This window comes from Coffea arabica, chromosome 9c, assembly GCF_036785885.1.
Source record: "Coffea arabica cultivar ET-39 chromosome 9c, Coffea Arabica ET-39 HiFi, whole genome shotgun sequence".
NCBI lineage: Eukaryota > Viridiplantae > Streptophyta > Magnoliopsida > Gentianales > Rubiaceae > Coffea > Coffea arabica.
The window spans coordinates 5,210,343-5,282,431 of record NC_092326.1 but is presented as its reverse complement, the minus strand read 5'-3'; the positions used below and the strand labels follow the sequence as shown (position 1 = coordinate 5,282,431).

At 35.5% G+C, this 72,089-nt stretch overlaps 4 protein-coding genes and 1 long non-coding RNA gene across 7 annotated transcripts in view; 1 reads left to right on the top strand and 4 right to left on the bottom strand.

Moving 5' to 3' along the window:
• The window catches only part of LOC140013969 (WRKY transcription factor 28-like), a 2,111-nt gene extending 260 nt beyond the window's left edge, over nucleotides 1-1,851 (bottom strand). The window contains exons 1-3 of the mRNA XM_072064187.1: nucleotides 1,215-1,851; nucleotides 721-864; nucleotides 1-357 (exon numbers count right to left, since the gene is read on the bottom strand). The exon at nucleotides 1-357 is cut by the window's left edge and continues 260 nt beyond it. Coding sequence (XP_071920288.1) covers nucleotides 1-357; nucleotides 721-864; nucleotides 1,215-1,684 — 971 coding nt within the window. The 5' untranslated portion in view covers nucleotides 1,685-1,851. The remainder of the gene's footprint in view (nucleotides 358-720; nucleotides 865-1,214) is intronic.
• A 14,666-nt stretch (nucleotides 1,852-16,517) lies between these two features.
• LOC140014088 (uncharacterized) lies at nucleotides 16,518-16,859 on the top strand. The gene has a single exon (XM_072064483.1). The coding sequence runs from the start codon at nucleotides 16,518-16,520 to the stop codon at nucleotides 16,857-16,859; it is 342 nt and encodes a 113-aa protein (XP_071920584.1).
• Nucleotides 16,860-21,797: 4,938 nt separating this feature from the next.
• LOC113709284 (two-pore potassium channel 3) lies at nucleotides 21,798-28,363 on the bottom strand. Of its 2 annotated transcripts, XM_027232007.2 has the most exons (3): nucleotides 26,841-28,363; nucleotides 24,250-24,333; nucleotides 22,220-22,357 (listed from the first exon to the last, which is right to left on the bottom strand). In XM_027232007.2, the coding sequence occupies exons 1-2, from the start codon at nucleotides 28,022-28,024 to the stop codon at nucleotides 24,291-24,293; spliced, it is 1,227 nt and encodes a 408-aa protein (XP_027087808.1). In that variant the 5' UTR covers nucleotides 28,025-28,363; the 3' UTR covers nucleotides 22,220-22,357; nucleotides 24,250-24,290. The 2 variants fall into 2 exon arrangements, with proteins under 2 accessions (XP_027087807.1, XP_027087808.1); XM_027232006.2 differs by lacking the exon at nucleotides 24,250-24,333 and having other exon boundaries at nucleotides 21,798-22,357; nucleotides 26,841-28,362.
• Nucleotides 28,364-40,477: 12,114 nt separating this feature from the next.
• Nucleotides 40,478-55,739, bottom strand: LOC140004573 (DNA-directed RNA polymerase III subunit 1-like). 2 transcript variants are annotated; one of them, XM_072064397.1, is made up of 21 exons: nucleotides 55,614-55,739; nucleotides 54,086-54,301; nucleotides 53,792-53,940; nucleotides 53,560-53,701; nucleotides 53,339-53,479; nucleotides 52,990-53,178; nucleotides 52,253-52,448; nucleotides 50,839-50,932; nucleotides 48,957-49,191; nucleotides 47,781-47,972; nucleotides 46,502-46,600; nucleotides 45,126-45,329; nucleotides 44,759-45,037; nucleotides 43,813-43,960; nucleotides 43,577-43,728; nucleotides 43,067-43,222; nucleotides 42,876-42,989; nucleotides 42,659-42,747; nucleotides 42,055-42,259; nucleotides 41,725-41,927; nucleotides 40,478-40,874 (listed from the first exon to the last, which is right to left on the bottom strand). In XM_072064397.1, exons 1-21 carry the CDS (start codon nucleotides 55,719-55,721, stop codon nucleotides 40,826-40,828), a joined length of 3,360 nt encoding a protein of 1,119 aa, XP_071920498.1. In that variant the 5' UTR covers nucleotides 55,722-55,739; the 3' UTR covers nucleotides 40,478-40,825. The 2 variants fall into 2 exon arrangements, with proteins under 2 accessions (XP_071920498.1, XP_071920499.1); XM_072064398.1 differs by having other exon boundaries at nucleotides 54,086-54,325; nucleotides 55,614-55,722.
• A 6,354-nt stretch (nucleotides 55,740-62,093) lies between these two features.
• Nucleotides 62,094-63,343, bottom strand: LOC113708403 (uncharacterized). Its single transcript, XR_011820950.1, has 2 exons — nucleotides 63,163-63,343; nucleotides 62,094-62,780 (listed from the first exon to the last, which is right to left on the bottom strand). It is a non-coding gene; the product is annotated as an uncharacterized lncRNA (long non-coding RNA).
• Between the last annotated feature and the right edge of the window lie 8,746 nt (nucleotides 63,344-72,089).

The window sequence follows — 72,089 nt, the reverse complement described above, 5'->3', positions numbered from 1 at the left end:
GGCTCTTGTTTAAAAAACATAGAGGGAACTATGTCCTGAAGAAGCCCATAGTCATGAAACTGAAGCTGCTGAAGTGGGGTTAGATTTTGCTGATACATAGAGCTAGTATTGGCACTAGCCTGGCTGTAAAATTGAGGCATCTGAACAATCAGTTCTTGTGGAAAATTTGGTACCCCTAACGGCATCGGTGTTAGCATGGAAGGAGGCAACATTCCGGCCACATTTCCTCTTAGAGTTGCTGGAACATGGTGATTGTGTGTTCCTTCATATGTTGTGATCACAATTGCTGGATCTTGAAACGATCTTTCGACGCGCTTCTTGACCGGACATTTTTGTGTTGTGCAACGATAGTAACTCCTACAATGACAATGTGAACAAGAATGGACAAGCACCTGTTGTTAAAGCAGATTTTACACTTGCAATATAGTGCATTTAGACAATTGAGGAAGTCAACAAATACAATAGATTAGTAAAGGAGATGAATGTGAACATCGTCTTGGAATTTCACAAGCAAAGACTAAGTGTTTCCGTCTTGTTAGGCAACAAATACTGCGCCAAGTCTTTGCTAAGAAGAGCAGGAAACCAAAGACCAATCCTAAGAGAGCATGATTTTGAGGAGAATATTGTTGAAGAAAACAGAAAGTGAAGTATATGATTTTCAAATAATTGCCGTGTTAATGAATTTGTCAAATTACTGGAGATTTTAACAAATGAAAGTACCTTGGATAAGGGCTATTCTTGACAGCCTTCTGTCCATATTTTCTCCATCTATATCCATCTTCTAGATGATCTACCTCACTTTTTGTCATGAAAGCAAAACGCGGCTGTCTTTCCTTCTTCTCCCCTTTCTTCTTAGGCTTGTTCCTGTTGTTATATGAAATCAATTTTGCACCCATACGAAACTAACAATTCCATATACATATGAAAAAGGAAAAGAAGAAAACAAATGATTCCATATATAAAAGGATTTTTCGTCTTGGGGCAAAGGAAATGACCATGGGAACATGCAAATGTTGACTATAATGGCTGATAATGAACATCTAACATGAAGATTATTCAACAACAAAATCAAATGCTGATTATGACCTAAGTATGTTGCTAAAAACACTTTTTGAATAGTTGAACAAATAGCAACAGGAAATAGAAAAAAAATACCCGTGTTCTAAATAGTATAGAGTAGAACCAAAAGTAAAATAAGGAATTCATGAACTTACTCTTTCTTGGGGCTATGAGCATCTTCCTCCTGTGTTTCCTTCAACTGCTTATCTTTCTTTCCCTTGTTTGAATCTTCATCACCGACTGCCTCAGTTGAAGAAGAGGAAATTGAAGAGTTGGGTGTAACTGGAGTTTCATGACTAGCACAAGCTTGATGGTCTCCTGCAGCCTCAATAACAACTGGTTTTTGCTCATCTTTGACTAGAGAAAATGCCTCAGAAGATGATGGCGACAAGCCAAAAGCTCTGGCAAATGTGCCCTGATCAGATGATCCTTCCAACAAGCAGTCAGTGAAGCTCATGTATGAGGGATCAAGCATGTGTGAACTGTTTAATACTGAAGAATTATCAGTCAAGGAGGATGAAGCCATGTGATGAGGGAAAGGAAAATTAGCACTCATGTTTATGCTGCCATGTCTGCCATCTTGATAGGGTTGATGGTAGTAAAGATCTCTGAAATCTTCAGACATGGCCAAGAAATCAAGAATTGAAGTGAAAGATGATGAAGAAGAAGTAAGTGAAGAGAGGAAGAGAAGAAGAAGAAGGACAGGTTTGACAAGAGCTTTGGTAATGTGTCTTTATTTAAGCTTTGACAAGAAGATTTGATGAGTTTTTTTTTTTCACAATTTCTTTCATTGGAGAGAGATTGAAACACAACTGCCGACCCCACTTTGTAAAGAAGGTTTGAAAAAAAAGCTGAGATCAGTATTTTAGGTGGTGGCGTCTTTGTCACTACAAGAAGTACTTGCCATCACATTTTCCTTCTAATTTCCCTCTTCATATTTACAGCATAAAAATTCAATTTTTGGAGCTACTTTTGAGCCAAAAGTAGCTTATTATACGTAATCATCGAGACACAATTCTCTGGAAAGGTATTCTTGCATTCAGACAAGTTTAGAGTCAATTTGAGATCATCTCCGGCCGGAAACAAAATTTTGAAAAAGATTAAGTGCTGTTTGACGTACAACAAAAATTTAATTAGAGCGATTGATTTTTGTCTAAACGTGTTATTTACCATTTTTTTTGGCATTCGAAATGTTCTAACAATATAGATTACCAAAAGATTAAGATATAATTTCACTTGATGACCTTAAACTGACAGAACTAAGCTTAATATCTTGAAAAGAGAGACTTTTTAAGCGTTTGGCTAATTTCTCCAAGTAGGGAGACAAGCGGCATCTTTTAGTTTAATCCAAGTTCAGTCCTAACAAAGGTCATTTGACTAACTAGGCAGGTTAGTTGAGTTCTCACTACTGATATTCAAGCAACCTAAATTATGGCTTTTGTTCTAAATGGTTTCTGCAAATCAAGATATTTTACTATAATATCAAGTTACTATTTGTCCCATTAAGGGCTTTTCTTTCTTTTTCTTTTTTTTTTTTTTCAGTTACTCATCCTTTTAAGGATTAATAATAATAGTATAACCGAGAAAGTTTTATTTAGGGTGAAATTTTACCAAAACAAATTAAGAGGCTAAAGTCAGCTAAAGGCTTGCAGTAATACCACGGCTCAAAAATAAATGCCAAAGCAGCTTCTCTATAAATGTCAACTCCGTTCTCTTAAAAATCCTAAGCCTACCCTTCAACCTTTGAGAGGATACATAAATGTCTATATTTGAACAAAAAATAGTTCTGGCATTACAACTTGAACGGTGACAAACCTCAAAAAAAAAAAAAAAAAATGAACGGTGACAACATCATTTGCGAATTTAGTAAATTGATTCAAGCCCCAAATACCACCGAAAAAATAATAATGTGTTTGGATAGGAGGTTATTTGATAAAAAGATCGTGTAAAAATTTTCAAACAATACTATAGTACTTCAGATGACTAGATATGCGTAAAATAGAAGATTGATTTAAATACATATTTGCAATTTAACTGAATTTTATTTTTCAAAAATATTGACAACCCAAAAAAAAAAAAACTACTCCTATTTGTATTTAAGCATGAGTTATCAAGCGCCTAAAACCCTAATCAAAATAGAAATTTTTGGAAGAAAATATGTCAATGTGTCATAGTTGAGCTCTCAAGGTGCATGTTGTGGAATGGCAAAAGTCAACGATGACTGTGGGGCACATAAAGGGTTCAGTCACAGGTCCTCTTTATCTCTCCCTCTCACATTGCCCAGTCAATGTTTCAAACTTTGCTAAATCCAATCCATCTTATTCTCTACGACTATAATGAGCGGGTATTTTGAATAGGATGGGCTTAACACGTGTCCCCACTCGGCACCGTCTTTTGACCGTAGCCGACACGAGACTTGGCACGTTGGAGATCCTCCGTGGTTAGCTGCTGCCTATCACCGCTCGGTCCCCTTGTCCTGCTGATAGAGAGCCGACGTCATGGGACTCACGTGCATCGCACGTGTTAATAAAAATTTCTTTTCTTTTTTCCCCTTATTTGTTAACGTTGGTAATATATATATATATATATATATATATATATATTTTTTTAAAAAAAAAAATTTATTTCATCTATTGAGGAATATTAGTGGGACTATGAAAAATTGGTCAAGCTCTTGACATTTCCGACAAATTCAATTCTATTATGGTAAGTGGGTACTATGATTACTAGTCAAGCTATTGACATTTTCGACAAATTCTGTTTTATTACTCGTTAATTATTAACGAATTGATGGCAATATTGGTACTTTAATCTGGTTTCTCAAAATGATTTAAATATGCAATCAAAAATGATATAAAATGACATTCAACGTTAAGTAATTGTTTGGTTACATAAAGAATTCTTTTATTGTCTTCAAGAAATTATGTTTTTGTATATGATCTTGCCCTTCTTATTAATATTCCATGACTATGGTTAATTACTTTATCCCGAATCATTTGCAAATTTGTGCATTCAAAATTTTAATATTACTTTGAGAGGTTGAATGAGAAAGTAAATAACATGAATTTGAATATCAAACAACACTCACCAAATGCATACTAAGGCTTAGGAACATGTGTAATGAGATTTTTTTTTGTTTTTTGGTCTAAGGCTTAGGGAACGATCACTTTGGTGTTTCAAGAAACCTATATGTCTCTATTAACTTGCTCAATATGAGGCAATAAAATTAGTAGAATGATCAGCAATTATTGAAACAAACATATTGAAATTTAAGGTCTAATTGCAAGCTAACTCAGAAAACAACCAAATGTGCTGTTGGCTAGTTAATCTCATTCTTCTTTTCCTTCTTTTTTTTTTAAAAAAAAATAAATAAAGAGAACCGAATCCAGAACCTATTAATCACTTGTGAAATATCTTGCTAATTAAACTACATTCTTTTCAAAAATTTCCCTTTCTCCAGTATCATGTTCTAGTTTTTGGGAGAAAGGTTGGGTTGGATGGTAAAATTGGACAGATTGTAAATAGGAGATTTTGAATTCAAAACCTTCCACTTAACCCAAAAAAAAAAAGGTTCTAGTTTTAAATTTTCAAATTCTGCTCCTTCCCCAAGTCAAATTTGATTTGTATTGTTTCTTTATTTTTTTTTATTATGAAGAAACCAAACAAATATATAGATATACTTACAAATAAACGAAACATTATATATATTTGTTTACGTGTTCACCTTTGTATATTTGTATCTTTGTATTATCTTGCTCTTGAGGCTAGCATTCATTCTATTGCATATCTTAAATGGAAATGCTAATGCTGAACTAAAAAATGGTCTGCCTTCATTAGTTTTACATCAATTCAATTCAACTTTTGCTATTCATTAGTCAAACAACACCTCTAGTCTGCAGTACATAGTACAATTTTGTACACTCTTTGAATTTAACATAGAAGACTCTTGGGCTACTATTCAACTCCTTTTCAATTATTTCTCCATCAAATATCCTAAGACCTGGTTTTGATGAGAACTTGTTATTAGTGCTTTTTGCCTCATTCTTAGTTGGGGTGGTCTCAAATATGTACTTAATGTGTATTGCTTGTGTGTGCACGCAATGTACTATGATGTGCTAGACCTTTAAAGAGATCTATACTAGTGCGATTTTGACCATTTATACCTATGCAGTCGTATTAATATATGAAACCTAAGTTAGGCAGGGCCTGTAACTAAAATATTTCGTAGACTAAGGTAGACCAAAAAGAATCTTTTCATATGTAACATACTCTAGATCAGATCTTGACTTTGGTGCAGTAGTCTCATTTTGAGACATTCTAGTCGGTAACTCTAGATAACTATCAGCCTTAGGCTGGTGGCTACCACCAAGCCTTTAAGGCTTTGGCGGGGACTTTGCCTTCCACCAATTTATCATATTTGTGATTTTTCAAAAAATTCAGACGGGTGTGTGATGCACTCGTTTGGTCCGGTGGTGGTTCTATCCCCATCGATCCCCCATAGGTCCAGTTGGATCTCCCCATAGTTAGATTAGCATAGAGTAAAGATGACGATTGACAACTCTAGATCGCATTATCGTCGACAGATTTGTGACATGATCTGTTGTAATTCATGGCTCCTATATGCATGTCAAATTTTTTTTTTTTTTTAATTTTATAGCTACAATCAAACGGAGGAAAGATACCAAAAAATTTTTTTTTTGTCAAACGTTAATATTAATTCTACATCTACTTCTATACTATAGGAGAAGGGCACAAGTCCAACAAAGTCATTGGAAATTCAGAAAGAGTATTTCTAGACTAGACAGGTACACTAAGATACCCATTGGATTTGAGAAGCCAGGCAAGAAACCAATTAGAAAGGTAAAACGTTCCTCCAGTTTAGTTCTCAATTTGGCTGATTAGTATCCTATGTAAGCAAAAAAATTATCTATGTCGAGGGAAAATTGGTGAAGGGATACTAGGATCTTTTTGACTGCACTGTAAGAAACAAGAAAAGAAGGACTAATTTGATATGTATTTCTAATTGGGGACTAGTTAATAAAGTATTTTAATGAAATGGAGTTTTTTTGATACGTAAGCATATTGAAACAAAAGGACTCTTTTGGTGGGATGTCACATTATGGTTTCTTTCCTAAGACATCCTTTTTAGATGTCTAACTACTATTTGAGAACATTTTTTTTTTTTTTTTATCTTTTCTTCATATGAGCCATTTCAAGAAAATAATATACTGTAAACTCCTGATATTTTAGATGACCTGGCCAAGGTGCAACAATCTTTAGAGTAATATGTAGTTCCAAAGTAAAGAACATTACTGCTAAGATCCAATAAAACAAGCAATTCTTATCTTCATCCTACATTTCATAGAAATGAAAGCTTCTATCATGTTATTCCATTTTTTTTTTCAAATAATCTTCTATCCAAACACATTAGAGGTTATACTTTTCAAATAATCTTCTATCCAAACACGTTAGATGTTATAAAGTATAACCGTGTGACATATTGAGGATCAACTTCTCTGCCATTTTTCCTGCATTTTCATCTAAGTTAGATTTCTTAATTCAATTTCTTGTTAGCCATCGATTTATTGAAAAAATGAGAGTAATTTTTGCATTTTTTTTTTATCAATCTCTTTGCCACTTTTGCTTACGGGTTGATTTTGTTACACTAGAGACTAAAATAAGGATGCACGTATAATATTGAAAACCTTAAGAATGTTACGTGTGACTTTTAGAAACCTAAACGAGTGCTTCTAAAGTTTCAAAAGTATCCTATTTGAAATGTATCAAGCATACACAAGTAAATTGACCTACTGTTTTCTACTTTTTTTTTTTTTTCCTCTGCTTCCTTCTTTTTCTGTTTTTTTTTTTCCGTCAAAGCTATAGATGACAGTTCAAGAAAAACAGGCAAGGCAGGGAACACGCTTCAAAAGCAAAGAAATATAAATTGATCGAAGACTAGAAAAGGAGGACATAAGGCCTTACTTGCCTAACTAATTCTTAATAGTTGCATATCGTCTGTAAAACTCCAAAAAGGTTTCGAAGAGCAACGAAAACCAAGTTGTTTTTGTACTGATCTTGAGAGAGATTCAAGTAGTACAACTCATATTCAAAACTCTTCTAATCATTGTCATGTTCACTAGAACCTCGGGCAAGAAAAATGGAACTTTACACAGAAATGGAAAAGAATTTTAGAGGAATGGAAAGAAGAACCAAAGAATTTTGCATACTAGACAAAATTATTACAACATTCTCGTAGCTGTCCATGACCATTGCTTCATTTAAATTTCTACCGACCAAAGGAAAAGACAAATACAATGAGAGGAATGGTTTGAATATGTAGCACGCTTTTCGAGACTGGTTTTTTTTTTAATAAACATCAAAAATCCTTTTGAAATACGTGAAAAAAAAGATTAAAAAAAAAAGAAAAAGAGGAAGCAGAAGTAGGGTAAAATGCTGTAGGAGTTCTTGGGAGTTCTTTAATGTTAGGTTAATTTTGCTATTGAGTCCTTGAACTTCTCATTATTGATTTGTAACTATATGTTACAAATCAGTTGGGCTTTATTCTGAAAATAATGAAATTTGATTATAAAGTTTCATATGAATACCAACTATAGTACACAAACTTTTATGAAGAAATTTTTTTTACTATAGCTATGCATCATAGTAATAATTTAACATAACAAAGTGCATCACTATTTTAAATCATTAAAATGTTGGAAAGACTAATATTTGAGGGATGATAACATCGTACTCTACCCATTAATTTTTTTCACTGTGTGGTGGGCTAGGATGGTGACTTTCTATAAATTTCTTCCAATAGTGATATAATTCTATTCTAAAGGTTTTGTGGTTGGTAGGATCTTCTACCATTGACGGTCTAAAGGGAACTAGTAAATTAAAATAAAGTAAAATTAAATAATATTTATGATTTAGGAAAGCAATTTTAATTAGTTCAAAAGTTATATAAGTTTTGTAATTATGTCAAAAAGGACCAAATTGATATATTTGTAAATATTATGGGATCTAATAGGACGTTCCGAAAGTTTGAAAACCACATACAATCTTTTGACAGAAGTTTGTGGACTTCAAAATAAATTTCTCCAACTTGAAAGATATATGGTACTAGGGTGTAGGGTGTTTGCTTCTGCCTTCTTTGGCAAGATAACTAAGATTAGACAGAATCAATATAACACTTTTCACAACCTCTTACGTTCTTTATTCTCAATAATTTTCTCATTTACTTTATTGTGTTACATGACATTTTTCCTACTATCTTCATTATTAATTACTAAGCAACAAAAATTAGGCACCAGTTTTACCAATGCGCTGTCTTGTTTGCTAACCAAAAGAGATCAATCAGGATGATAGACAGCCACCAAACTTAGTTATCTTACCAAACATATGCCACAATAATTTTGACTGTACAATATTTAATTGTTTAAACGTTTCATATATGTAAAAGTTTGTTATCTTGAAAGAAGCAAAGTTTCACAGCTTAGACTTTCACATGGAGTCTTAGAGAGCGACTGAGAGTTGTTCAGACTTCAAAGGCAACCACAGTCCAATTCCTTAGTTTTGTTCATAGAGAAGCCCACTCATTTTCAACGAGGCCTCAAATTAGTGAAATTACTTCAAGTGGCAAGCAAGGTAGTATAAAAATATGAATTAGGGAAGACTAACAAAATATTTTGTTCTGTTAATCGTATAAAATTTTGAAAAAGATTGAAAGGTCAACAGAGATAGCAACACAATGACATTATGGACAAGGGTTATGGAGCCGAGTCGAGCCTGCAAACTGTAGCAACTAAAATTAAAAGGTAAAGTAAATGGGTACCTAAGTCATCGAAGAGTTTTAGTCAAAATTCCATGAACAATTTTTCTCATTGGAATTAGAAAATGCAGGAAGAGTGATTGGGGGGGTGTCAAAATGGGGATTAATTTATCACTTCTCAAAACATACTTCCATTTTAAGGTAAGGGTTTAAGTCTTTTACATCGCTTATGCAGTCCAATTTATTTCTAAAACATCTATTTTATTGTGGAATTTGTTCTTGCCGCTCTAAACATCTAGAGACTTATTCGTGCCTCTTCATAGATGGTGTCTGGTTTTTGCCCCAAGATATATAACATTTCTGTCGACATACAAATTCTACACCAATGAGATCTAAAAGAATCTTAATTAGAAAGTTTTAGCATGTTACATGCGATATTACTATTGCCATATGAGTCGGCTATACAAAGTGAAAACAAGTCATTTTCGCGTGTAAAATGGACCAAAGTTAAACAAAAGACGCCAATTCTTGTTGCATAATGAGCTTGTTCTTGGATGATGCGTAGACTGACCAATGGTGGAGTTATATATGATGAGTTAATACTCGATCTCAAGTATATAGAAAAAATATACATAATAAGGATAATTGAATGAATAGGATACAATAATATATATTTTTTAATAGAACTAGATTTGAGGAAATTGATTTAGCACCTTTGATATAAAAGTTAATAAATGTCTTTACCAACTTAACTAAATTGTCAAATACAAGGGTAGACCTTTGTACCTGCAAAACCTCTAGGGTGACTACGGTCGGTGTAGGTTTCTCTAGCAATTCTTCTCTCATCATGCAGCCAAAAAAAAAAAAAAAAAAAAAGCTTTATTGCATCATGCACACATCATTTTCCTCTCTTCCTCTACAAGACTACAAGAACAACAAAGTCCAATGGCCACTATATTTCACATTTATTGGCATCTATGGGGTTAATTAGTCGGACAAAGACTTGCTATCTAGAAGAATGGCATTTTTCTTATTTATGTGGCGACATATGCGAGGAAGGTATTAGGTATAGGAGTATATGGTTTGAGGTAAAGCTTATGGATGCAAACTTGAGTAGGTTGTAGCTCAAGAGAACTGTTAAACCATAAATGAAGATGTAGAGAGAAATAGATCATTTTTATTTCGGGCGGGGGGGGGGGGGGGGGGGGGGGGGGGGTGCTTAAACAGAAAGACTTTTGATGAAGTAGATAGAAATTAAAAGCAGGCTTGAGATTGTTGACCTTGCTTGTGTTTCCATCTTTCCATAATTATGTGTTTGTGAGTCTGAGCAAGACAATACAAGTGTATTATGTGTGAGTCTCAGGCTCTAAGTTGGAAATGTTATTGGAGGTCTCCATCAATTTGGAAGAGGGCAGGTTAATTGTTAGGTACATTTACTGAAAAAAAGAATCTTTCAGATGTTGACACAGTAATTTATGTATATATTATTGGCAAACCCTTGAATTGATGATAAAATTATGCAGTATGAAAAAGAAGCTTTCCATTTCCATAATTGTTGAGCGTGTATGTGATGCTGCTCAGAAAAAGGTATACCACCGATCATTCTAAGTCAGATGCCAAGACTATTTCAAATGTCACAATAGTTTCATCAATTTGCTGCTGCAAATATAAATGGCTTTGTAGGGCAGTACCCACAAGTCAAAGCTATTTGGATAATCCACCTACTTCCGTAAAGCTACACTAACCTACATAATTTTATTAATGCTAACCTCAGTTTCTAACTTTCTTATAAAACTTGCAAATTCAAAGTTTTTATATGATTCTTTAAATTTAATTGGCTTGTTTACTCCGCAAACAGAACTACCATTAAACACGATGAGTCTCTCTCTCTCTCTCTCTCATGAACTTCAATATAATTAAGTTACGAGGAGTCTCTTTCTCTCTTTCTTTCTTTTTTTTTTTTTTTCCAGTTTTTGCTTTGATAAAAAGTGAATTGCATTAATGAAATTGATGGAAATTGTCCAGTATGATGTGATTTATAGCATAGCAATTTGCATTGTTGGCAAGGTAAACATGTACTAGAAATAACATATATGTGTCAATACAAGTTGGTTCAATTGGTAAGTACAGACCATTTTCTCACAAAAAGTCATGTATTTGAATACCGTTATTGATGTGAGAACTGTGTTGATGGGCAATATGTAAAAATCTCTGTAGGTGACTGAAACTGAATCCACCCATACTTTTATTCATCAAAAATAAAAAATATATGCAATTTAATAGATAGAAAAATCTAAAAAATTATGCTAATCAACTAATTTAAACTCCAATAATAATCATGAGATCTATTTAGATAGATCCAAAATTCAAAAAATTTTCATATCTAATAATCAAATTTGAAATAAATTCAGATATGATAACAAAATAATTAAGAGAAAACTAGACAAAAATCTCACTAGTAACTCCTAAGAGAATAAAAAATTCTCACAAGGAACCTCTAGGAAAAACAAAGAATTCTCACTAAGAAATCTTAAAGAGATTTTATTAGAAAAAAATAAAGTAAAAACAAAATCTAACATGGTGGTCTCCCTTCCGAAAAAGAAGGCCTTTTGAAAAGAGAAGAAGAAGAGTAGAGAAGTTAGAGAAAATGAGAGGAAAAGAGAATTTTTTTTTTCTTTTCAGCGTTTTATAGCCTTGCCAATTGATTGGTTAGTGTTGAGATGTCTTGAATTAGATCTTCAACCCCCGCTGAGCTGTACGGGGGTATGTTGATTTTTCAAGCTGTATTAAAGATTCAACCAAATAATCTTAACTAGCTCGCTTGATTTTATTAGAGATGCATAAGACAATGCTTGAAACCGTTGAAGTTGATATTTTTCAAGGCAAAATGCATTAATAATCAATAAACTTTTATAGATGTTTAGACTTTTTCTCTTTTGGTCTCAATATCGTCATCAAACTTCATAAGTTCACATTCTACTACCAAAAAGTTTAGTACAATCAACAGAAAGCCCTAATCCAACTACCAATTTTAGGGCATCTTTGTCTACTTGCATATCCCAGATGCTGATTTTTTAACAGTAATGTGGTATAGGGATGAAGACTGGGTATCTAAGCGAAGTAAAAGGACAAAAATGCCCTGAAGAAGATACATAATTTACATATATAACCTTAAGTAAACGAAGCTAATGGATGAAATTGGGTAAAATATGGCATTTATTCATTGCTTGTGATGAATTTGAAGGGGAAATATACATATATGAAAGTTCAATTATCTTTGATGCATTTTATCCTATTTTTCAAGCAACATTGGGGTAGCAGTTTCCTTTCTAGCCTATTAACAATGAGGGTGGAAAATTGTTCCCTTGTTTAGAGAAAGTATATTAAAATGAAGCGGCAAATTTGTTCACTTGCAGCTAAGAATAAAAAATATCCAAACCATGATCAATGTCCTTTTTCCTTGTTTTAGAAGGGGTTACATTTCTACAATCGCAATTTGCTTCCAACTTTTTTACTATCTTCAAATGTTGAAAAATTTACATTAACAAACAAAAAGAATAATAAAAACAATGTTTGCCTTGAGTCAACATATTACAATCATGTCAGATCAATGACTTAAGAAAACAACCTCCGATTTGCTATATTTGGTGGTTTCCTGTATTTTGATTGTCAATATTCATGACAATTATAGGAATCCAAGGTAATTAGACAGTAGTTATTCTAAGACATTAAAGAAAACTAAAATTCCCATTATCCTGAATCAAGATAGCAATGTTTCCCACTAACCAAGAAAATATTTCTATATAATGGATCAGCCTTTGCTTTTTTGTGTATTTTACTTAATTACAAAAAAAAAATTTGCGCAAATGAAGTTTCTGGTATTGATATTGCACAATTGTGAACATAAGTAAAAAGTGAAATGAAAAAAAAAAAAAAAAAGTAGTCTTACACAGACTCAGGAATAACTTAAAAACCCATATTATTAAACTTTACTCCAAATTCTTCAATACAGAATTGAGTGTTAGAGACTTTGCATACTGAAAATTTAGCTTGAGAATACAAAAATATTTATCCTGTCTATCGAAAGGAATTTAACAGCTCTCTGTAACATCTTTAAGGCACATCTTTGTTTCCAATGATCACTTTTGGTCGATACTTGTGACAACTTGAAGATGATGCAGATCTATATTGGAAAAAATAATTGTAAACCCTCATACGTGGAATGACTCCACCAGTTATTTAGCCCGTCCTATCTCCCAAAAAAAAAAGCACTGAGTCCTCCAGGAGGCTATGACTAGCTGCTTGTGTGCATATATGTATATAAAAACACTATGTATAATATTTGATGGTAAATTATGCAAAGGTTCTTCGAATTTAGGGACGGCATAAAAGGAAACAAAGATGGACTAAAAAAAATTTAATTGCAATTACAATCTATTTATACTATAGACTTGTTCTCAAATACTTCTAATTTTGTAAAAACTGATTTCGTAAAGTTGATTACTAAAAATTAGATTTCTCAGAATGACTCACGTATTCTTTTTGGTCGTTAAAAGTGCCGTTCAAATAAATGCATCAGTGTTCTTAAAAAACCTAGAAAAGTTGCTTTTGATTAGTTGATGATCAAATTGCCCTTATAAGCTGCATATAGGCAAATAGGTCAAGTATTACCTAGACTCAACCTAGATCCGTCTTATTTTTCTTGAGTTTCACCTAGGGCTATGGTCTAAATTTTATTTTAATTCTAGGTCTGGCTGTTAATAAATTTCATAAGTTTGGGGTGAATTTGGGGTTTGGATCAAGTGGATCCAATTCAGACCTTACTCATTGTTAGACATGTCAATGGATCAAGTATACCTAAATTGAATCCAAATCTATCATAATTATTCTTAGGTTTGCTTTAATTTTTCAAATCTATTTTTTATCCATATCTAGACCATATGAAAGAATCATGGGTATGGATAGGATCCAATTTTGTATGATCTATTCTTGAATCCAATTTTGCAAGAGGTTTTTTTGTTTTTGAGAAGGTTCAAACTATAAGTTCTAAATTCTAAGTACTTCCATGCGGTGGTGGCAGAGAGGAGGAGCAGGGCGGTCATTCATAGGATCCGTGATTCTAATGGCGAATGGGTAGAGCCTAAGGAAGTCATTAGTTGGGAGGCAATTTCCTTCTTCCGGAGGCTTTTCACAGCGGAGTCGTGTTCTTCCTCGTATGAGTTCTTAGACACTATCCCGAAGTTGGTGACGGACCAGGATAACACCCGGCTTATGGAGCCCCCCACCATGGCTGAAGTCAAGAAGGTTGTTTTTTCGATGGATGGGGAAAGTACTGCTGGCCCAGATGGGTTTACAGGGAAGTTCTTCACATTTGCTTGGGAAGTGGTTGCGGAGGACGTGTATAAGGCTGTCTTAAGTTTCTTCTGTAGGGCGGCGCTGCCACGAAGCATTACTGCCACTACCGTTGTCTTGACTCCTAAGGTTCAATGTTCCTAGGATTTCACACAATACCGTCTGATGAGCCTATGTAATTTTATCAATAAAGTGATTTCACGCATTCTTTCAAATCGGCTAGCTCAGATTTTACCCATGCTCGTCTCTGCCCAACAGAGTGGTTTTGTCAAAGGACGACAGATCGCGGGTACTTTTTGCTAGTGCAGGATTTGGTATCGGATATCGGGAAGCCGTCCCGCGGAGGAAATGTTGTGATTAAGCTGGACATGATGAAAGCCTATGATAGGGTTTCATGGTGCTTTCTTTTGCAGGTGTTGCGGCGGTTCAGATTTTTTGAGACATGGATCGATGTTGTTTGATGGTTGGTTTCCAACGTTTGGTTCTCGGTACTGATCAATGGGGTGCCGCAGGGGTTCTTCCAATCCACACGTGGGTTGAGGCAGGGCGACCATTATCTCCAACCTTGCTTGTCATTGGGGCTGAAGCCCTCTCTAGGGCTTTGCAGGCTTTGGTAGAGTAGCGCTAATTTCTCTCGTATAAGGTTCCGATTGGCTGCCCGATTGTCACACATTTGTCTTTTGCCAACGACGTGGTCATTTTCACCAGCGGGTTGGAGTCTTCTTTGCGTCTCTTAGTGAGGGTCCTAGAAGAATATTGTGCAGTCTCGGGTCAGAAGATTAATAAGCAAAAAAGCTGTTTTCTATTGCATCCCGGGCTCTCCCCACACCGCTGCAGAATTATTAGGCATTTAACGAGATTTCAGAGGAGGGAGTTTCCGATCAGATACCTGGGATGCCCGTTATTCACTGGTCGATGAAAGAAGGAGTACTTTGAGGAGATTTGTAAGTGCATTGTCAACATAATCTTATCTTGGAAGCAACGAATTCTATCGCCGGGGGGAAGAGTGGTGCTACTCAAGTACATTCTATCCTCTCTGCCGATTCACTTATTGGCTGCAGCATCGCCTCCCAAGGGAGTCTTGTGGGAGATGGGGAGAGTTATGGCTGCATTTCTGTGTGGTGTGTCAGAGTTTGGCCCGAGGTTTCATTGGATGAAATGGGTAGACCTGTGTCGGCCATATAGCGAAGGGGGGTTGGGCCTTTGGCGGCCAAATGAGGTTTTTCAAGCATTCTCCATGACGCTATGGTGGAGTTTCAGACAGGGTCACTCTCTTTAGGCTTCCTTTCTTACGGCCAAGTATTGCAGAGGTCGGCACCCTTGCTTGGCGGAGAAGAGGATAGGGAGTTCGTACACTTGGAGACGGATGTGTGCGGTTCAGGGTTTAGTGGAGGACAATATCAGTTGGATTGTTCGGTCAGGGACAATGGACTTACGTCCGGTTACTCTCACAAGTTCTGCAGGTGGAGTTGGTTCGGCTAGTGACAGCAATCATGCCTCTAACACTTCAGGGGGAGGATAGGATGGTGTGGATGTTAACCCCCAATGGGGAGTTCTCGGTTGCCTCAGCTCTGTCGCTTGTTCGCTCCCATTCTAATGGGTCTCTCGGCGCTGCTTGCATTTGGCACAAGTCCTTGCCAATAACAATATCTTTTTTCATGCTTTGCCTACTTTCAGATAGGCTACCCCTACTTGAGAAGTTACAACACTTTAGAGTCCAGGGTCCTTCTCGATGATGCTGCTGCTACGCCAACCCCTAGGAGGAACGATTGAACCATGTGTTTTGCATAGGGGAAGCTGCTCGACAAGTGTGGAAGGTGATCGAAATTCAGGAAGGGATGACTTCTCGTGTCAGCTCGGCTTGCCATATGGCAATCGCGTGGTGGATACGCCCTGCTCCGAATCGGTATTTGGCTATCGCCTCTTGCCTTCTCTGATATGCTGGGAATTGTGGAGAGCAAGAACTAGTGCTTTAATGCAAGGGGGGAGGTCAGATGGGGGGAGTGGCGGCAGCTCGGACCTTGTCTTGGATTAGGGATCTATTGCACTTACAATTTCCTTCGTTATCATGGGCCCATGGCTCTTGGGGGAGCTTGCACGCGAACTTGGAAGTTTGGCCAAAACGGATGCTCATTTGGCTTGTAAAGTGGGTGGTCCCGACGGCAGGTTATAAGCTTAATACGGACGGGTGTTCGCTTGGCAATCCAGGGTTGAGTGGAGGGGGGGCTTTTGCGGGACTCCTAGGGGGGATTTCTCTTCGGCTTTTCCTGTTTCTTTACACGCCAAGTTACAGGCCTTGGTGTGTGGGGTAAAATAGTGTGTAGTTCGGGGCTACATGGATCTGCACCTAGAGGTGGACTCCTTAACACTGGTTCAGATCATATCAGGGGATCATGCATGCCCCTGGCATTTGCGGGTGGAATTGGACGATCTATTGCCGTTTCAGAGTTTGTTTCGGTCAATAACACATTGCTTTAGAGAGGCAAATAAACCATCAGACAGGCTGGCCAAGATGGGTGCGAATTGGGGAAGTGATGCTTTGTTTGACTCCTTTGTAGAGCTACCCCCTATGGCTCGCGGTGATATATGGATGGATAGGTTAGGCTTTCCTAGCTTTCGGAAAAGGATCTTGCAGCTTGCACTTTTTGATGTAATCGCTTCTGGTGTGATTGAATGAATAAAATAGATCTTGATTAAAAAAAAAAACTTACTGAGATGAACAAACATGTTTAAACACATGATATTTTGACTTGTTTAGCTTCATTTATATCGCTACTTATATTAGCTATTTTTGAGGTTTTTTTTTAAAATTTTACTATACCTATATATATGAAAGGCTTTGCTATAAATGTTTGTGGAGGGTACCTTCAGGAAATTTTTCTGAATGTATTTTTGGGAATTTTTAAAATTTAAAAATTTTTGAGGTATTTTTAAAAAAAATTTATGCCACCTACCACTACCACCTACTGCAACCACACCCTACCTCCTCCTTCCTCCTCTCTCCTCTCTCTCTCTTTCTCCCCCTCCTCCCTCTCCTTGTCCTTCCTCCTCTCCCTTCTCTCTACTCTCTCCCGTCCTCCCCTCCATTCCCCCATCCCTTAGATTCCTCTCGCTCCATCACGGCCAAATCTAGTCATGATCAAAAAGGTCACATCCACCAGGGGGATTTGAGAGGCGAGGGGAGGTGGTGGTAGGGGAAGGGAAGGAAGGCGGAAGGAGAAGAAGAGGGAGGGAGGACAGAGAAGGAGAGGGGAGGGGAAGGTGGTGGTGGTGCAATGGAGAGTGATTGTTTGTGGTAGTGCAATGGAGGGTGATGGATGTGGTGCCAATAGAGGGTGATGAAACAAGAAAGGTGGGAAATTTTTTTTTGGATTTTTTTAGGTGTATTTGAGATATTGTATTTTTTGAGTTGTTTTTGAAGTTATTGACTTAAAAGGCAAAATATAACTTTTCAAAAACACCTTAACCCAAATAGAGTACATCGATGTTCTTTTAGTCATTAGACACTCCCCCAAACTTTATCATTGTGCTTTGAATGATTGACTTCCTCCAAACTTTACCATTTGTTATAATTTTTATTTTTTTTAACTAGTGTATGTTCGATCATTCGACACTTCTCACCCAAAAGGAAAAAAAAAAAACTAAATTCCTGGTTTTGTCTATGTTCGAATTCTAGCAACAGGTTTGCTTTACTTGGCGATATATGAAACCCTACAATTAACTCCCAAAACTACCACATTACTTCCCATTAGTCCTTTGGTAAATGTGCTTTAAAGGTTCAGATTCATTTGGTCGATTTCAATAAGGACGAAAACTTTACGATAAAAAAGAAAAAAAATTTCACGTTCTCATCTATGTCAATTTTCCTTCACTTTGATTTTATTTGTAATTGACTGCGCATGCGAAAGTCAGCAACTCCAATCATCATTTGCCATCTACTCCACTTGGAATGTTTCAAGTTTAGTCAAAATTAGTATTAGTTTTATACCCCGTATATGTATATTATATTTACAAGACCAATAATTAGATACGCAAAAAGATAGCATCTGTAATTCGTCGCTTTCATTTATTAATTTGAACCCTCAAATGTGAATGATCTTGGCTTAATTTATTAGACTCCATCCATATAATTGACCAATTCTAACAACTGGATCATTCATTGTCCTCCATGGTATAACCTAAAATATAGATTAATATAAGCTCTATTTATAGGGTCTTTCTAGATTGTAAACATCTTTATTTTTTGTTATCAGTCCCACTATCTAGCAAGCAAAAGAAATTCACAAAGAAGAAGAAGAAGAAAGGCGTGGAAAGTTTTCACCTGACAATTAATTTATTGTATCCTAGTTGATTTACAGAATAAAAAAATAGAACTTGATCGGGATAAAAGTCTATTGGATTAATAGTGACATTATCAACTAGCACAATGTATGATAAAAATTTCCAGAGGTTGACGCGGTCATGCCGCAATGTATGCTTGCTTTTTCGTATTCTTAATTTGGGAATCTTTTCATCATGATGGACTACTTTTTTTACTCTTAACGTTTTGCACACAAGTCAAGTTTTGTGACGACCATCTATACCTCATCAAAAATTCCATTCTACAGAGTGCTTAATGATCAAATTGATCTATTATTAACGTAGGAGATTTAATCTAGTGACTAAGGCCGAGACCTTAGAAAATAGAGGTTTTGAATTCAAATTTTTCTCCTTCATTGATGTATTATTAACGTAGGAGATTTTGATCTACTGACTAAAGTTGAAACTTTAGAAAATAGAGATTTTGAAGTTAAAATTTTCTTCTTTTTTCCCGTTTTTTAAATCTTACCCCTTCCTTCTTCTCGGAAAAAAAGGAGAAAAAAATTCATGTATTGTCAATTTCATTGAGAAAGAGAGAGACATCATAGTGGGTTTTGTTGAGCTTGATCCTTCCTGTTTTTTTAAATCTTACCCCTTCCTTTCCGGAAAAAAAGGAGAAAAAAAATTCATGTATTGTCAATTTCACTGAGAAAGAGAGAGACATCATAGTGGGTTTTGTTGAGTTTGATCAACCAATGCCATAATGATGGGATGAAAAGTTGGAACTTGACTAGGGTTTTGCTTGGTTGGACATAAGTAGTTTTCCTTCTAGACCATATAACAAATGAGAATTGCTTTGCTTTCGTCTTTTATAAATACCCTTCTTTGCACAATTTTACGAAAAAATAGTATTTTTAAAACTGTAGTTCTCAATCATTTCTTGTCGAAAGAAAGGAAAAAAGACTAATTTTGTGCACCATTAGACCCAAAAAACTTAGACAACTTCTCTAGAATACACTTGTGCCCCAACAAATGGAGCCATAAAAAGGAGAAAATTGATTGCAATATTGGAGAGGAGCCTTGAGGATCACCAAGGGGGGAAAAGAAAGGTATCTTAGATGCGTATACCTCTTGGAAGTCTTTCTAGGTTTGTTGGTAGACTGAAGAGAAAGCTGATGAGACTTGACTTGGTCTAAAAACAAACTTTATGGATTCATTGTCATCGGATCATGGCACAATTGGACTTCTTGCTTATCTAGAACCGGCTTTAATTGAATTGATGAAGACTGCCGTGGCATTGTAACGCCAAGAAAAAAAAAGTAAAGTAGAAAAATTCATACCAAAACAAAGAGAAATGTAGCGAAAGAACCTTTTTGGGGCATTATTATACCTCAGGGATAATTTCACAAAAACCTTCCTTGAGATTTGACTTAATATCACTTAGCACTATCGTTTTAAAATTTACATTTACCTCCCCATGTCAGATTGATAAGATAAGACGTCTCCATTATGGATGGTGAATTGATAATATTACTCTACTGAAAATCCTTAATATATTATCTGAAATTGCCAAAAAAAAATGAATTTGGAAAGCAAAAGAACGAGGAAAACGAATATCAAAATTGCAATTCAGATTGACTTTGCGCCATTGGCTGAAAACCTCATCACCTTCATTATATCATTGTAAATAGTTGCATCTTAAATAGCTTGTTTGGATTCGTTTCTCTCTCCGATTTCCTGATTGTCGCCTTTCTATTGCAACCACAATATCGATTCTTTATAGTACATGATGTTGGCAAATTATAAGAGTGCCCTTCTATGTTGGAACTTGCCATGATTTCTTCTCCCAATTCCTATTTTAAGTCACCCCTTTTGTGCTAAACTTGTGTTCACTGTTTAATTATTGAGCTGCTTTTACAATTCTAGAGTTGGAAAACTAATCATTTCAATGTGTACTACGTTGTTGAACTATTGCAAGTTTTCAATCCCACAGTTAGAAGTAAAATGTTCTCTCTCCTCTGATATGAATTTTTTTAATGCTAATTGAACCCTCAAGCGCTGACAATGTTATAAAAAATGTCAATTAAGGGAGGTAAGCAAGATTTTTGAAACCACGGAGGTGCTAATTGATATTAACCCAAACCTCAAGGGAGGTTTGTGAGATTATCCATATACCTAATGTACTTGCAGACCATAGACAAATTGAGTGGAATCCTAAATTATCTTTTCCATTGTTTAAATGTTACTTCTAATTCAGGAAACATATTGGATGCTTTGACCCATTCATACAGGCACTCTCTTTAATCAATCAGGCAACCACCTTGTGCATTAAATATGACCACTAGACTGTTGGAAATGTACAGAGTGGGAAGGTCAAGATTGTGATGGAGTTTGTCATTTTCTTGCTAAAATGTATAATTTGATTATTAATACCACTAAACTGTGAGCGCATACATGTGCACGCAGACAAACATACCTTTCATGCTATTTTTCTTTCACAAAAATACATTGCAGCTAAAACAAGAAAAAGGTAAAAAAAAAAAAGAAAAGAAGTCATCCAATTCTCTTTTGTGTCGTCAAGGGCTGAGACCTTTAAATTCTGATATTTTCATTAGTTTTGTTATTTAATTACCTTCCAAACTCTACTAGGAGTCTTTACTGATCAGTCTTAACTCTTAAGTACTATGCTTAATTTGTCTTCAATAAAAAAAAAAGGTTAATATCTCAGTAATAAAATCATGTTAAAACCCAGAAATTATGCCCTTGAACTTTATATATAGAGATCAGAATTCTACTCTTCCCGGGTTTCAACTCCTAGACTAATCAGTTTTCCAGGTTTAGCCACTTTAAAGTCGCCAGCACATGAGTTAGGCCTAATTCAGCCCCCCGAACACTTTCATTACAATACTTGAAGATAGCTTGTCCAAGTACTATATGATTAAGCATGGATGGAAATTAGCCCACTGAGGATAAAAATTCTTCCCAAAGAAACAAAACCAAACTTAGCGAGATCATCGCCAAGCTATCACTTTCTAACGCAGATACCAAGTTTCAACAGATTGTAGCTTTTGGAACGAAAGACAAGAAGGCAAGGCTTAATCTTCAAGAAGGAACAGTATCAGCTAAAGGTTCGAGATTGTGGAGAATAAGATGTACAGAGCACTTTGATTTCCAAAAAATATCCATCAAAAAATGTAATTTGAACATTGCTGCTTATTCAAAGAGCAGGCTTGTGCTAAAGCAGCAAAGTTACCATATCTACAGCCAACAGAATAAAAGTGCCAAATATGAGAAAGCAGTGAAAAACAAGACCAGGTCACCTATTATCTGCATCGATGTATTTGCCAAAAAATGAAGTCACTTTCGTATGAACATGTTGGACCAGTTGGGTCACCATGCCAGTTCACAGCTACCAATCTAAGACTATATCAAGGAGATAATGTCAAATGGCTATAGCAAAATCTTTGATAGACTGTTTCTAGTATGGAGTATCTGATTCTGCTAGCAATGAATATTTACAGCCTTTGAGAACTTCTGTTGCATAGAGAATCTAAGATGATTGAATGGGCTCACACGGGAAGCCGGAACAGTTGCAGAATGGGGCTTACACGGGAGCATCCATTTATAAGTGACTTTGTCTTTCATCACCATGACAACGCACAATGTTTCCCGTGGGTGGGTCTAGCAACATGAAATTTGCATTCGAGTTGCACTGCTTTCTTGACAAATCAGTGATGATTTTCCATGAGATCTGCAAGAGTAATTTTCCCACAATTTCCCGTGTCTAGCCGTTCAAATTGTTTACATACCTGCAAGATATCCATCTCTGAAATTTTTCCCATCGCCTTGAGCTTGTATATTACAAACTCTGATTTGCTGCCAGATAATATAAAAGGAAAGAGAAATCAGGATAAAGATTACCATCGCTTCTATTGACACAACTGGAAAAATATGCAAAAAGACAGCAGCCATTTGAATGCCATTAAAGCTGAATGCTTAAGACTAAAAACCTAAGAAATTACGACAACCCTTTAATCACGAATCCAACTAGGATGCAGAATCTTACAAAAACAATGCTAAAACAACTAAAATATGCTCCAAGATATTAAAATCCTTTTTCCATTTGTTATTCTTTTCAATCAGGTTTCTCCCCCATCAATCTTCCTCGGTAAAACTGTTTGACTCCGTATTACATAGGATGCCAATCCTTCCACCCATTCATCATTCTCCAAACTTGAATTGCAATGAACTACTACAATTGCCATGATCCTAGTTCTCTCCAGCATCGCGAGTATAATATTTCGGTCTAGGAATTATTTAACTTTTGGCTCTACCAGCTCATCAACAAAGCATAGCGGTAGGTTCTCCCAAGGGTCATAAAGATGACCTTCAACAAGTGGTCTAAATAAAAAGTAGTGTGTTAAACTGAATCGCCATGCATCAAATTTAGTTGGCAGACACAGAATTTGGTTTTTACAGCTAAATCAAAGGACTACAAGAAGAACCACAAGCATACTCTTCATTGTTGTTAATCTACACAAACACTTCCGCAATTGACACATTCTAAAAGGTTCATGGCATTAGGTTGCTTTCTAGTTCTTAATTTATCTATATTTTATATTTATCCATGTCCAGTTGGTGGTATCATTCACTAGCACTTATCCACCACTATAGTATGGATAATCACTTGCAAACTTTTGCCAGGTATCTCTGTTATTCCCATCAACTGCATTAGTCTTTTGACTTCCCTTAAACACTGCAACTGCAACATTAGTTCCATGAGAATAAGAAATAATTATTAAACATGACCAAGGAATTTTCCTTCATCTATCTCAAATGAGAAGAGCAGAGCTCTCCACAATTCTTGTCTAGGAGACATCATATTTCAGGGCAAAATCACTTCTCAACTACCTTTTGAGATGCTAGAAGACTCTTGGCAATCTACTTTAGTTAGCTTTTGGATCCCTGCCAGCCAGCATGATTGGCACTTGAGAGTCAATTATTGCAAACTAAAAGACAGATTGTCCTTGATCTAAACCCAATTATTCCAAACTAAAAAACAAGGGGAGAGCATAATTAACTTCGACACTTTTACAATTATAAATTCATTTACCCTTGGAGTTCCAGGATGCTACCAAAAGATTTAACCAGAAACAGGGGCTTGTTTCAGCACGACAACAGTGTCTGTTGAAGGTAAGTTAACAGGTGGCAAGTTCTACTCCAGGTGAAACAGGGATACTACTAAAATGCAGAAACAAAGACTTCAGAATTCTAAATCTAGATTAGATTAATTTGGAAACCTTATCCTGGGAGCAAACAAAACAAATCCGTCCCATTTTATTAGTCTTGATTTCTATTTTAGTTTGTCCCAAATTATTTGTCATGGTCTTAAAAGGGAAATAAAAAAAACTAACCTCCCCATTTTATCCTTAATTCAATTTTCAAAAAGAGCATTAAAGCTATGTTCCAACATTAAATGCTCTAAAAAACTAATGTAAAATTCAAAAACAACTAACAAAATTTGAATTTAAGTTAATGGGTGATCATGGAAAGAGTTATTTGATGGTTGGTCAAAGATTAAATTTCTTAAACTGTGTGCAAAATTGACCATGACAAGTAAAATGGGATGGAGGGAGCACAAAACAAAACAGTGCTGGAACCCTGAGCTAACATGAAAGAAAATAGGAGAGTATCCTAAAAATTTCTAATTAGTGGTGTTGGCATTTACTGCTAATTGCACTTTTATGAATGACAAATCATCCACTTACTTCAGATTTCTAAATCATGTTTCAAACAGTCCCATAAGCTTTCACAAAAATCTGTTTGAATCAACAAACTCCAACATCTTGAGCCTAAACAAATGTCACAGAAATTGTTAGAGCAAAACTGATTGAAATCAAATCCCTTACCAACAAAATTACCATGGAACAAGTTTGATAAAAACAGCATTTAAACCAAGCTATTAGTCACTATACCAACACTGCATTTCAGTTCCCATGTGTCCTATGTAGACTGAATATATCTATCATAATTAACTCATTCAGCCATCCTAAAAAAAAAGACCCATATTCTGTATCCCCATTGTTTGAAATCAGTACAATAATGTCTAGAAAGTACAGAAGTTGGATTATATGCCTTCATTGCAGTCAGAAAAATAAACTAGGCAACAGTGTAACAGACTCAGATCACATGCTGTAGCATGACTTGTCCTAGAAATATTGCATTGTTCTAACACTTGTTTGGTAAGCAAAGTACCCTAAAATTGTTCTTAATTTTTCATACATTTGGAAACTTCTCTTTCTTTGCTTTAGATTAATTCTTATGGAGCTCATATTGTTTTCTCTCAAAACCTGTTTCTGGATGCCAAAATGATGCAAATATTACTACTTAAGGGGGGAAAAAGCACAATGAAGAGGCTAAGGAACCCTAAAGAGTGATGTGCAACATTTATGCTTAAGGGGGAAAAATGTACAACAAAGAGGCTAAGGAACCCTAAGAGCAATGTGCAACATATATACTTAACTGCCAATCCATTTTTAATTCTGTTAGTAAACTCTGTAGAAAAGAAACATGGCAACTGGATAGAAGAAAAGATCTTACCAACATTCTTTTCTACTAACTTCCAAATTTATAAGATACATGTTAACCACCACAAATTCAATAGAATTCTACCACTCTAATTCATGTTTGACATGCATTATAGTTTTTGTAATTTAAATGTTCAGTAGAAAAGGAACTTGGAATGTCTAATACCTGTCTTTACACCTGGATTATCATGCTTCCTTTTTAAACGAGTCAATACTATATCTTCCAATGTTATAAAAGACAAGTCTGTCCATTGCTCATCTGTTAATTGTATTTTTTTCTTTTTAGCACTAATACAAATGAGTATACAACTCCAAAAAAGCTATCCTTATCCATAAGAGACTGTCAATTTTGAAGTTAATTCAATAACTCCAGAATATATATGTCAAACTCATATGTAAAAGATATTCACACAGTAAACATGAATAGATATTCTTTAAAGAGACTCACACCTCATGCATGACAAGTCAAGCGGAAGTTTCTGCTTAAGGTGCAGAGAGGAAATTAGAAGCCAACATCTTCAATATAACACAATGAAGCCTATCCACTGCTCATTTGTTTTCCTCACATCTCCAAATATATTTTGGTATTAAAAACATTCTGAATTTATTCCTCAGATAAAATTGCTCTTATTCATACAGTCCACTTTTTTCCAAGTAAAATTTACCTATTTCATTCAATTCATCATCACCAAATGCCAATAGATGTCAAAGTAGGATCCAGTCACTGGAAAGCCCAGATACCTAAGTTCTAGGGGAATAAGAGTATACACCCAAAATAGCTGTCTTGACCATTGGAATCCAATATAGTCAATAGCTAAGGATTTTGTTCACTCATTTTAGATCAACATTTAAAGTCTGATGTTCCCATGCCTTGTTCCTCTTTCTCTTCCTCTCCCTCCTCTAAAAACAAAACAAGAAAAAAGGGATAACTTGTTTCAATCCCATATTAGTGTCATCTTTTCTTCATTAAAAAGTCAAATTCTTGTGAGGTTTTTTTAATTTACTAAACACCTCAGAAAATAAGATTGTTTAAAAGTCTATCAAATTTACAATGTATGAGGGATTAACTAGTAAAGTCAGATCATACTACTGAACTAACGAGTTGAATCTACCATTCAAACAAAAAAAAAGTTATTTGGCTTGAACATATGAAAACTCAGAGAACCTCAGCAACTCATTAGATAAGCTCAATAAAGTAAACCATCAACATATCCATTTTATTCATTTAAAATAAGGTGCCGAATCTTTAAAGGTCTGCCATTTGATCCATATAAAGAGGAGACACCCAATACCTACTCAACATTTAGCTCTTGCAGCTTCAAAAGAAGAGTCATTTATCACAAAATAAATCAGAGTAAAACATATAGGATCCAGAGTCCTATAATCATAAAACTCAGTGGATAGATTGATGAATCAAAACAAAAAAAAAAGTTCTTGCAGCAAAGACACAGATAACAAGCAACTTATCTGCCTTTCAGTGTGAATCTATACAAAGAATAGAAGATCTTCTATGCAGGTTTTTCACCACAAACTCAGAAATACTCGGATCCTAAGACTTTTGTGCAGGTTGATCATAACTCATCTGCTAGCAAAACTATGACTGCTAACTTCTTCAAACTTGTTAAACATCATGATGAATTAAACATCAGCAGTGATCCACAGAGCAAACTTGGCTTATATATCAACAACTTTCACAATGGCACAAATCGTTGTTTGCAATATAAATTGGTCAATAAGATATTTAAATATTGAGAAAAGGCACATGATCTTACGTCACAAAGCCATTGTTATCAATATCAGCAGCAAGAAACTGTGCCACAGTCATATCCTGTCCAAGTACCCATTTTGCCATGCTTCTATGCCGCTTATCCACCCTTGCCTCAGCCAAGTAAAGAAATGCACGAGCCACAGCAAGCGTAGATACAAGCAACCAAATGGATGCAAAAATCCGACCAGGCAAGGAAGTAAATGCCCTATCCCCATATCCAACAGTAGTGACAGACATAACAGACAAATAGAAGGAATCTAACCAGCCAAGCCTCTCAACATAATGCATAACAGCAACTCCAATTCCAATACAAAGAATCACAACCCCCAAAGCTAATGCCACCTTCATTCGAATTCTCATCCTCCCCTTCTTAACATCAATTACAAACCGCCCTGGATCATGAGCTCCCCCATTCTTAAGTGTCCTCAACAGATAATTTTCTTGCAAATCAAGAACATAACTAACCATCCCAGTAAGCAAAATATCAACAAACCCAAAGCCCACAAGCACGAACATGATAGAGAACAGCTTAGTAGAAGCACTATCAGGGGTTATATCACCATATCCAATAGTACACATAGTAACAATGCAGAAGTACAAAGCATCAACAACAGGGTGTGTTTCAGTGGCCTTGAAATGATCCGTATTAAAAGCATAAATAACAACACCGAGAGACAAATATATGATCAATAGAACCACAGCTTGTCTTATAATTGACTGAGAACCGAACACGGGTGGCTTGGGAGCTGATGAATGATCAAAATCATTGATAACAGCCATAGCAGGGGCAGTCTTGGACCTGTGCAAATTCCCTTTGGTCCATGGAATATTGGGATCGGTCAACCAAGACTGCTGACCATTTTGCTGGTCAAGATTGCATTTTTCTCCAACAATATTGGATTTTAGGTCCTCAGACGAAGTTTTTCTTGGAGAATTGATGCTTAAAGCCAATGCATCAACAAGAGTTGAAGAAGAGGAGTCCATTAAAGGGGTGGAAGAGGATGAAGGGGGTGTGCCAAAGATAAGCCTATCTTTGAGTTCTGATGGAGTGAGACAACCATTGGGTGGTGGGATTGTGATTTCATCGTTTTCCGGTAAAGGGCACAGAGAAATTGGGGGTGGTGGAGGCTGAGGGGAATAGGACTGTCTTCTGGTGTTGACATAAGGGAGGAGAGGCTCTTTCTCCATTTGGGTTTGCCGGAAAACCAGGTTTTGGATGGCCGGAATACCAGGAAAAGGGTGGGGTTCGGTTTCTGTTTCATAAGGCGGCTAATGATTGAGGTGCGTGTTTTATCTTTTATGAATTAGGCTGAGATCAGTCTGAAATTTATATATTGCCAAAATGGGAACAGATTACAAACAGAGCGGAAGAAGCTATTATGATTTGAGGAGATGAAGAATCAACTTTGTACATCCGCATATGAATATGATAGAGAGAACTATAGGGAATGTTTGTCTCGGCTGCTTCATTGTGGCAAGGAAATTTGGAGTGGGGGCCACCTTTTGATGAAACTTTTGATATATTTTCTTTTCATGCTCCTTTTCTAGGAAAGCATGAGGCCTCGAAAGTGCTAGAATATTTGTACAAGTAATTTTGATAATAATTATTATTTGGTTTGACATTTTTTCAAGAATACGTCTTCTTCTTTGTGTTTTAAACACGAATTGAATATGGATTTTTTTTATAATATCATACAAAATGTCTCTCACACTACACTAAAAGATTTTTCACGTCTTCTACAATTGAAATACTAATTTTATGTCTCTCACAAAAGCAAGTTAGTCCAATTTGGCCAAAACCTCTAATTGCAATCTATTTTTTGGCTTTGAAATCAACACGTGATTAAATTTTAAAGGAGCAAAAGAGTCGTATCAGAGAGAGTAATTAGAAATTTTTTCAAAAAAACTACTTAGAAAAAATTACAAAATTCAACGAGAAATATTGAGGTCTCCTGGGAAAGAGGAGGGAGTTCGAGTTACGGGGAAAGGAGAGGAAAATGGCTAAGGATTAGAGGACAAGAATGGTGGAGGGTGAAGGGGGTTAGAAGCAAGACTTATTTGGAATAAAAGTCAAATTATAAAAATTGTAAATTGTAAATTTAGTTTGTCACTTTTCTTTCCTTCTATTTTGTCTTTTTCAGGAGATTTTGTAGTTTTTGAATTTGTCCTCTAGTAGATTGTTTGAAAAGGTTTTAAATTAGTAAATTAGGATATGACATTTTTGCCCCTTTAAAATTGTTCACATATGGCTATTTCAGGAAAAAAAAAAAAGTAGTGGAATTAGAGTTTCGAACCAAATTGAATAGGTTTGTTTTTGTGAGTGATACAAAATCAGCATTTTAAATATGAGTGACATGAAAGTTCTTTTGGCAAGAAGTGAGAGACATTTTGTGCAATTTTTTTTTTATAGTTTAATGGTCAAACTTAATGTTAAAATTATGTAAAGCACCAATCTCTATCGTGCGTTAAAAATATTTTGGATACTAAAAATTCTACTCTTAAATTTGTGAAACAAAATAAATCACAAAAACATCTCTTAAGTGCTTTATTGCACAAAAATTGTAATTTTTCGTAGAAATAGGCAATCCTGAAAGGGTCTTAGTACAACTAAAAATCTAAAGTGTGGGATCTTTTTGTAGGGATCTCTTGACAAAATTTGTAAATTCTTCAGATTCATAAGAGAGAAATGATATTCTCATTGAATTTCAGCATCCTAAAGGTGTAATGTCTGATTTATTTTTTTCCCTCACTTAAATATAGTCACTTGCAAGCTTTTTTAAATCTCATGCCATAGAATTCTATTCAAACTTTTAGAGTTCAGGATGGATATCAAGATTCATCTAAAAATGTCACAATTTCTTTTATCTCAAATTTGTGGAAATTTACGAAATTTGAAAAATTCCCATCCATAAAACCTTGTCTAAAATTCTCCCTGTTTGCAAAACACCTTCTTCCTCCTCGAAAGGACACCCTGGTCTCCTTTGCTATAGTATTCTTTTCGCATATATATATATATATATGCTTAAATTGAAGTCTCTTTTAGGTTTTCCTAATGAGTGTTTTGCGTCTCCTAAGATTTTTTAACAAGAGTTTCTTTTCTTTTAAATCCTTCTAGTGAAAATTCTTTTCTCCTCTCCTAGGATTTCTTTATAGTAGTTTCTTTTTATTGCTTTTGGTTAGATATGAGAAATCAAACTTTTTGAATTTAGCAATTTTGAGACCTCTTTTGTCACATTTAAGCTTTTTCTTTGAAATTGAAACAGTTACACATCAGAATTTAAAACTTGAAAAATATAAAATAATTATGATATCATGCTGATATCAGCGAGTTTTTCTGAACAGTCCGAGACGACCGATCAGTTGACCTGTGATCCACTAATTTAGTCAAATCGCTATTCGATCCGAGTTTAATAACATTGTATCAGATACGAAGATCCGACTACTGAAACCCATTTTCTTGTTCAAGAGCCAAACGCACCTTTAGTGATAAGGCGCCAATAGTCGTTGGTGTCTGACTAGTAGAGAGAATCTACGAGTTGCCGTTTTCCAACTAAAAAAAAAAAAGACTAGTGGCTGGCATCTGAATCTGAATGGTTGGATAAAGGTGGTTTATCTTGCGTTTTGATTTGGTCACAGGTATTTCATTATGACCTCCTGCCCTTTTTGTACTTTCCTTATCCGATTCCCATAAGTGCTGTCTGCCGTCAATATTTTATTGTGAATGCTGACGGCGCCAGTTCTCCTGATTCCGCCCCACATTTTGCTTCATAAAGTACAAGGAAAAGAGAAACGTAACCGCTGGAATTTGGGGCCACCGGGTTTGGGCAAGTTGGGGTATTTTAATTTCCAGATTTGCGCATTAAGCGAAAGTTGTCGACACGTTTTTAACAAACGTCGTGCCACACCGACGACATATGCGGGTAGTATTAATTTTTATTTATTGTAGTCCTAGGTAATGAAAATTCGTATCATATCGATATAATACACGTTTTTAAGAAGATTTAGAAAAATCTTTGAATTTTGCATATTTAAAAGTATTTTGGATGATATTCGTACTATTCAACTAATCCCATAAATTAAGTAATGAATTTTTGGCGTATTATACTTCATGAATAATACTTCAACTTTTGAAACAGCTTATAATTTTGTGGAAGGATGATAGCATATCTTCTGAGTTATATACAATTAGCAACAATGTAGATCATGATTTTTTTTTTTTAATAAATTTATACATATAAAACGAATACGATCATAAAGTGTTAATCAATTTAATGTCTTATATTGATTTGTGATAATTGCTAAAACATATTTATAAACTTTTAGTTCTGTAAATTTTAAAATGTATTCGCACTATTTAGGTATAGATATTATAGCAGCAACTTTTAGTCGTTCTTCTGAAAAAAAAAAAAAATTCGTATAGTATGTGAACTGATAATACGCTGTGTTATGCACATACTTATTTTACTATGTTTTGAATTTGTAGTATAACTTTATGCTTCATTTTCGTGGATGCCTTCTGAGGTGTTATTTATGAAATTGTAACGATAATACTTTTTATATGTACGTGGATAAATGTGAGACAAAAAAATTGATTAAAAACACGTTTAAAATTTATCACAAAGATGGCCTTGTTTGGCAACCAAACTTTTTGCCAAGTTTATTTGCTACAAGTTTTTTAAAAACTTTAGCTATAGTAATCTCAAAAAACTTCTCAGAGTTTTTAAACTATACACTTCAAAATTTTTTTTAAAAACTTCTGTAGTAAGTTACGGTAAAATTTTAGACAAACACCCAAAAAACTCACTAGCCAAATAAAAAACTTAGCCATTCAAACAAAGCCTAATTTTTCCTCTTATCCCCAAACTAGCTAGTATCGTTATATACTGAGTGAGTGGAAACTAGACAAGCAACTTTTCGTACTAGAAAAAACATGTAGATTCAACACCTAAAACTTATTCATATTTCACACTTTGATTTGATAATTTTCTATGTTACGCGATACGAGAAATTGTTAACATTTCACTTCATCATAGCCTAGCTTTGCATGCACGTATATTTCTAAGATATAGAATTGTAAATTATTCAAATATAAGTTTTTTTATTCAAATATAAGTGCTCTTATATATTTTCTAATAAAATAATTATTCTAATGTTGGACTTGCTAGCAAGTTGAATGATGAATTTGTCAAGTCTGGGATGATCCGAGTTGACCGCCAATGAATTACGGTGTTGATGTTGATGCCAATCCAATTCTTGATCTGCCCATGGGACGATTTGCTTTGTCATTGTCAAAACACTAGAAAATTCAAGAGTACTTGTGATCAGAAATTTTTCAAGAGTCACAAGTCCATTTCACAGGGAAAGGATTTCTTGGATGGTTGTCCACTTCTTACATAGCATTATTGCACACAACGGAAAAGTGACCTCTCTAATTAATTAGTGATCAGCTTAATTTCATCATTAATGTACTAGCAAAATGAGGCGTGGAATGCGGGTGTAAAGTATAACGAGAACTATGTGCTCCTCGATCTCCATTGATTGGAGAAGATTTTCCCTCCGTCGCACCAAAATAAACATAATTATTGTATTATTTTTGAAAATAAAAACCATCCATATTATATTTCTCTAGTTGTTTAAAGAATATGCAAAAAATTGAAATTAAATTGAGTAAATTTTACAACTTTCATCACAATGTCTTGTGCAATTGAATGACAAAACATCCATATGAGCTTGAATTTTGAGTACGGTGATCTACTTGTGGAAATAAAATTGTTGACACTAGCAGATCATTGTGAAAAAATTCAGTTGTATAGATTAAAAAAATAAATAGAGAGAAAAGTAACGGAGGGAATCGATTTTGTTTCCACCATTATTCAGCCGATTAGTTCGAGTACATTGTTGTGCATTGGTGTGCGTCGGTTCTTTTGTCAGTTATAAAAAGCAAAAGTAGTCTTTTGGGGTCTGAAGTTGGTGTTGTTCGGCTAGAATCGCTGGCAATAATTGGTTAAACATGTACCGCATCCAACAAATCTCACGTGTCATTTTAAATAATAATGGTTTATTATATTTGATTAGTATTAGTTTAGTTGATTACATTTGATTTAAATGATTACTATTAGATCAGTAGTTTATTACATTTAATTAATGTTAATTTATTACACTTGATTAGTATTTAAATTAGTTTAATTAGTATTAATTATATTACATCTTCTGTCGGTGGATTAATTGAATGTCAAACCAGAAATAGTAACGGGAAGCGAGAGTACAAGTAAAAGTAAATAATAATAGGAATAGTAATAGTAACAAATTTGAAGTCAGTAATCACCAATTCCCGCTTGCTTTCGCACTTGTGGACGAGGAGACTAACTGAAGTTGGGCATGTTTCATGTCGCGGTTGTGACATCACGTGTAATGAAATGTCAAGAACATGTGCATAATTTCGGATCAGTACAAGGGGATAATGCACGCGATGAAGACCTTTCAACACTGGAAGGAACTGATGGCTATGCATCGATCTTGTTTGGTACATGTGCAAAGCAATTTCACACAGAAATTTAGAAATTAGAGGTATGAATTAAATTCTTTGTGCCGTTCATTAGATTAATCCATGTTATGAACGGAGTTTAAATGTTTTTGCACTTTTTTTTGACTTAAGGATCTCGCATGGATCGTCGAGACTGCAAATCAAGCCAAGAAGTACGAAACATTCATGAAACAGATTTGGCTGTTAAATAATGTGGCATACAATTGACTAAACGGCGGATCAGTTAAACCAGAGCAATGGGCATTGTTGTGCAAGGATATGGGAGATACTAATGGAGTCACACGTCTATGAATATAGCAAAGTGTTTCAATAACCTGTTACTCAATGCTCGATTATTACCAATCACAACTTGGGTACAGTTCACTTTCAACCAAAATGTTGAGCTTTTCACAAAGAAACAGAAGAACGCCTTCAGTACGATATATCCCTTCCCCAAGAAAATATGGAAACAGTTCTTAGCAGATCGATGAGTTTAGGGCAAGGACACGCTCAGTGTAAATCTACGATCGCAGAAACTGAATTTACTAATAACAATGGGTTGACGCGATAATAGGAAGGGGGCAACGCGCAGATTGTCCACTTTCAGAATCACACATGTACATGTGACAAGCAGACAGAACTTCGATTCTCATGCTTACACATTATTGCATCTTGTTATTGATTGGGAACAATAAATCCGTACTATCTAGTTGGTTCCGCACACACATTTCAAGAATGGAAGCATCTTTGCAGGAGCAATTTTTCCTTTTGAGGGACACAGCTTATTGGGCCACTGCAGATTTACAATTTAATTATGATTTTGCCAAGATCAATCAAAAGAGACCCAGCCTTAAAGGCCATAGCCAAAATACATAACCATATGGATTGTCAATACTCGAATGCACCTTGTCGCTACAGTCATTGTTTGCAGACGGGATACAATGACTCCAATTATCCTTACTCTAGCTATTTTCAGATGTAGTAGAGGATTGTAGAACATTTCAAACATAAGTTGTGCCTATGCATGATCGTTATACAAACTCTAGCCGCACAAAAGAGACCTAAAAGATAACTGATGCATCATCAGTTCCCAAGAAAATGCTATTTATTCGAACTCCCCTTCTCTTCTTCTTTTAAATGTGAAATAACAACAGCAGATACATTTTCTTCTCCATCAGATAGAAAATATGGAAAATGAATCACGGCTATCAGTTCATCATACGCAAAAATAGTTCATCACTGTTAAAAGAAACAATGAACATTAAATAAGATACCATATGAGGGTCTAATAAGCCATTCTCCCAAGGCTTTTTCGCAGAATCATAATATACACCGTGGTATACTTGTACTTCAGTTGCTTTCAGAATCTCGGATTCTCCGAATGTAGAAAACTGAATACTTTCTCTGTTCACAAATTTCCGCAAAAAAAAAAGTAAAGAAATTATCGAACACGTTGGAATTTCACTTATTTAAGATTTAACCCCAAAAAAAAAATAGAGCAATAGCAGTAGAGATCAGTTACATTTTGCGGGGGCCGACATCTTCAATGTAGGGCTGTTTTGTGAATTGAATCGGAGCTTGCGCTATCCTCGTCATTTTTCCTAATGTTTGCTAATTTACGCAGAAAAACTGAGGTTTAAGAATTAGGCGGGAGGGTTTTAGAGTTTCTCAGCGGTTGCAGAATTGATAAATAAAGCTGGCAGAGGCAGCATATAAAGTCAATAGCTGAACTAAAAATTTGTGCGAACGGTTGACCTAGTTTTCAAGACGGTGTGCTGGTGGAGTGAGAACGTTGCGAGGTTCGATTAGCTCTATTTTCCTTCGTCGAAGGCGGTTGCGAGATCGAGTCTAACAAACGGAATTGCCTTAAATATGTTATTCTTATTTTCCTCACCCTCCTTTTAAGCAAATAGAAAGATAAAAGGACTTTGTACCAAAAATAGCTAATGGATTTTCTAAATTTTTGTGTTCATTTTAATCCTTGATATTGAAATTTTATGGAAGTTTAATATGTAAGGAGTTTAGATGCCTTTTAACCCTCCAAAGAGTAAATCTAATGCTCGCTTTCTTTAGAGAAAATAACAGGAATATTAAGAGGAGAAAAAAAATAAGAATTCAAGATGAAAATTGAGGAGGAAGTTTTCTAATAGTAGCTTTCTTTAGATAAAATAATAAGAATTTCAAGATGAAAAGAGATGAGGAAGGTATCAATGTAAGATTTTGAGTAAATGGAAAACATGAAACACGATAAATGTGTAATTTAAAGTAAATAAACACAAGCATACACCTTTGTATTTTTTTAAAACTTTGTGTAAGTAAGATATACAACTTTATTTTCAAAACTTCTCATTCATAATCTCTTCTATCTTATCATTCAACCAAACATTCCCTTCATACGTTGTATATTCAGTCCATTCATAACTACAAAATTAACGTTGTTACATTACGAATAGGAGAAAAGTAATAACATTTTTTAAGATACATGTTATCTATTATTTTGTAAGAAAGTTGAAAACAGTTTTATATTTATTATTGAGAAGAATGACCAATTGACATGATATAATTGAAAATTTTCCCTTTCTCCCCCTTTGGTTTGTGTTTTAATTTTTCTCCATTTTGTAAGGGTGAAGTTTAGAAGATAATTCAACACAAATTTATATTTTATTCTGTATCTTATAATATGTGATGCTAACATGAAATTAAGCAAGATATCAGTATTACTTGTTATTACTCAAGTATATTCCATCAAGAGAATCCTAAATCAATTGTTATATGTAAATATGTATCACATTCATGTTTGTACGTATGACAACGTATACTTTTTTTTTTTTTTTGAGGAAGACCGAAGATCTCGTGTACATTTCAATGGTCTTATCAAACTTGTACATGCTATTGACTCCTAAGTTTCCTATTTCCTATTTTTGCAGCGGGAAATTTATTTTAACATGTTACATTTTCATTCAGAAAAATTTTTGCCCTACTTTAGCAGTTCTTGTTTTAATGGGTCTGATCCGTTTGAGATTCCGGGCTTGGCTGAGGGTCCGAGAAACCAAATGTCATTGTCTTCGACCCCGTTTGATTTCACCTCCGAAAACCTAGCGGTGACAATTTTTGACACGACGCACGAATTTAACGCGAAATTAATGGATTTTAATTGAGGTCTTGCGGGTTCGGATCAAAATCGGGTCAAACCAGATGAATCTTGAAAAGAAAACGGGTCGAATTCGAATCAACCCGTAGGTGATCCGATAATCCGTTTATGAAGTAAAAATAATTTGATAAACATAAAAATTATTTTATCTAACTAAACTAAGTTATTCTTTTTTTCCAAAGACATTAATCACTTAATCTTAAATGAATTTATTTAACCTGTGTGAAGTTGAAATTGTTACATTTGAATAAATACTGTATTATATTATTTTTTACTTTTATATTATTTTTTTATTTTATATTTGATTTAGAATTATTTATTTAAAATTTTATTACTTGATTATGTAATTAATCTTGTGTGAAATTGGTTTTATAAAAAAATACAGTGATAAATTAAAAAATTAAAATTAAATTTTGAATCATTTCATATCGACTCGCTAATCCAATCCAAAATTTTCGAGTTCGAGTCAGCGGGATTTTCTATTATATCCAAGTCTCAACCCGACCCGTTAATCCGATTTGAACCGATCGCCACCCCGACGAAAACTCCTTAAACCCTAAATCGCAGCTGAATTAACCCCAAAAAGTATCAAAATAGTCAAATTTCAATGAAGACCGTCACAGGCCAAGTGGTATCAACAAAGCCAGTCTCTCTATCTTCAGCAGCCAAAAACCTCTCCGCCTTCGCCTCCCTAGAAGAGGAGAACGGAGCTTCCGATGCCGTCCGTGTGTATCTGAAACGCGCTTCTGATGCCTTCAACAGCTTGGTTCAATTCCACAAGGAGCTAAAAGCGCCCCATTTGAATTGCAAACATAAGGCATCTCAACCTCTTGTTGTTGATACAAAGATTGAAATTTTAGTCACCGTTGACAAAAACCCAGATGAAGAAAAGATCAAGAATGTGAAAAGTAAGGGCAAGCGGAAGAAAAATCGCGAATTAGAGGTAAATGATGAAGAACCGTTAAAGATTGAGAAGGATAAATGAGGGATTGATGAAGTTAACGCCGTGAAAAGGTCGGAAAAGAAGGGAAAACATAAGAAAAATCGCGAATTTGAGCCGAGCACTGAAGGCTTGTTGAAGATTGGCCAAGAAGCAGATAGGCTTGACAAAGTTAAGGTACAGAGAAGTTTGGACGAGAACAGAAAAGATAAGAGAACTGGCCAATCGGAGTTAAGGAATGAGGAGAGAAAACAGATTGAGCAAAGCCCTGATGGGGTTGGGGAGGAAAGGAAAAAGAAGAAACATGACAAGATTGTGAGAGGTGAAGATACAGAGAAAAGAGATGAGGGTAGGAATAAGGCTAAGCAAGAGATTGTGGAAGTTGAAAGGAACATTATTGATGGTGTTGAAGGTGAAAGTGTGAAGAGAAAGGATAAGAAGAAGAAAAAGAAGGATGAGGGTGAGGAGGATGGAGAAAATATTGGCAAAAAAGGAAAGAAAAATAGCCAATCGGAGGTGAGGAGTGAGCAGAGAGAACAGATTGAGCGAAGCCCTGACAGTGGGGTTGGGGAGGAAAGGAAAAAGAAGAAACAGGAGAAGATTGGGAGAGGTGAAGATAGAGAGGAAATAGATAAGGCTAAGAATAATACTAAGCAAGAGATTGTGGAAATTAAAAGAGACATGGATGGAGTTGAAGGTGTCAAGAGTAAGGATAAGAAGAAGAAGAGAAAAAAGAATGAGGGTAGAGATGATGGAGACAATGTTGGCAGCGAAAAAGGGAAGAAGAGGAAGAACAGGGAGGTTCATGGTGAAGAGAGGTGATTCTGCAAGCAGAGTGGAAAGAAGAAGAGGAAAAAGAGGAAAACTGAGGGGTTTGATGAATTATGAGCGATGGTATTAGTTTTACTTTCATTTTCTTCTTCTTGTGATTCACAGGTGACTGAGGGAAATTTTGCTTGTGCTACAATTCATGGGTCGAGATTTTGCAGCCTGACTTTGATTGTAATACTTGTTATTCATGTAATAGTAGAAAATTTTAAATTAGTTGCAATAGAAGAGTAATTTGCATTTCATGTTATATGATGATCTTTTGAGTAACCACACAAGGGACTTAAATCCTGGCTATATTGTGTTGATTGTCCAACTGAAAATTTATTTAATAAGATCTCAATTTGTGCTTTTGTGTGGTGCTGGATAACGTAATAAATAATAGGGATAATTTCGGAAACCTCCCATGAGCTTTCTGACATTTACACTTACCTCCCCTGTGATTTGAACAATTACACTGACCTCCCCTGAGGTTACTAATCCTTTTCAAATTCAGTCCAAATGATTAAAGTATTATTTTAGAGAGTGAAATTAGAATTTTGTACCTGATTTGTCTTTTGTGCCATATGTCCAATGAATGGCAAAGTATTACAAATTAATTAACAATTAATAAACTTTAATGAGCGTAGTTTATAGGCAAATACGTATTGCCTATTTAAAGTACCAGCTCTTTACATGTATTTTACTTTCAAACATTTACTTTATCATAAATATTTATTCTCAAATACAGATTTGTATTTACTCTCAAATATTTAATTTTTGTTAAACACAAAACCTACTAGTTTTTCTTCAGTAGAAATATTAATATAACACTTTTTCAATTTAGTTATAAATATTTATGTATTTAACATAAATTAAATGATTCGGGATAAAATATCCATAAAGAGCCAATACTTTACTCATGTAATGGATGAAAGTCATAAAAAATTAATAGTTTATGAGGCCATTTATTTTTTAAAAAATATTTAATTTATATTAAATAGATAACCTACTGATTTTTTTTGCAAGAATATTACTTTAACACTTTTTAATTTTTAATTACAAATGTTAATATATTTATCATAAATTAAATATTTGAAAATAAAATATCTGTAAAGAACTGGTACTTTAAATAGGATATGCGTATTTACCTATAAACTACACTATTTAAAGTAAGGAGTATAGTTTATTGATTTAAGTTAAGGAGTGTAGTTTATTGATTTAAGTTAAGGAGTGTAGTTTATTGATTTAAGTAAGGAATGTAGTTTATAGGCAAATACGCATAACTTATTTAAAGTACCGGCTCTTTACAGGTATTTTATTTTTAAATATTTAATTTACAATAAATATATCAATATTTGTAATTAAAAATTAAAAGGTGTTACAATAATATTCTTGTAAAAAGAAAATCGATAGGTTATCTATTTAATATAAATTAAAATAAAAAAAAAAGAAATGGCCTATAAAATGTTAATTTTTTATGATTTTCATCCATTACATGAGTAAAGTATTAGCTCTTTATGAGTATTTTATTCTGAATCATTTAATTTATGTTAAATACATAAATATTTGTAACTGAAATTGAAAAAATGTTATATTAATATTTCTACGGAAAAAAAACTGGTAGATTTTGTATTTAACAAAAATTAAATATTTGAGAGTAAATACAAATCTGTATTTGAGAATAAATATTTGTGATAAAGTAAATGTTTGAAAACAAAATTCATATAAAGAACTAGTACTTTAAATATGCAATACGTATTTGCCTATAAATTACGATCGTTAAAGTTTATTAATTGTTAATTGATTTGTAATACTTTACCATTCATTGGACATGTGGCACAAAGGACAAATCAGGCACAAAATTCTAATTTCACTCTCTAAAATAATATTTTAATCATTTGAACTGAATTTGTAAAGGATTAGTAACCTTAGGGGAGGTCAGTGTAATTGTTCAAACCACAGAGGAGGTAAGTGTAAATGTCAGAAACCTCAGGGGAGGTTTCTGAAATTATCCCTAAATAATAATCAGACAATAAAACAAAAGCAATAGCATAACAGAGCCTGGCATTGCTATTGGTGGAGTTAGATATCTTGTTGAAGTTCTCAACTTGAGAAAGTTGCTTCAACTTCCACGTGAATCTTAGATGTATTTTACCCGTTTCTTTCCATATTTTTCGCTTATATTGTGATTGAGATCTTGAAAGAATCAAGACAACATTGTTTGTTTCTGCAGATTGTCTATATTATTTGGAACTATTAGACAATTATGAGGTCGTTCAAATCACATACCAAGGATCATACTGTGTTTGCATGGTTAAACATGGACTCCCGTTTTGAGAAAGCTAGAGTCCACTAAACTCTTATGAAGTCTACTATTCTATAATCCTCAATCTTTTCTGTTTAAGAGGAGAAAAATGGGCCAAAGAACATGCGCAGCAATCCGCAAGGTTAATGCTCGCTCAGAAAATTCTGTCCAGTTCCTTCAACATTGATGTCGTCTTGAGAAATTACGATCATTTTTGCACATTTGTAGCACAACATACTGGTCTCACCACGAAAACAAGTTTAGGACAGGATTGGGTCCAACCCATAATTCAGCTCCACCTGCTGCACTCTGCAAGCAATGTAAAATTAAGAAATTTAAGAAAACGGGAACAAAAAGAGACACATGTCTGAGGCTGGTAGAGAATACACAAGGCTCAATTCAGAATATCACGTAGCACAAAGTTTCCTTTCATAGAGGTTCGGAAACTATCAGCAACAATGAAACTACATAAATAAGTTAGAAGGTCAGAAAGTACCATCAAGTCAAAAGAGAAACACATACTTAACAACACCAGATAGTAAGAGTCAGGGTTCCAAACGAACCAAGCTGCTTGCATAGAGCTTTAAAAGAAACCTTAATTGGATAAAATTTTCTTAGCTCAGGCTTGAGGTGCTCATGTAATAATTTGCATTGAACTCAAATTCGATAGTAATAGCAAAAATCAAGGATGTACGAATCAAGCTTGTATTTGAATCAATAAGCGAACAACATGCACTCTATTTCCAAGTTACAAACTTGTTTTGCTCTTTCCTTTTGCACTCCTCATTGTTGTCATGTTGTAGCTTAGTACCGCCATTGACTACAATTAAAGTATTTAGTATAAAGTCAACCTAGATTCTTACTCAAAAGTCAACCTTTTTCATCATTATACCACCTAAACACTTCCCTGGCAGATACTATTCTCCCCCTCAAATTCATTACCATCATAACAGTAACTGTTAAGTTCTCTAAGTTTAACAAGCTCAGTCAAATATCATAAAAACCTCAGCAGACCATAGCTGAATATCTGTGGCATTCATCTTTATGATTTTCTACCACCCAGAAGATAAGCCACATGCATTAAGGGTTAAAGACAAACTTATTAAACCCAAAAAAAAAAAAAATCAATTCAAATGACAGCCAATTGCCAAGCATGTACCTTTGCCTCACTTTAAGCATCCCAGTGCCTAACTGCATTGGTATTCCCATAATGATGCATTCACTTACTCCTTCAATCTTATCATCCCGTCCATTTACAGAAGCATTGAAAAGGTGATCTGCTGTCTTCTCAAAAGAAGCCAGCATTAGCACACTATCTTTCATTTTCTGAACACCATGTCTTGTAATACCAAGAACTTCGCCCTGGCATCAATGCGATGGTACATAAAATTAGCATCTGATGGTAAATGCCACACTTAGTGTTGGAACATGAATATGTCCATGATGCAAGTCTGAAACGATCACTATAGACTTATGAAGAAGGAACTACCTTAAATGTCATCAGATCTGCCAGAAGCATCATATGACGTATGTCTATAGTCATTCCATGACTAGACATGGTATGCTTAATTTCATCAATTATCGAACTTCTTGCAGCTTCAATTCCAAGCGTCTGCTGCACTTCCATGATGTGATTGCTTTTGGTTTCATAGCCATTTACTCCTTCAGTGCCCATTACACCTAGGAGACCTGTCCTGCAAGAAGCAGATATGCATAACTTGTGAATACAGCTTGAAAATTTTGAATATCATATCCATCAATAGTAGTTTGACAATTTTCCATGTCAAGTAGAAACCAATCACCACAAAGACCATCAATTGAAGTAATTAATTACACCATTGCCATTGATATCTGATAGGATAAATGAAGTTGCTTCTTCTGCTTTGTCATTTGAAAGTACCTGTACAAATTATCTGCTTATAGTAATACAATTGAAAAGCTACGCATATTACTACACAACAATATTATAACTAGAAGAAAATATTTATTTCAACGAGAAAGGCACAGAAGGATGACATATTTGATAAACAAGAGGACCATCATTTACTTCAATACCAAAACTTTCTGCAAAAGATCACCATAACAGAACTTACCCTTCTGCAAACAAGAGGTACTTGGGACCTCCTCCAGAATCCTTCTTCTCTTCACTATTAATTACGACACGTTCAATAGTGGTGATTCCCTGTCATTTCCAAAGATAATGGACAAACTTAGAGTGACACAAGTTTCAACATTCCATAGTGCAAGAAAAATACCCTTGCACTTTCTTACATTATATGATGACTTTCAAAACTAGATGTCTTGTCTTACTGTGACAACCACTGAAGGAAGCTTGTTCTTGAGTGTGTGGAGCTCAAAGTGAAGTTTACTTCTGTCAGTCTGGGGAACTACTTCCAGCTTTCTGGAATTCAAGACCTTAACATGCTGCAGAAACCGTACATTTTTTTTTTGAGCAAATATATGAGAAAGTAGATGATCTAAATGAGAAAATGATAGTACACCTGATCCTTCAGTTTGATTCTTGGTGTCTGCAGAATCGATTCTTTCACTCTATAAGCATCTGTACAAAGCCGAGATGCTTGTATTATTTCCATATCAAGTGTAATTACTATGGATGCTAACCTCGCCGACATGACAATCTTTATACTTTTGGCTACCTACACGTTAAAGAGAAAGTCAGAATGATACAAACAGAATAAAGCCATATCTTAGACAATCTTTTGGATACAAGCAGAATAAACAATCTTTTGGATACAAACAGCATGATATCTTAGCTGCAGATTAAAGCCATATGCCATTTTTTTCAAAAAAAAAAAAAACAGAGAGAGAGAAGATTGGAATAGGTTCTTTAGGAGAGATGATTTAAAAGCCTTAAATATGGCCATTTCGTCAAGACTGTGTCACCCCATGTCTACATTAAAATGCTGTCACTATTACAAATAAAACACCAATGCATCCCTTATTACACGCTTGGTAGATCACTAAGTTGAAGGTAGTCAGAAACAGCTGACCTGCCCTAAAAGTGTTTTCTCTATACGAGCTTTTGCAAGGCTAGCCTCCTTTGCATTGTCCTCATGCTCCAGTTTTGCAGAAATGATTGGAGTACTAATCCTTTTAGCTGCATTTATAATTTCTTTTATACGTGGGACTCCAAGTGTAACATCTAAGGCAGAGTTAAGGTAACATATGAAACACCTGTAAGACGAATATCACACCAAAAATTATACTAAGCAACTAGTGAGGATACTCATGCTTGCAACTCCAGCAAAGTGAAAAGTTTTTAGCGTCATCTGTGTGCCTGGTTCTCCAATACTCTGAGCTCCAATTGCACCAATTGCAGTTCCAGCTTCTACCCTTTTGGTATGATAACGTGAGATGCAGACTCTTAAAAACACCTAACACATTAACAAAATACAAGTCCTGTTACATTATGAAAACTTGTTTAACTTCTGGAAACTACATGCCTAATGAGAACAACTTAGACACAAGCTCACAACCTTTCATAACATGCTCAATAGTTTGTGAACAATGAGATCTGAAAATTTTTTGCTCAAGAAAAGAAAACGTGAATAAAAATCTAAACTTCAGAATGCTTTATTACACACACAAAAAAAAGGCAGAAACAAACATTAGACGTCTACCAGGTATATACCCGAAACTAGAAAACAGTAATCTTACAAGCTAAGAAGATTTTTGTGGCGTTAATATATATACATGCTTTGTTCACTAGAACAAGCAAATGCAAGAGAACATGAATCATAATTTACCCAATCAGAAGAAACAAGAATTTGTCCACATAATGTCAAATTTTTAGAACAATTAGTGACAGTTCATACAAAATTCTGTGTATGATGGGACCAAAAATAAATCAAGCAATTGAAATGATCGTCAACATCCCAAGATCACCCAAACAGAGACAGTCCTTTCGTGCACTTGATGGTAATTCACTAAGAGAAACTTCCAGTTTTGAAGCCAAAACACATGTCCTGGCTGTAGCAAGTGACCTAATAATGATAGCATCATGATGATATCAATTAATGATTATTGCAACAATAAAAAATTTAGAAAAATAATGAACACATTGAAAGGTTAATAATGCAAGCAGGACGGCCAGCAAGAATGCACAGAAATGTATTCAGGTAGTTGAATTGTAAGATGTATATCAGAAAAGAACATTTAGTATCAGGTTTCACCTCCAGCTGCCTAGAAGTAAAGCCGGATATATTTGAAGAGATATTTTCGAAAGAGCTGTTATGGTCTTCTTCCTGTTGATCTTCCTGGGCTTTCAAACTTTCAATTGTTTTTTCCAAGTTTTGAACACATTTGACTTTAAGGAACTTGGACAAAGAGTCTCTGAAAGCCTCTGAGCACCCGCCTTCGGGAGTCGTATCACGTTCTGAGAGCCTTTCATCAGTCTTTTTGCAGATATCCGATGGGGACAAGCTCTTCTGATCACCGGCAGGACAGGTGGCCTGTCAATGGAAATAAACGAGTATAAGAGGATCTGGTTTTACTTTCATGGCACCAGGTATAAGAGATCTCAAGATGTGAATACACAACCTTCACTTTCATAAGTAATCTGTCAAAGTTCAGAGGATGTCCACTCTTCTCTTCCATTTGTGAGGGATCCATGCCATCATCACCATAAACAAATTGAACTATACAAGAACTAGCATTTCGGACAGTGTTGTCATATTGAATTGAAAGGTCCTCCAAAGCTTTCATGAGTCTACGAGACATGTATCCAGTATCAGCAGTTTTAACCTATAATAATATAAAATTGAAGCCCAAGCATCATAATTTTGCAGACTACAAGATTTTGAAGGATCACATTAGTTGAAGAATTTTGCCAAATTATCATATTGTATTCAAAGAAAATCCCAAAATCAACAGTTTAATCAGTGACAAGATATGACATTGTAGAACATCTCAGAACTGCAAAAACGGATAAGAGTTCTAAAGTGAGAAGAGTAAGGAAACATGTAAGCAAGACAAATGTTCAAAACCCTATGATATTTAACTTCATGTGCCTTCAAGATTGTCCAGAGGAAGCTTACAATCAATACTAAACAACCTTTTCTAGATTTTCAACAATTATCCTGAAACAACGTACATAAAATTTAACTTCGACAGATTTTCTAGAAATCTGATTGTGAATCTGCAGTCCATTTCACACCGAAAATAGAAGATGTAGCAGTAGACATTTATACACTAATTCCCCAAAACAAACTAACCAAAAGACACTAAATCAAAGTATAAACACTCAGCAATTATCCTTTTTTCTAAGCACGATAAAGAGTTATCAAACTGTTTTAGAACACAAAACAAAGAGTACCATGCTTTTGAGTGCCACAAATAGTTCTGAAAAACTTTATCATTTACTTGAGTAAGTGAAAAGGATGTAAATAAGCAGAAAAGATAGAAAATAGTACTTTTGCTTATGGAAGAAAAAGAAAGGAATTAACAATCCAACCGAGATCATGGAAAGAATAAATTTCAAAAAGTTATGTGGCTGAAAAACTCAGAACAACCAGAATTGAGGATGCAGTATTAGACAATAAGATGAAGGGAAAATCTCAGGCTGCACTAACAGGAATATAAACGCATTACAAATAAAGCTTCTGTGTACAGCACAAAAACCTCTGGAACAAAACCTTGGCAGGAAAGAAAGACAACCAGAAGGTCTTCAGGAAAAAGACAAAATATATATATATATATATATATAGTACTAGCAGATCAATACTAACCTCTACAACATTGCTAAGTCAATACTTTTGCAAGTTCAATACATAATTAAATGGAAAAGAAAAAATGAAACAAGGAAATCGCAATCAAGGACCCAAAAAATAAACAAACACATAAATAAAGAAAAGGTGTAAACATTTGTAATTTAACTAGGCAACTGTGTAAAGGGAAAAAAAAAAGATCATACATACCGCTGTATCCACAAGGCCTTCCCTTCCTCCCATTGTGTGAAAAAAGAATTCTGTAGCACTTAAACCACTATAAAATGAATTTGCCACAAACCCTCTCGCCTGAAAGAAATATTAGATGAACTTAAGTATTAGATTCAAAGTGGAACACCAAATGAGAAAATGTAAGAATAGAATAAAAATGCATCTTTTCAAGTAATCAATGGTAGTAACTCATCAAGACATCTTTAGGATAACACCCAACACACAAATTTTAGATTTTGATGATCAATTAACAAAACATTAATGAGAAGCATAAAATCTCAAGAGATAAATAGACAACTATGATGAGTTTTATCCGACACTTATAATTATTCCACATTATGACAATTCTTATGACTGTTGATCGTGTTAGGAAAGGACACAAGATAAACCCAGAATGAACAAGACTGAAACATAGTCTGCAGATCAGCAGCTCAAACAACAATAGGACAGGTAATGGAGACTATGCAATAATTAAAAAAGGCACGAAAAGAAGTACATAGTATTATTTATCCAAGTCTCACTCCACATTGTAACATGCACAATCCAACATAACTGGTTAAACTAAGTGCAATTGACTTGTGGACAATTTTATATTGGCTATCAATAAAATTTAAAGCTTTAAATACTTGTGGCAATCACCAGAAAAGACATTTAATTTATCTTAAGACAGACACAAATTTCAATCGGCTCAAAAGTTACATATCGCCAAAAGAAAATGCCCAGGATAAAAAAGCCAGAAAGCTACCACAGGAACCAACCAATCATTTCAACAAAAAAGACGTGATCCCAATCTTTACCCCAATGAAATCTATGGCCCTAATCCTATTCAAAATTCAACAATATATGAAAGAACTCTCAAGACTTCATAAACTAAGCTGCAAAATGATATGATATCATTTGTAAACTAACAATGATATCACCACTCCTCCCGCAGATTCTAAAGTATTAAACCATATGCTGATACACATAATAAATGATACATGAAAGATTCTTAATCACAAGGTAAGAGAAATTAAGTTATGTTGCAGAATGTATTTCAGATCTCTAAACACTAAATCAATTTTTCCCCCTCAAATGCATACCCCTTTCTCTTCCCACTACATGATATTCCCCGTTAAATCCACACAGAGTCATCCATCCATGACTCCACCTTCAATCCCTTCTTCTTTTTCCCCTCTTCCTAGTCCAAGACTTCTGCTGACAGATGAACTTTGGTGCAGACCAGAAAAATTTATCCAGATGAAATAAATGAACAAACCTTCGGGATCTTTGACTTTCTGGGAAAATGAGGAAGGCTGCGATCAATGAAACCATTTGGAGCCCGACGACCCCCGACAGATTGTTGTCCAACACATGCAACCATCTGACTGATATTTATAGGAGATCCCTTTGAACCACATTGTGACATAATTAGAGGACTATTCCTCCACTGCAGACACGTCAAACATTCCTACAAAAAGTTTCAAATCATTAAAAAGGCTTGATCATTATATGGAGAAACAATACATAAAATCTAAAGGGGAAATAAGAAGTCACAAAAGGCAATACATTAGAAAAATATAAATCTATCACAGATAATCATAGTGACTTCAACCTGTGTGAGATCCATAACCAAGTCAGTAGAACAGTACAAAAATAAGAAAGAGCTGCAGCAGAAGAGAGACTAATATCCTTTGACAAGACACAGAACCACATTTTATCATTGATCTCTAGCCAGATTCCTTTCTGACCCCCTAATGTTCTTCCATCATGTAGTCTAACTTATGTAATGTTCTGACTTGTCCAGTCATTTCCTTCATTTAACCTTTTACACAGACAGCTATTGCAGATAATGGCTCTTTCCCCAAAGGCAAACAAGACAGAAACAGTACATATGCATGTGCACATATTCAATGCAGAAAGAAAGATATTTGGTGACGACTTAAAGTTTGATATTTTCTATCAGTTTGTCCAACTCTGCCAATTTAAGTTACTACTCAGATGACCCAGCCAATGATAAATTCTAGAATAGTAATTAAAAATAAGGAGCTGATAATGGCATAAAGAAGTTTGTGTTGAAATGCACAAGGTAATCATGGACAACTGGCAATTAAATCCTCCTCAACATTGGGGGAAGAAAACGGATGCCTTCACTTCACTTCTATTTGTGCCTTGTTGGTCTTAGCTAGTCAGTCTGTAAGTTATAAGATGTCTCTGGAGGGTTAAGTTAGAGGAAAGTAAAGAAGACCAGTAAGAGAGGTTTGCTGCCAATGGCAAAAGCTGGACAATCTATGCCACCCATAAAGCAGGATAAGGTCAGGGACAAGGTCACAGGCTGGCAAAAGAATGAGGAATCACTTGGTATATCTTCCCTGACCCATTCTTAGTTGTTCACTGGTACTTTCAGATCAGAGATATGCAAGCAGTGCTACAACAGGGTAAAAACAGGAAGTACCTTGGCAGCAATATCTCGAATGTCATTTAGAACTTTTGTTATTTTAGCTTCAAGTGTCAGTGCAGCATCATGACCTGGCTGCAGCTCAAGCGCACCCTTGTTATACTTCTCTATTAATTCATCACACATTGCATATCCTGTGGAAATTTTTTCATCCCTTGCAGTAATTAGACGATCAGGTGGTTGCACATCATCAATGCCGATAGAAAATCCATGATTCCCTATCCATCTTGCACTGCAAATGACATTTTAAATGAAAAATGAATATAATACTCATTGCGTAGAGCTACTTTGAATCTGTGACAGAAATTTAAGTCCTGAGAAAGTGTCCAGATAAAGAAGCAAATATAATAGACTTCAAGAGCAATTGTATCACACAATAAGCTGTCAGCCTCACATGAAAGACACTAAAATCCATCTTAACAACCCAAAATAGCATTGTTCATCAATTAGCATAGCAATGAATACAAGTACAAAAGGTAAATTAAAATCCAGCATATCGAACCATAAAGCACTCAACATATATGGGCAAAACAAAGTACAGGAATTGCAAAATAATTTTCCAAAGAACCTAAAAGATCAGTAAGTGGGCAATAGCTATCCTTAAGCAGTAGACAAGATGAAAAGACTCTAAAGTTCTGTTAGAATAGGCAGATCGAAATTTATGCGAGGATTTAAAAGAAATGGACTTGAAATCCAGCGTGCTCAAATTCGTATTCCACAAAGAACCTAAAATTAATGTCCAAACTCGGTATGATAAATAACTTCAGTTTCAGGTTCAAGTAATTCAATCAAATTAGATATTGCCTTCTTTTTTTATTTTTGGGGTTGGGGTTGGTTTTGGGGCTTGGGCGTGTAAAAGAGTGGCTAAAATATTGCTGATGGTGGTTGACTAGGGAAGTAAAGAAAAGACTGGCCTTCATTGGACAACATGATTTTGAATTCCAAGAGCCAGTCGCGCAAGATGTATGAAAAGATCTCTGAACATCCCCCCAAAAGAAAGACAAGAATATTAAGGATGTTTAACTTCCAAGTTAAAAAAAAAAAAACTGCCACCAAGAGATCATAAAGAGGGTTAAAAGTGAACAGATACATAGAAAAATATGAAGCCCGTCTAGAGTAGGGGGTTAAGTAAATTTAAGATAGAGATACATTCAGCAGTTATGGAGCTCCAGTATGCCCATCGTCGATGCAATATTTAGTTACAGATCTCATTTTGTTCTGGAGAAGCACAAGGAGCTTGGTTCAAAGTACTTTTTAAGTGGTAGATTTTCATTAGATCATGAGGCTAAAGATGGAAGTTATCCTGATCAGGTACTGTGCAGGAAGGTATCCTGATCACTTGTATCCAATAGAATTTGAAAATAACAAGACACGATTTATAGTTACTACAAAATTTTGCAGAGGTCAGGTAAGCCTGACCATAGAAAAACTATATGGATAAGAGTCCGGACAACTGACAAGTTTACTAGGAATCCATTGCTCAACACCTGGAAATTTAATAGTAAACCATATACAACAATCAATAGTTGAAAAGCATTGGATTATACAATCTTCTTAATAAATGAGCTTATAAATATTAAACTCTCTGAATTTTTTTTTTCAACAAAAACTGCAACTACCTATTATATTACTTGTAAGATATGGCAGAGAGTATACAGAGGAATATATGAAAAATTACAGGAGGTTTGCTTCTTAACAATTACATTATCAAAACAAAGTTCAAATTACATACATCAATAATTTAAAACAAATACCAAAATGAGTGGTTGGAAAGTATATGACACACTAATGTGTCTGTTCAATGAGAAACCTTATTAACAGACAATGTTGAGACACGAGGAAAAGGTTGGTTGCCAGTCAAAAGCCACTACTAACATACCTCAACTTTGCTAAGCGATTCATACATACTGAAGCAGCATGTGATTTATAGTCCCTTAGGAGGACCGAATAAAGACCATCCTTGTTCCCATTCCCTGTTCCAATCACAAACATAAGTACTTCTTGTTCTGAGCTTTACATTTTAAGGCATCCAAAGCTACCAATAAACACAAAAAACAGCATATTGCAGAAATTAGAACTTAAATCTTTTCCAGCACACAAATGCTGAGCTACATTGTGCTTAAATACACTCAAGTTTCTTATCCTAATGAATTAAATTATTCTAGTGTGCTCTTTCTAAAGCCAAAAACATGAGGCAAAAGATGGATATACTAGCACAAATTGCATATACGGGACAAACAAATAATGTGATGCCACCTCAGATAGCATATAAAGTTGTGATGCCACACTCTAAGTAGAATTTCTTTCTTTCTTTCTATCTTTGTTTTTAGATTATTACGTTAAGGAACATGAGAAGGTTAACAGACACTTTACACAGTAAAGTAACTTTTTTTTGACCTCTATCAGTATGAAAATAGAATGCAAGTTTAATTATTGCAATCTGATAGGAGCTAACTGAAATGTCATAAATCTCGGGAGAGGTTGTGAAATCATCCCTATTTTTTTCATTAACATATTAGACTATCTATTTGAGGATTAGAATCTATTCAGAAACTACTTGCTTTAGGATGGAATATCAAATGAAAACTGAGCTAAAATGAACATGATGCCCATTAAAGCCAGCTCTAAAAATCACATTTCATACTTTTTTGGTGAAAGTATGGGTTTTCTCGCTCACAGTATGAAAAGTTATAACAAACAGAAGAACATGCATAAACTTGATAAGGATTCCATTTTGTGTTTCAATCTTCTACATTCATATTTTTTGTGGAACTTTTCTTAAAAACATGATAAAGTAATAGTTCTCCAAAAAAAGCTTCATGACAACTTAATACATTTCAAGACAAAAAGATGACTTTCAGAATCATCCCTTCAAAAAGAAGGCATCAACCTTAAAACAATAAACCCAATCTTAGCCTTCAACTCTTCCACAACATGATATCAGCTCAAAAAAATCCAATAAAAGACCACAGATTAAATTAGAGGGACTTTTGTAAAATCTAAAGGCAAGTCTCATGATCACAAATTCATGCATAGGTCAAAGTTTGTGGGTCATTTAGTATGCAAAGCTGAAAATGCATCTCAACATAAAAGCCTGAATCTGAGGCAAAAAGTGGTATACTTTGACTCTGCAACATACTCTAATTAGGCTAAATAAGAAAACTTGGCAATTAACTTACAGGTTGCTCCTCATAAAACAAGTGCAAGAGAGAGAAAACATTAACAGCAGAAGCAACCCAAAATTCATAAAGTAGGCACGCATTATATTTTTGGAGTAAAGGAAAGAATCTCACCTAATGTAGCTTTTCCCAATTGTCCACTGATCAGCTCACTATTACGGAAGCAAACAAATCCATCATTCGGGCACATGGTTTCTTTGGGCTTTTGGTAATTCTTTTCAGCAACAGTTAGATTCACATAGACTTTCATTTTTGCAAATGGACGCAGTAGTACAGTGAACAATTGTTTACCGGTCCAAAGTTCAACTGGCTGCACAGGCAAAAATCATATATACAGTAACAGCACCAAGTGCAAGTAACAATACAACACCGTCCCCCCCCCCCCCCCCCCCCCCCACCAAAAACAACAAAAAAAAAGGCATAAAGAACCAACACTATAATTTCCCAAATCCTCCTACTTTCCAAACAGGGCACCTTATAATTTGAACAAGAAACTACAAGAACTAGCATGGTGCCCACTTGACAGGAAAAAACTAGGCCTCCAACTTGGAACTGAATATAAGAAGATCAACTACATTCTCTACCACTTTAGGGTTACTATTAGGCCATGATCATTTTTCAACCTAAAAGGTCTAAAGTAGTTAAGAATATTAACTTCATGCACGTTATAGGCAATTCATGAAATATGACTTAGAAAAAGAAAAAATGGTGTATTAAGAAACTTAAAGGTAAAAGGATCTGCTATTCCATCCAAAAGAATAAGAGGTGAATATATAGGTCAAAATAATAATAAAAAAGACATTATCAATCAAGTAGCAATTAGAGAATATAATTACATCAGTTTAACTAACCTTAAGTAGTGCAGGAGTTGGCAAATCAATCTGATCCATCCCATCCCCCATGTATGAACACATAAGTGAAAAAGAAGCACGATCATAAAATGTGTCCTTCCTTGTAATGAGAAATGAAGATGTCAAAAAGTCCTGTGTGGAAGCAACCAAAATCTCTCCATTTTTTGGAGTGCATAAATTGTTTTGCACCTGCAGAATTGTCAATAACATTTCAAAGAGAAAAGAAAATCACATACAAAACAAAAAGCTGAAAACACAGCGATGAAATTCTACTAGCAATCGCGAGAAAAGATGTTCTAAAACTTGGTGCTAAATTAAATCTATAAATAAGACATGAATAACTACTTACTCCCATCAACATTAGCGCCTCTGTGCGAGCCTCCTCTGTTTGAGGCACATGCATATTCATCTCATCACCATCAAAATCAGCATTATATGGGTTACAGACGGACTCATTAAATCTCAATGTTCGCCATGGCATTATTCTTGCCTGCCAATAAAAAAGGACAAATAAATTAAAAACTAAATAAGTACACTCTAATGCTTCAGTATTTATACTGCAGTAATTACCCTGTGACACATGATGGACATTCTATGCAGACTCGGTTGTCTGTTAAAGAGAATAACATCTCCATCTTCTAGATGACGATCAACTATGTAACCAAATTTCAATTCATCAGCATGACGCTTTCTAGAACTAAACTTCAATGATCTGCAGCATAATGGACAACAACATTTGTGAAATAAGGAAACATAAGACCTAGCCAACAAACAAAAAGGCCCCAACATACACACTCCTTACATCTCGGTACCATCTGGCTGCCTGATGTATTTTGCTCCAGGATACTTTTTAGGCCCATTTCGCACGCATTGCCTCAACTTCTCTATATTATGATAGGACACTCGCTCAGGATACGTTAAAATCTGAGCCATCAATATAGGAACCGCAACCTGGAAAAGAAAGCCTGTTAGATGAAATCAATCAAAAGGGACACAAACTGGTGTGGCTTACTTTTACCTTAATCACCTAGACAGGATATTCTCATGGTGTAAACCATCATCTTAAGTCAGAAATGAGTTAACTCAAACAACATACCTCCGTGATTTTCAAATTTGGGTCAGGAGATATAACAGTTCTTCCTGTATACTCGACACGTTTTCCTGATAGATTTCCACGAAATCTTCCTTGCTTCCCTTTCAGACGCTGGACAAAACCACTTAAAGGTTTGGTAGCTGGTGCAGATAAGGGAACTCCACGTACATCACTATTTATATATTGTGCAACCTCCACTTGCAGATCAATCCAACCATTCTAAACCAGGTGAAGAACAAATCACTAGAAGTGCATTAGAAGATATACTCAAAGACAGAAGTGATGTTACATTTGCAATGGCACAATACAATTAATTTTGTGACGTATTCCTGGACATTGAAAAAGAGATGCAATGGAAGACCAAGAAACAATTTCATTTAGATTTATCCAAAAATACCACTATCACAGGAATGTAGTACACAATTCCCGGGAAATTTTGTAAATTCAAGTCTATATAAACAGTTCCATAACATGCAGTTAAATATTTACCCGACAAACCAAGAATTAGTTGCAGATGAAGAGATATCAAAGGGGCTTTAGAAGATGTAGGAGTGAAATCTTGCTATAATTCTCTATTTCAGGTATTCAGGGTGACCTTCTTAATAGATGAAATATTACTATTATGTCAATGCCAATTAAATCAATGATACTAGCTGCAAATTTTAACTTTTTGGCATTTTCAGTTTTTTCAGAAGGTATGATGGGCTTTGCTGGGAAGGAACTTGTTACACCATCGGACAGGGAAAGCAAGAAGCTGTGGTGTCGGTATAACCATGGGAATGAATGCAAACCACACAAAACAGGATAAAAGGCCCATAAATCTCTCAAAATGCATGGTAATACAAAATGATGAAATCCACAGATAGCATAGCACCCCCACATAACCAATAGGCATTGGAGATTTCAGTGAGATACACCCAATGCATTCAACTACAGGCAAGGGCATGCAGCAAAATGTTGACATCCCGAACAATAGTATCCACAGTACAAGAATATAAATTAGCATATGATGGATTGGGTCAATGTAATCACTGAAACATGACAACATCCCCACGAAACATGCTTTGCCAAACACGAGGACAAATGAGCAATCAGATTTTCCAGTTGGGAGCAAAGAAAAGCATGTATAGTCTTTGTTTTCTTATTTTTCCTTTCGTTGATAGGGTTGGAGCAGTGCCTGTCATCTCATTGTGCATTTTTTCTTAATTTGAAGCACTTTTCTTTTCAAATTACACAACAATAAGAGAATCAATCAGAGTCAAAGATGATACTGCAGCCAGTCCTCTTTCTTTTCATCCTATTTTATGTAAGGAAAAAAAAGTTATTTGTGTTTACATTTCTAACAATCATTAGCATGCAGATTCAGAATTAAGAAAGACACAATAAAAACTCAAAAAGAAAAGTAAGCATAGAGAATAGTTATCAAAGATGTGTGACACAAATCTAGCAGACAAATAATTACAAAATGGATATGGAAGTAAATAATAAACCAAAGTCAGAGAATATAGAACTTGGGAAACAAAAATCATACCAAGCTTTTGGATGGAAGGCTTGTGTCTGATATTTCTTGACGAAGACTAGCATTAGCTTGGATAATGCGTTTTAGTCTCTCTGTAGTGTCATTCTCGTTACTGCACATATTAGTGATGTAAAATGTCAATGTGCAGGCATTTAGCAGGATCCAAAAGATTTTTAATCCTCTTTTTTCGAAGAACCATAAATACATCTCCCAGAATATCATATAGAATTTTCCTCAAACATGCCAGACATAAAATTTAATTGCATAAATTCTTCCACAACACTCCAAACTATGTGGCTTGAGCAGGAAAAAGAAAAATTCAATGCATCACTCTAGCTAGGTTTTTATGCCAGCTCAACTATCAAAGTTCAAGTTTTCAACATTTGGTTTGTATACCAAGCCAAGATTCCTTGAAGCTTTTCAAGATCGATACTCCATGTTAGCATCCATATAGTACCAATTTTTTCATAATGCAACTAAGCTGATATAATAAACCTAGAACATAAGCCCAGAATATAAAGCTACATTATATACACTTAGTTAATTTAATAATTATGATTGACGACGCCTATGTTAATCAGTGACTTAAGTGAACAATTTCATTTAGATTTATCCAAAAATACCACTATCACAGGAATGTAGTACACGATTCCCAGGAAATTTTGTAAATTCAAGTCTATATAAACAGTTCCATAACATGCAGTTAAATATTTACCCGACAAACCAAGAATTAGTTGCAGATGAAGAGATATGAGACCAGGAATCTGCTTCTTACTCTTCCATGAGACCAGGTTTCCTCCAACAAAGACACAAAATCCAGTTGTGGATCTTTGATCTGCCTTGGATCCTGCCCAATCAGCATCTGAAAAACACTCAATCCTAGTATGACCATGATTTTCATACAGAATACCACGTCCAGGAGCTCCTTTTAAATAACACAAAATTTGTTCTACAGCTGCCCAATGATTAACAGTAGGATTAGACATATATTGACTAACAACACTAACTGAATACGCGATATCTGGACGAGTCACTGTAGGGTAATTCAACTTTCCAACCAATCTTCTATACCTCCCAGGATCTTCTAATAATTCACCTTCTTTTGTGAGCTGCAAGTTAGGGATCATTGGGGTACTAGCTGGTTTAGCCCCCAATTTTCCCGTTTCAGATAGTAAGTCAAGAACATATTTTCTTTGAGACAGGAATATCCCCTTCCTACTCTTTGCCACCTCAATACCCAAAAAATACTTTAACAGTCCCAAATCCTTTGTCTGAAATTGACTATGGAGAAAAGTTTTAAGAGATAAAATACCTGCAGCATCATTTCCAGTGATAACAATATCATCCACATATACTACCAACAAAATAATACCAGCTTCAGACTGTTTGTAGAAAACAGAGTGATCAGATTTGCTTTTCTGCATCCCAAACCTCTCAACTGCTAGACTAAATTTTCCAAACCAAGCACGAGGACTTTGTTTCAGTCCATACAAGGACTTTCGAAGATGACAAATCTTCCCAGACTCCCCCTGAGCAACAAACCCTGGTGGTTGCTCCATATAAACTTCCTCTTGGAGGTCTCCATGAAGAAAGGCATTCTTGATATCTAGTTGATGCAAAGGCCAATTATGAGTGGCTGCCATAGAAATGAATAACCTGACAGATGTTAACTTAGCAACAGGGGAAAAAGTGTCAGAATAATCCTCTCCATAGATTTGGGCATAGCCTTTGGCAACAAGGCGAGCTTTTAACCGAGCAACCGACCCATCAGGATTGAATTTAACTGCAAAAACCCACTTACTCCCAATGGCCTTCTTCCCTGCAGGTAAATTTACTAAGTTCCAAGTATCATTACCATCTAGAGCATTCATTTCCTCTATCATAGCATTGCGCCATCCGAGATGGGATAGGGCTTCATGAACAGTTTTAGAAAGGGAGATAGAATCAATAGATGTAATAAAGGAACAAGAAGAGGTGGGTAAATGATTATAAGATACACACGAAGACACAGGATAAGTGCATTGATGCTTACCTTTGCGAAGAGCAATAGGAAGATCATCACTTGAGACAAGATCTAGTAACGAAGGAACTGGTTCAGGGCATGCATCAGGAGACTTTTGTCGTCAAGAATATACCTGAGTAATTGGAGGTTTAGCAGGGGAAGATCTTGAAGATGTGACAGTATAGATTAACAAATCATCATCCTCCTCCTGACATGAATGAGATGAGGAATGGGTAAAAGGTGTATTTTCAAGAAAAGTAACATCAACTGACACAATGTACCTGCCAAGACTAGGACAATAACATCTATATCCTTTTTGGACACGAGAATAACCAAGAAAAATACATTTCAATGATTTGGGGTCTAATTTAGTGACTTGGGGACCAGAGTCGCGGACAAAACATGTACATCCAAAGATTTTAGGTTCGATGGGAAACAAAGGTTTATTTGGAAAAAGAGTATTATAAGGAGTCCTACCATTCAGAACAGATGAAGGCAAACGATTAATTAGAAAGCAAGCTGTGGACACTGCATCAGCCCAAAAATGTTTAGGAACATGCATTTGAAATGATAAGGCTCTTGCAGTTTCAAGCAAATGTCTATTCTTTCGTTCTGCGACCCCGTTTTGGGATGGTGTATCAACACAAGAGGTTTGATGAATAATGCCATTTTGCACCATAAAAGATTGAAAAGGTGCGAATAAATATTCTTTGGCATTGTCACTTCGCAATATTTGTACAGAACGCTTAAATTGAGTCTTAACCTCAGCACAAAAATGAGAAAACAACTCTGACCGATTTTTCATTAAATATAACCAAGTCATACGAGAATGGTCATCAACAAAAGTAACAAAATACTTGAATCCAGTTTTAGAAATGACTGGACTAGATCCCCAGACATCTGAATGAACTAATGCAAAAGGAGCATCCGCTCGGTTATTGACTTTAGGACTCAGATTAACACGATGATGTTTGGCAAATTGACAAGACTCACAATCTAATAGAGACAAATTCTGAAATTGTGGACAAAGTATCTTTAACAACGGGAGAGAAGGATGACCCAGCCTACAATGTGCTTCAAATGGTGTTACAATTCCAGAACAAGCTATGGACTTTGGTATCTGTGTGTCAAGAATGTAAAGACCTCCAGATTCATGCCCTTTACCAATAATCTGCTTCGTCGTAAGATCCTGAAACAAGCAATAGTCAGGAAAGAATTGGGCAGAACAATTGAGGGCACGGGTAAGTTTACTCACAGAAATTAGATTAAAAGACAACTCAGGCAAACTTAAGACAGATGACAATGAGATTAATGGAGTGGGGTTAACTGAGCCTGATCCAAGAACACGAGATTTTGACCCATCAGCTAAGGTAACTGTAGGTGCAGATGTGTGTGACTGAAATGTAGAAAATAGACTAGAATTACCTGTCATATGATCTGTAGCATCAGAATCAATTACCCATTTGGAGGACGAGGACAGAAGGCATGTGTTTGGTTTACCTGACTCAGCGATGGCAGTTACGGGAGTAGATGAAGACTTTAATGATTCTTGATACTGAGAAAATTTAGCAAATTCATCTGCAGAGATCGTAACAGACTTTCCATGGTTAATAGCATCATTGGTAGAAGCAATATGTGCGGATTGAGTTCTCTGGTTCCTGTACTGCAATTTCTTACAATCATGCTTCATATGGCCCGGCTTTTGACAATAGTAACACACAACCACTTCTGCATTCTGTCCCCGAGTGTCAATTCCTTTACCACCACCTTTGTATTGCTGTTTTCCAAGACCAACAAGAGCACTGCTGGACTGAACAGACTGGGTATTCTCTGTGCGAAGCATCCTACTAAACACATCTTGCAAGGATGAGATCTCAGGACTGGAAAGAATCTAAGATTTAGCAGCTTCAAAATCAGGTGAAAGACCAGCCAAAAAACTCATAATTGCCATCTGTTCCCGTTGAGTTTGCTGAACTTTCACATCAGAACTAAACGGTAACAACAGATTAAGCTCCTCATAAGTTTTCTTAAAATCCATAAAATAAGTCATGATGGACTTATCTTGTTTCTTTGCACGATAAAAGGCTTGACACACCTCATATATGCGAGAAATATTCCCTTTACCAGAATACAAAAATTCTAAATACTCCATTAACTCCTTAACAAATTCACAGTGATTAATTAAGCTAATTACCTCACTGTCAATAGAATTTCGTATTTGCAGGAACAATCTGGCATCTTCCCTTAACCATGTCTGTCTTGAACCATCTTTTGGAGGATCATCAGTCAGATGATTGTCTTTATCAATGCTTCGCAGATAAAGACGAACCGTTTTGCTCCAATCAAGATAGTTAGAATTGTTGAGTTTGTGGTCCGTGATCTTAGACATCACAGGAACCACATCAGACGTAACGACAGATTTCGTTTCTGCCATGGGTTCAGAATTAACAGAATAAAAACAAAAAAAGACAGATCTGAACTCTTTAAAACAAGAGTGAAGAATAGAACACAAATGTGTTCTATACAGAACCAGAGGAACCGAATGATGACTACTGAATTTTCCGGCAGCGGACAGAGAGCCTAACCTTGATGGTAGGGCTCTGATACCATGAAAACTAAGAAAAAGGGAGAGAAAATATTTTCCTTCATCTTATTTGGACTACACAATATACATATATATATATACACAAGTGTAACCTAATTTAGATCCTAAAATCATGCTAATCTAAATCAATTTACTACCTAATTAATATATGATACTATAATCATATGATACCTAATTAATACATGATACTATAATCATATGATACCTAATTAATACATGATACTATAATCATATCTTTCCTAATATTAGATCACATATCTTCAACACATCCAAAACTAGAAAGCACAGTAGGAGAAAAATAAATGAATAAGCTCAAAATTTAACTCTGATAAAGCATTCAACACGCCCAGCACCATTCACCAAAATATGTGTGTGAGAGAGAGAGAGGAGGCAACTAAGAAATGACAACGTGGGAAAAATTATTCATCTCATGTGCTTTGACTCCCAGTAATGGAAGGAAACTTCCGAAAGAAACTTTATCTCAAAAATTCAGATGAAATTTTCATTAGAAGAACTTACCAAATACCATATCACTAGCTACAAGCCCAACAGAAAAATGAGAGAAGGCCATTTTAACCTCTTAACATTCCAAGATGATAGACTTAAACTATTCAGAGCTGCTTCTACAGATGACTCCCATTAGCAAATTTAGCATTTCCCACGTGCAGAAGTAGTCGCTTCTAGAAACAGCACCTCTTTGCATGTTCTGAGTGCAAGGAGAAGGGGATTTTTTTTTTTGGGCACATGAGGACACAAGTGGCAAATAGAAGGCAGATTGGTAAAAGAATTTTTTTTTTCAGACAAAAGAATGTCATCCTAGCACTCCTATAATTATTCAAGTCAGTCCTACGTACAAAATGATGAACCAACAGCAAATAAGAAGTATACTTTGCATCAACTTGAATCCAAAAGAGAGAGAGAGAGAGAGACAGAGAGAGAGAGATTTGCAGGTCAAAGTAAATACTATGCACAAACATATAAGTAGAACTATAAGCATCTACCTTGCAAATGCACTTCAAGATGTCGAGGACAGTAATCAAGTATCCAACATTGTAAACTGGTAGAGCAAGAGTCAAATATCCGTAGTGCCCTGGACATTCCCTAAAGTTCCCATGGCATGTTTCACAAATTCCATTCTTGTTTGCGGGGCCCTAGACCAAACAGCACCTTTCAGAAGATTTCTAATATCAATTCCAGAAACTCAAAAATGTAACCAATAAATTAATACACTTCTGAACTATAAATAAATTGGAAACAACAGCAGTACCTACATTAAAAAACAACATTGATTTAGCTTGTTAGAAAATTAGAAAGTCACTGGAAGTGATCCCCTTATCAATAGACTATTACAAGTAATTTACTGAACAAAGCAATTCCTATCGCATAATTTGACAGATTAAACAAACTCTAGCCGCACAAAAGAGACCTAAAAGATAACTGATGCATCATCAGTTCCCCAGAAAATGCTATTTATTCGAACTCCCCTTCTCTTCTTCTTTTAAATGTGAAATAACAACAGCAGATACATTTTCTTCTCCATCAGATAGAAAATATGGAAAATGAATCACGGCTATCAGTTCATCGTACGCAAAAATAGTTCACCACTGTTAAAAGAAACAATGAACGTTAAATAAGATACCATATGAGGGTCTAATAAGCCATTCTCCCAAGGCTTTTTCGCAGAATCATAATATACACCGCGGTATACTTGTACTTCAGCTGCTTTCAGAATCTCGGATTCTCCGAATGTAGAAAACTGAATACTTTCTCTGTTCACAAATTTCCACAAAAAAAAGTAAAGAAATTATCAAACACGTTGGAATTTCACTTATTTAAGATTTAACCCCAAAAAAAAAAAGAGCAATAGCAGTAGAGATCAGTTACATTTTGCGGGGGCCGACATCTTCAATGTAGGGCTGTTTTGTGAATTGAATCGGAGCTTGCGCTATCCTCATCATTTTTCCTAATGTTTGCTAATTTACGCAGAAAAACTGAGGTTTAAGAATTAGGTGGGAGGGTTTTAGAGTTTCTCAGCGGTTGCAGAACTGATAAATAAGGCTTAGTTTGGGAGTAGACGAAGGAAGAGAAGAGAAGAGAAAAGATAACTTAGAAAAGAAAGGAAAAGAGGAGAAAAGATGAATATTTCGTTTGGGAGTTCAATGAAAGAAAAGAAAAGAAACATCTTTCCCTTGTTTGAGAGTTGGAGAGATATGGAAAGAAAGAATTTTCTCAGAATGTAACTTTACGTATTTGCCCGTTCATTTTTTATTTTTTTTGGGATGCAAAACCGAAGAAATCTCTTATTACCCTTGAATACATTCTGCTTGTCCTTTGGAGGTATCACAATTTAACTCAATTATCCTTGCAATATCTAAAATCATAAATTTGAGGAGGAATTTCTCATGATTTAGGCTGCTGAATGGCAGAAACAACTTCACCAATGCTCTTGAACCTTCGCCTTTCTTTCAGAAGCAGTTTTGCAAAGGTGAGAGCTTGTTGTTCACAATTCGCACGTTTCTCTGGCTCAGCTATTGATTCGAAGTCTTCAACATGAGCCACCCCAACAATTAGTCTAGAAGAATTAACAAACATTACACAAAAGTTTACATGGCCACACTTTGACAAATATTGACATCAGCCAAACACTCTGTATTCATCATTATACAATATTTTGAAGCTTACACAGACAAATAAACAAACAGAATGTATGCATTTAAATTTCATATTCATGTATCACCACTGAAACTTACATTTACCATAACCATGCACGATATAATCACAAATCAATAATATAAAAATCAAGATTTCTCGTGGACAAGAATTTTATGACAGAAAATGAACAAAAAAATTTAGAATATAAACAATAACAATCTACACAAAAAATCCTTTTTTCATAATTCTTGAGAAGATTGAACAAAGAAAGAAAGAAAGAAGAGATTGAGTTAAAGAAATACCTTTTGTATTGAATTGTCGGTGTTGAACGGAAGAAAGCCAGGTGAATCTAGTTGCAAGGAATGAAAGCAATGTTTTAAAACCCGGACCGTCAAGCGAACCGGTGAAGTGAAAGAATCGAGGTTCAACCGGTCGGACCGGTTCAACCCTGGTTCAATAAATAAATAAATAAATAATATATATACATATCCTAATCTGCATCTCCTGTTAGTGATTTGGCACTGCTAAGATGGAAATCCAGATTCTGAAGTAATTCTACTCTGGATTTGGCACTGCAAAGATTCTGAAGTAATTCTACCCTAGGATAGAATTTATATTCTAACATTCTTGGTTACACCTGGCAGCTTTTGGTTGCTTCTCTAGTATTCAGACTCCTTGTACATGTTTGGTAGTAGACAGCAGTCTTAATATGTAGACATAATAGTTTTCCAACTGTAGGTTGTGCATAATTTAATGAGCTCTAATTAGTCAACAATAGATTTGGTTGTTTACCTTTCAGAAACAGGAGGTCACGGAATGATTTAGTAGCAAGAGCCTAGCAAGGGACTTATATTATTTAATAAGTGGAGTAGCATTTGAGCTTCTGCGAAATACACTAATGGTGGATTGTAGAAAAGATGATTTGAAGAATATAAACCAAAAGGACAGAAACCGGATATGTGTAAACATTTTGTCTTATAGACAGAAGCAGAAAAAGCTTTGGCTAAAGAAAGAAAAGAACCTTGCTGTACAGAAAATCAAATTCTGTTTCATCATAGAATCTTTGTGTCACTGCACTTTGGTTAATAAAGTTTTCTAATTATAGGATTACGTGTTTACCTATAACAACTAAAGATTGAAAGACTGGCAACTATGATAAATGGTAGTATGAGATTATTACTGAAAGAGTCATGGTTATTATATCTATGTTAACCTGTTATATTAACCTGACAAGACAAACAAGAAGATTTGTTCAACAACTGAAAAACATGTTTTGGAAGCTTCTGTCAAATTCTCACTTCACTTGACCAAGTAACCAAACGTGTCAAAAATTCATCCCAATTCACCAAATGGAAGTACTTGAAGCAAGGGAAACTTTCTACATGCTTCAATATCAAATTATAATACAACTCCACAATGACATGGTTATCAATTATCAATTACTGAATTAAGTGACAGAAGGGACCATATGATAGGCTGTCCAACTGAAAGACCGAGGACTTTTTTTTTTCTTTTTTTTAATCCAGTTTTCAGATAATACCAAAAGAAAAGACTTTTACTGAGGCCGTTGGTGGAATTTAGCAGTGAAGTACAGTTTAGTTCCAACATCTGATACCTGACCACTAATTAATTGACATTTTTGATTGTCGGCCAAAAACATTAACAGGGAGTCTACCTCCCAATTAAGTTCCGGTTTCACCAGCGGCGCAACTTAAACAACAGGGCAACCAAATTATCTACCGAGTCAAAAAAAAAAAAACGAAAACTGCAGGACAAACAGACTGACAGCTTATCTAATTTGAGGACAAACCAAAAAAAAAATGATTTAGGCTGATCAGCTTATAATATAATCATTTAGTCGCTGCTGCAATGCCAAGTTAATAAGGATCATATGCCCAAAAATTATAGCAGTACATATACATTATACAGAGGGCCGAGGGGACGGAAGGGCAACCAAAACCCAGTAATCAACAACAAAAGGAAAAAAAAAAGGGAAAAAGGATAAACAAACCTGGTATAAGCTGAGATGGGTAGCAGCTGAGAAATGAAGCGGCGGCGAAGAGTGTCGTGAAGCGGCGAAGGCTATGAACCGGCGAAGATGAATTGAGTTGAAGCGAAACCGGCGAAGGGGACGAAAGAGGGCCGAGGGGACGGAAGGCTATGAACCGGTGAAGGCTACAAACCCAATAACCAAACGTGAAGCGGCGAAGATGAAAGGAAAAAAAAGGGAAAAAGGGACAACCAAAACCCAGTTGAGATGAATTGCTGGGTAGCAGCTGAGAAATAAGAATCGAAACAAATGAATTAAGCTGAAGCAGCGGCGAAGACTGAAGCGGCAAAGCGAAGAGCGTCGTGAAGTCTGAAGATAGTGGTGGCAATTCCTAACACGATTCGAAAACACGATACGAATCTAACACGAAATTAATGGATTTGGGTTGAGGTTTTGGGAGTTCGGGTCAGAATTGGGTCGAACTCGATGAATCCGAAAAGAAAACAGGTCAATTTCGAATCAACTCGTGGTGACCTGATATGACCCGATGTGACCCGTTTACGAATTAAAACTAATTTAATAAACATAAAAATTATTTTATTTAACTAAACTAAATCATTCTTTTTTTCCAAAGGCATTAATTACTTAATTCTAAATGAATTTATTTAACTTGTGTGAAGTTAAAATTATTATATTTGGACAAATAATATATTATGTTATTTTTTACTTTTATGTTATTTTAATTTATTTTATATTTGGTTTGAGATAAAACACTTTTATGGTGTTTAATTTATTTTAGATTTGGTTTGAAATTATTTATTTAAATTTTTGTTACTTGATGATGTAATTAATTTTGTGAAAAATTGATTTTATTAGAAATTATAGTGATAAATTAATAAATTAAAATTAAGTTTCGGGTCATTTTGGGTCAACCCGTCAACCCGAAATTTTCGAGTTCGTGTCAGGTACCCTGACTCGTTTCGGATTGACGGGTCGGGTTCGGGTCAGCAGGTTCTTTGTTATACTTAAGCCTTAACCCGACCCGCCAACCCGAACCCGACCCGTTTGCCACCCCTAACTGAAGAGAAGAGTGAACTGATGACTGAAGAAGTGAAGATTAGGTTTAGACAATTGCGGTCAAAATTGAAAATTCGGTCAAAAATTGGAGAACCGCGGTTCACGGGTTGAACCGATTTTAACGGTTTTTACGATTTTTTGCAATTTTGACCGGTTTTTGGTTTAGGTCAACAAAGGCTATGAACCGGACCGGACACATGTCCGGTTTGCGATCGAATCGGCCGAACCGACCGGTCCGATCCGGATTTGAAAACATTGATTGAAAGTAAGAGCTGAGAAAGCCTTGCACCGGTGGTTTTACAAATGAACTTTAGGATATATTGGGTATAATGAATTTTTGTATCAACTTTTAAAGGACAAAATTGTCATATTAGAAATGTCTTTTGGCGCCCAAGTTATTTCCGTCCTTTTCTTCCCACTTTTGGGCCGAAAAAATTTTCACCAGTTGGAGGGAATCTTATCCGTTCTTTCCTTTTCTCTTCTGTCCATCTTAAAACTCCCAAATGAATGAAACGGTACGGGTTTCTCTCAGAATCATTTCTTTTCTGTCCTTTTCTTTCTATCCAAATGAAGCCTAAAGCTGGCAGAGGCAGCATATAAAGTCAATAGCTGAACTAAAAATTTGTGCAAACGGTTGACCTAGTTTTCAAGACGGTGTGCTGGTGGAGTGAGAACGTTGTGGGGTTCTATTAGCTCTGTTTTCAATCGTCGAAGGCGGTTGCGGGATCGAGTCTAACAAACGGAATTGCCTTAAATACATTATTCTTATTTTCCTCACCCCCCTTTTAAGCAAATAGAAAGATAAAAGAACTTTGTACCAAAAATAGCTAATGAATTTTCTAAATTTTTGTGTTCATTTTAATCTTTGATATTGAAATTTTATGGAAGTTTAATATGTAAGGAGTTTAGATGCCTTCTAACCCTCCAAAGAGTAAATCTAATGCTCTAGAGAAAATAACAGGAATATTAAGTGGAGAAAAAAATAAGAATTCAAGATGAAAATTGAGGAGGAAGTTTTCTAATAGTAGCTTTCTTTAGATAAAATAATAAAAATTTCAAGATGAAAAGAGATGAGAAAGGTATCAATGTAAGATTTTGAGTAAATGGAAAACATGAAACAAGATAAATGTGTAATTTAAAGTAAATAAACACAAGCATACACCTTTGTATTTTTTTTAAAACTTTGTATAAGTAAGATATACAACTTTATTTTCAAAACTTGTCATTCATAATCTCTTCTATCTTATCATTCAACCAAACATTCCCTTCATACGTTATATATTCAGTCCATTCATAATTACAAAATTAACGTTGTTACATTAAGAATAGGAGAAAAGTAATAACATTTTTTAAGATACATGTTATCTATTATTTTGTAAGAAAGTTGAAAACAGTTTTATATTTATTATTGAGAAGAATGACCAATTGACATGATATAATTGAAAATTTTCCCTTTCTCCCCCTTTGGTTTGTGTTTTAATTTTTCTCCATTTTGTAAGGGTGAAGTTTAGAAGATAATTCAACATAAATTTATATTTTATTCTGTATCTTATAATATGTGATGCTAACATGAAATTGAGCAAGATATCAGTATTACTTGTTATTACTCAAGTGTATTCCATCAAGAGAGTCCTAAATCAATTGGTATATGTAAATATGTATCACATTCATGATTGTACGTATGACAACGTATACTTTTTTTTTTTTTTTTGAGTAAGACCCAAGATCCCGTGTCCATTTCAATGGTCTTATCAAACTTGTACATGCTATTGACTCCAAAGTTTCCTATTTCCTATTTTTGCAGCGGGAAATTTATTTTAACGTGTTACATTTTCATTCAGAAAAATTTTTGCCCTTCTTTAGCAATTCTTGTTTTATTGGGTCTGATCCGTTTGAGATTCCGGTCTTGGCTGAGGGTCCGAGAAACCAAATGTCATTGTCTTCGACCCCGATTGACTTCACCTTCGAAAACCTAGCGGTGGCAATTTTTGACATGACGCATGAATTTAACGCAAAATTAATGGATTTTAATTGAGGTCTCGCAGGTTCGGATCAAAATCGGGTAAAACCCGATGAATCCTGAAAAGAAAACGAGTCGAATTCGAATCAACCCGTAGGTGATCCGATAATCCGTTTATGAAGTAAAAATAATTTGATAAACATAAAAATTATTTTATCTAACTAAACTAAGTTATTCTTTTTTTTTCAAAGACATTAATTACTTAATCTTAAATGAATTTATTTAACCTGTGTGAAGGTAAAATTATTACATTTGAATAAATACTGTATTATATTATTTTTTACTTTTATATTATTTTTATTTTATATTTGATTTGGAATTATTTATTTAAAATTTTATTACTTGATTATGTAATTAATCTTGTGTGAAATTGGTTTTATAAAAAAATACAGTGATAAATTAATAAATTAAAATTAAATTTTGAATCATTTCATATTGACTCGCTAATCCAATCCAAAATTTTCGAGTTCGAGTCAACGGGATTTTTTATTATATCCAAGTCTCAATCCGACCCGCCAACGCGATTTGAACAGATCGCCACCTCGACGAAAACCCCTTAAACCCTAAATCGCAGCTAAATTAACCCCAAAAGGTATCAAAATAGTCAAATTCCAATGAAGACTATCACAGGCCAAGTGGTATCAACAAAGCCAGTCTCTCTATCTTCAGCAGCCAAAAACCTCTCCGCCTTCGCCTCCTTGGAAGAGGAGAACGGAGCTTCCGATGCCGTCCGCGTGTATCTGAAACGTGCTTCTGATGCCTTCGACAACTTGGTTCAATTCCACAAGGAGCTAAAAGCGCCCCATTCGAATCGCAAACATAAGGCATCTCAACCTCTTGTTGTTGATACAAAGACTGAAACTTTAGCCACCGTTGACAAAAACCTAGATGAAGAAAAGATCAAGAATGTAGAAAGTAAGGGCAAGCGGAAGAAAAATCGCGAATTAGAGGTAAATGATGAAGAACCGTTAAAGATTGAGAAGGATAAAGGAGGGATTGATGAAGTTAACGCCGTAAAAAGGTCGGAAAAGAAGGGAAAACATAAGAAAAATCCGAATTTGAGCCGAACACTGAAGGCTTGTTGAAGATTGGCCAAGAAGCAGATAGGCTTGACAAAGTTAAGGTACAGAGAAGTTAGGACAAGAACAGAAAAGATAAGAGAACTGGCCAATCGGAGTTAAGGAATTAGGAGAGAGAACAGATTGAGCAAAGCCCTGATGGGGTTGGGGACGAAAGGAAAAAGAAGAAACATGAAAAGATTGTAAGAGGTGAAGATACAGAGGAAAGAGATGAGGGTAAGAATAAGGCTAAGCAAGAGATTGTGGAAGTTGAAAGGAACATTAGTGATGAAGTTGAAGGTGAAAGTGTGAAGAGAAAGGATAAGAAAAAGAAAAAGAAGGATGAGGTGAGGAGGATGGAGAAAATATTGGCAAAAAAGGAAAGAAAAATTGCCAATTGGAGGTGAGGAGTGAGCAGAGAGAACAGATTTAGCGAAGCCCTGATAGTGGGGTTGGGGAGGAAAGGAAAAAGAAGAAACATGAGAAGATTGGGAGAGGTGAAGATAGAGAGGAAATAGATAAGGTTAAGAATAATACTAAGCAAGAGATTGTGGAAATTGAAAGAGACATGGATGGAGTTGAAGGTGTCAAAAGTAAGGATAAGAAAAAGAAGAGAAAAAAGAATGAGGGTGGAGATGATGGAGAAAATGTTGGCAGCGAAAAAGGGAAGAAGAGGAAGAGCAGGGAGGTTGATGGTGGAGAGAGAAGTGATTCTGCAGAGCAGAGTGGAAAGAAAAAGAGGAAAAAGAGGAAAAAGAGGAAAAAGAGGAAAAAGAGGAAAACTGAAGGGTTTGATGAATTATGAGCGATGGTATTGGTTTTACTTTCATTTTCTTCTTCTTGTAATTCATAGGTGACTGAGGGAAATTTTGCCTGTGCTACAATTCATGGGTCGAGATTTTGCAACTTGACTTTGATTGTAATACCTGTTATTCATGTAATAGTAGAACATTTTAAGCTAATTGCAATAGAAGAGTAATTTGCATTTCAGGTTATATGATGATCTTTTGAGTAACAACACAAAGGACTTAAGTCCTGGCTATATTGTGTTGATTGTCCAACTGAAAATTTATTCAATAAGATCTCATTTTGTGCTTTTGTCTGGTGCTGGATAACGTAATAAATAATAATCAGACAATAACACAAAAGCAATAGCATAACAGAGCCTGGCATTGCTATTTGTGGAGTTAGATATCTTGTTGAAGTTCTCAACTCGAGAAAGTTGTTTCAACTTCTACGTGGATCTTAGATGTAGTTTCCCCGTTCTTTCCATATTTTTCGCTTATATTGTGATTGAGATCTTGGAAGAATAAAGACAACATTGTTTGTTTCTGCAGATTGTCTATATTATTTGGAACTATTAGACAATTATGAGGTCATTTAAATCATATACCAAGGATCCTACTATGTTTTAATGGTTAAACATGGACTCCCTTTTTGAGAAAGCTAGAGTCCGCTAAACTCTTATGAAGTTCTTTTTTGTTCTAATGGTTCTTTCATTACATTTACCAAATTGAAAGATTTAACGGAAGAAAATTTATAACAACAACAACAACAATAATAAAATATGAGGATGGTCATTTCGGCTCGAACTACCTGGGGTTTCGTCCTTCTGCTACCCCTATGGGTGCCACCTCGTTCGCCTAATCGCCGAGGTGGTCCCGACCTGAGTTCTAGTCCCGGTGCGAGCCGTCTCTCGTGACGTCGAGGTGGCATCTAAGGGTTTGAACTGGAATGGGATGGGATATGACCTCTAACACACCTGACGCCTGATAGATGGCTACTCTGACACGCGCCGCCTGACTCTGACGACTTTTCTGACACGCCCCTCCTTGGGGACTAGTCAAATCAATTGGATACACTGCCTGTATCGGATTTCTAAGGACCTGTACCTATAGTCCCTCTCTCGTGCCTCTTATAAATATCAGAAACTCCCTCTGAGAGGGGGGATGCCAAATCTCTGGTAAAAAAGTTAATACTCTCTCTCTGATATCACTCGCTCTTATCCAAACTAACTTAAACTTCAAAACTATACCGAGGGATTCAGCCCCTCTTCTTTGTATCTGAGCAGGTGATCTGGACGCTTTGACCTCTTCAAACAGGGGCACCTCCGACTTCAGTAATCACTTCGTTAGGTCAGAAATCATCTCTTCAATTGACGTCGTCTGTGGGAATGAAAACATCAAAAGATGAAACCTATGCGTTCTAGGAGCAGGAAGGCTCTTGCCATTGGAGCTGAGCAAAGTGCTGCAGCCCAACAGGAGAATGCCTCTGAAGGACAGGAGTCTGTTAGAACTCAGCCCGCAAACGAAGAAGCCATAGCTCGTATGGCCGAGTTTGTAAGTGAAAACCCCAATATCTTTGAAGAGTTGGGAAGATATTTCAAGAGACAAAGCAAACAAAAGGCCAAATCCTCTAAAAGAAAATCAGATGGGTCCCCTAAAGACTTCTCTGATGAGGAATCTGAGGGAAGGCACTCCATTAGGAGCACCCCGAAGCGAGTCTCTTCTAAAGCTACTTCCAAAATCGCCTCTATCACAAAGGTGTTTTCCCGAGACTTGCTAGGAAGGCGAAGCGAAGAAGAGCCTCGACATCTCGGGAGGCCTGGGGTGGATTATATGAGGGCCCCACCCTTCACGGATGAAATCAACGAGGAAAGGCTTCCTTCCAACTTCAAGCTTCCCTCAATAAATCCATACGACGGCCGAGGTGATCTTGAAGATCACATTCACGCTTTCATCTCGACATTTCGATTATATTGCATTCCCGACCCCGTTATATGTTGGGTTTTTCCAGTATTCCTTCAGGGGATAGCTCGAAAATGGTTCTGGAGTCTGGAACCTAGGAGCATATCCACCCTAGGAGAGTTTGTGGAGAGATTTCTCCACTGATTCGTGTCCTCCAGACCTACAACTAGAACTTCGGCTTACCTGCTGAATATGCAGCAGAACCCCGGAGAATCACTTCGGTCCTATGTACAGAGATTCAATGAGAAAAGCGTGCAGATACCAGATCCTAATGAACAGGTTACTATAGCTGCGTTCACCCACGGACTCGTGGCCGGGGTATTTAACACAGGGATAC

What these genes read in the sequence shown, in the direction of transcription:
- LOC113709284 (XM_027232006.2), bottom strand. Translation starts at nt 28,024, where the DNA reads ATGGAGAAAGAGCCTCTCCTCCCTTATGTCAACACCAGAAGACAGTCC. An exon ending in GATAACAATGGCTTTGTGAC is followed by an intron (nt 22,358 to 26,840) that starts GTAAGATCATGT and finishes ATTATCTGGCAG; the next exon opens with CAAATCAGAGTTTGTAATAT.
- LOC140004573 (XM_072064397.1), bottom strand. Translation starts at nt 55,721, where the DNA reads ATGTGCAGTAACGAGAATGACACTACAGAGAGACTAAAACGCATTATC. An exon ending in TGTCCATCATGTGTCACAGG is followed by an intron (nt 53,480 to 53,559) that starts GTAATTACTGCA and finishes TTTTATTGGCAG; the next exon opens with GCAAGAATAATGCCATGGCG. An exon ending in TTCGAGATATTGCTGCCAAG is followed by an intron (nt 47,973 to 48,956) that starts GTACTTCCTGTT and finishes AACTTTTTGTAG; the next exon opens with GAATGTTTGACGTGTCTGCA.
- LOC140014088 (XM_072064483.1), top strand. Translation starts at nt 16,518, where the DNA reads ATGGATCTGCACCTAGAGGTGGACTCCTTAACACTGGTTCAGATCATA.